This window comes from Miscanthus floridulus, chromosome 1, assembly GCF_019320115.1.
Source record: "Miscanthus floridulus cultivar M001 chromosome 1, ASM1932011v1, whole genome shotgun sequence".
Lineage (NCBI taxonomy): Eukaryota > Viridiplantae > Streptophyta > Magnoliopsida > Poales > Poaceae > Miscanthus > Miscanthus floridulus.
Genome location: NC_089580.1, coordinates 107,063,859 through 107,135,947, shown reverse-complemented (window position 1 = coordinate 107,135,947; position 72,089 = coordinate 107,063,859). Strand labels below are relative to the sequence as shown.

General features: G+C 42.5%; 2 pseudogenes; both read right to left on the bottom strand.

The window, feature by feature from the left end:
• Window positions 1–18,910: 18,910 nt before the first annotated feature.
• Window positions 18,911–58,059, bottom strand: LOC136461072 (uncharacterized; annotated as a pseudogene).
• A 3,128-nt stretch (window positions 58,060–61,187) lies between these two features.
• Window positions 61,188–63,573, bottom strand: LOC136538603 (protein transport protein SEC23 E-like; annotated as a pseudogene).
• Window positions 63,574–72,089: the final 8,516 nt, after the last annotated feature.

Sequence of the window (72,089 nt, the reverse complement as noted above, 5' to 3'; positions counted from 1 at the left end):
TCTCAACATATCCTCAAGTACTTGGTTGACTCTTTCGGTCTAACCATCAGTTTGCGGATGATAAGCTGAACTTCTAAGGAGGCGAGTACCAAGGCACTTCTGGAGTTGCTCCTAGAAGCATGAGACAAAAACTGATCCTCTATCAAAGACAATGGTGAGAGGAACTCCATCTAAGGTTACAACCCGATCAAAATATAGCTTGGCATATTTCTTGGCGGAATACCTTGTATCCACTGGGAGAAAACGAGCAGACTTGGTGAGGCGATCCACAATGATCCAAATAGAATCATACCCCTTTGTTGGGTAGGGCAAACCCACAATAAAATCCATGGAAATATCCTCCCATTTCCAAATAGGGATAGGTAAGGGCTGTAGAAAACCAGGCGTAGGCATATGGTCCGCCTTAAACCCTCCCACAAATGTTGTATTCTAAGATATATTTAGTAATATCCTGCTTCATATTTGGCCACCAATACAAGTGATGCAAATCATGATACATCTTGTTGCTTCCAGGGTGAATGGACAGCTTGGAGTTGTGAGCTTCATCCAAAACTTTTATCCTAAGCTCACCACTTGAGGGAACCACCAATCAGTTCTTGAAGTTCACCACACCTTGATCATTAATACTAAAATGAGGACCACGCCCTTCAGCAATTAACTACTTGATATGAGAGATTTCTGAAGCATCTTGCCTTTTTCTCTATAATAATTTGCTCAAGTAAATCTGAGACTAGAGCAATATGGACTAACACTTCAGAATGGGTGAGGGGCAAAGATTCTTCATCAACCTAATGTGACTTCTGACTTAAGGCATCAGCTACCACATTAGCTTTTCCCGGATGATAATGAACTTCTAAATTGTAATCCTTGATTAACTCGAGCCACCTCCGTTGCCTCATATTCAACTCAAATTGAGTGAAAATATATTTGAGACTCTTGTGATCCATAAAAATGTGTACTTTATTTCCCAATAGGTAATGCCTCCAAATTTTTAGAGCATGCACCACTGCAGCCAGCTCTAAATCATGGGTGGGGTAACTCATCTCGTGCTTTTTCAGCTGACATGAAGCATAAGCTATTACACATCCATCTTGCATAAGCACGCAACCCAATCTAGTCCTAGAGGCATCACAATACACATCAAATGGCCTATCAATATCTGGTTGAGCAAGAACAGGAGCAGAGGTAAGAAACTTCTTCAGGGCTTGGAAAGCCTCTTCACAAGCCAGACTCCATACAAACTTGAATCCTTCTGAAGAAACTTGGTCATCGATTGAGCTATTTTGGAGAACTTGGGGATGAAGCGCCGATAATAATCAGCAAGACCAAGGAACTGACAAATCTGATGAACTGACTCCTGCACCTTACTAGGATCTACAGAGATGCCTTCGGGGGTTAGGACATGCCCCAAAAACTGCACTCGATCCAACCAAAACTCACACTTGCTGAATTTGGTATACAACTTGTGTTCCTACAATCGAGATAGGACTATGCGAAGGTGTTGTGCATGTTCTTCATTGTTCTTAGAATATACCAAAATATCATCAATGGATACCACTACAAACTTGTCCAACTTTGTCATGAAGACTGAGTTCATGAGGTACATGATGAATGTAGGAGCATTGGTGAGACAAAAAAGACATGACTAGGTATTCATAAAGGCCATACCTAGTAGCAAAAGCTATCTTTGGTATGTCTTGCGGCTGAATCTTAATTTGGTGATACCCCAAACAAAGATCAATCTTTGAGAACACTTTTGCACCAGCCAACTGATCGAACAAAGTATCAATTCAAAGTAACAGATACTTATTCTTAATGGTTACCACATTGAGAGGGCGATAATCCACACACATCCGAAGAGTGTCATCCTTCTTCTTCACAAAAATAGCTGGACAACCCCATGGTGAAGAACTAGGATGGATGAATCCCTTCTCCAATAATTCCTCTAACTATTTCTTCATCTCAGCCAATTCTTTTGGAGCCATGCGATAAGGATGCAGCAAAATAGGAGCAGTTCCAAGTTCTAACTCAATGGAAAACTCCACATGCCTATCCAGTGGTAACCCAGGTAGATCTTTAGGAAAGACATCTAGAAACTCACAAACCACAGGAATAGACGCAAGATTAGGAGAAGCTTTAGTATGAGCAATAACTGGTAGGGAGGAAACTGAAGGCATAAGGAGAGAGACATTCTATCCTCAGAAGAAGGAAGCTTTAACTCCACAATTCTCTACCTAACGTTCAAGACTACCGCATAATTTCTCAACTAGTTCATTCCCAGAATTGCATCTATGTCTTGCCCAGGCAGCACCATGAACTAGAGATGATAAGAATGAGTGGCTAGCACTAAACTAACTGTGTTCATTCGAGTTTTAATGCACAACTGTGCACCTAGGGTTCTGATTCTATAGGCAATAGGAATAGCCATAGTAGATATATTATGCCTTTGTGCAAACCCCATACTCATGAATGAATGTGATGCACCAAAATCAAATAACACATATGTTGGGTGGAAATCAATGGTAAACATACCAGCCATCATAGGTTCACTCTACGAAATTTTCTCAACCTCGCTGAAGTTAACCTGTCTAGAGCGACTCACGGGCACCTTCTTCCTGATGATAGTCCTCTTGACCAGACAAGAGTTGGCCAAAGGCTGAGAAGACTAGGGAGGCTGGTTCTAGGGGCACTCCCAAGGCATAGTGACCTTCCTTACCACACTTGAAATAGGCACCAGGTTTTTTCCCCTGTCCTTGATGAGGCGAAACCTGTTGTCCCTGAGGCTATTGCACCTGCTGAGTAGGTGCACGGTATTGAGTGGGCGGTGCCTGGTGAATCTGCTGAGTCTGATGGGACAGCTGTCCTCCCAGAGAGTGATAGGACACCCTCCTCACAACCTGTACCTTCTAAGACTATGGGTGACTAGAAGATCCAGAGATCACCCTCTTGCACTTCCACTCAGCCTGAGAGTCACACTGAAGTCCCTCCATAGCAATTGCAGCATTCATCAATGCTCCAAAGGTCTGACAACCTCATGTATATAGTTTCTCTTGCAAGCTACAAGAGAGACCGTGATTCCAATGGTCCATCTTCTTCTCATTAGTGTCCACATGAGTCCTAGCATATTTGTGCAAGATGGTTGAACTTGTTCACATACTCCATCAGTCATATTTCACTGTTTTAGCTCCAGAAACTCGGACAGCTTCCTGTTATCAAACTAGCAGGAATATAATACTGACAAAAAGCAGTGGTAAACTCTCACCAAGTCACATGGTGGTCCATAGGTTGCATGGCATTGCAAGTGTCCTACCAAGCACTGGCAGGTCCTAGAAGCTGCTATGCGATAAAGCGCACCTTCTGCTCATCAGTCACAGTGAGTAGCTAAAACTTCTGCTCCATAATACAAAGCCAATGCTCTGTGTCAAGAGGCTCAGTAGTCAGTGTGAACATGGGTGGGTGCATCCCCAAGAAGTCCTAGTAGGAACAGGGTCTCTCAGGACCACGGGCACCACCCTCGTTTCCACCATTGCCACCGGGGCCTCCATGGGTGAAGCCACCAATAGCCTATGCCAGCATCTCCAAGGCACGGGCCAACTTGCGATGAGCAGCCAACATCTCATCCATCATCTCCACATGAGTCATCGGAGGTGGTGGTGGTGGCAGAGGAGGAGGACCAAGGAGTGGGACCTCATGGCTCTCTCCATTGGCATTACCATTATCCTCGCCACGACTATTTTCACCTTGATCTTCACCAAGACCACGGTCCATCCCAGCACTGGTGCTCCCGTGACTAGACCTCAGGTTCTTCTATAAATAGATAGGAGCCCACCATTAGGGACAAGGCCCTGATTAGGAACAAAAGATTAGAGAAATGATAGGGCTTAATAAGTTATGGAATGATAAGACTTTTCATTAAGAGGGGAAGCATTTCTTTATATTTATTAACCTATCATATTAACAACCCAAAAATTATACGTGAAGGGGAGTTTAACTTAAACAAGATTCTCTTTTTATGATGCATGCATTGACCTATTCGTTCGCTCAAGCCAGAATATAGCGGCATTCGCATAAAATTTTGGCACAACGCACACTCACTTCTCATACACTAACGATTCTTACGCAGTGAAAGTTAGTGTACCTATAGAAATTGATTAGATAAAATCAGTGCCACTATCCTAGATAGACCATATTGCTAGAGCTTATACTTACGTAAATTTATCGCATTCTATTTTTCACAAATCTTTTGTTGGTCAAATTTTAGGTTTTTGAAAAGAGTTCTTAAACCCGTATACTCATTATTGGCTCTGATACTACCTGTGGCAAAACCGCTTGGAATAACACACTTTCAGAGGCGCTCGTCCTCCACTAGACACTAAGCACCCCAGAAGTGGGCTAAAACGTGCAGTTCTATCGAGCACACCCCACGGGAGAACTCAAAACAATCCACGTTTTACATTCAAAATCCAATAATGAGTACGAGCTTACAATATTTAGTCCATTTCATACAACATAGAGTCTTGGAAATTATTTATTATAATATATGCGGGAGCTAGAAGTAAATAGTGCAGAAGAGAAGCGGCTCGATTCTTGTGTGCGTACAGCCAAATACCTTGTTGTTTTGCGTAGGTACTACAACAAGAACGTTAAGGAGCGGTTCTTCGTGGTTGGGGACCCGGTCCTGAAGTGGAAGACGAATCAGGCTGGTGTCCACAAACTCGCAACTCCATGGGAAGGGCCCTTCATGATCAAGGAGGTTACACGACCAATGTCTTACAGGTTAGCTCACCTGGACGGTACAGACGTACCCAATTCATGGCACATCGACAAGCTTAGGTGTTTCTATGCTTAACTACTAAGATATGTACTCCTCTTGTACTTTCGACTTAATTCAATAAAGCTATTATGATTTCTCCGACCACTCTAATGTGTCACTTTGAAGTCTATTGTTATCCTAACTCAACCAGTCAAAACCGACCACCATTCCTTCCCGGGTTTTTGGAGCAGGCCCTGTCTCCGGTTCCTCCCAACGCGTGCATGGGATCTGCTCTCTACGCTATGGGTGATCGGTAGGTCCCCTCTGGTTTGACTTGTCTATGTCTACATGTGCACAGGCTACACACCTCACACTCCGACCATAGGACAAACCAGGGCCATACAAACTTGTCAGGATGACATGTCGACTAAACTGGTACAACTAAACAGAATGCTAACATGTTCTCACTTAGTTACACCAACACGAGATCCAAGCTTAAATACGTTTTCCACAAAACAAACAAGCTTATGCTGATATACAGTTACGTTATTACAAGCTTGCCTAAAAAGGTCTAAGTTTACAATAACACAACTACATCTTCTTCTACAGCTATAGCCTATCCTATTGGCTGGTCGGGGCATGCGGCACCTGCTGCTTGCTAGGCCTGGCATCGTGCTCGAGTCTCAGGGACTCTTGTACTGGTTGAGCTGAAGAAGATGGCCCTACTGATGCCTGGCTGGTCGAGACCATAGGCTTTGCCGATTGGCTCAAAACTGATGGCGCTTCTAGCTGACTTGTTGATGGCGTACCCTGTACAGGTGCTGTCCCGCCTCCACATAGGTTAATGTTGCCAATTATTTTTGCCGACAAGTCCAGCTAGGTCATCCGAAGTTCCTCAGCCTTGTCTGGATCTACCTCCTTTGGGTATCTAGCCTCTAGGCGCTTGAGATCGATCAAAGGGTAGTGAGCACACACTATGCTTAGCACATGTGCACCTGTGTACTCACCCGCCTCCTTCACGAACTCCTGGAACCATCCCCATGCCTTTCGGTATCTATCGACCAGTCCGAGCTGTGGCGTCCTTAGCACGTCCTCTGTAAGCGCTAGGTCGATAAGGTTGAGGACTGGCAAAATGCCGGTTGCCACTTCCTGGCACCAATTTTTTCCATGTGTCTTGATCCTTAGTGATCTCTTGGCACTGCGCCTTCTAGTCGTCATGATCTTTTATCACGGCCTCCAGATGCTTCTTGGCATTAACTTTCACAACTACAAACCACACAAGCTATTACAACGTCATACCACGACAAGATAAGGCGGGCAACAAAAGTGAGCAAAGGGGTTTGGAAAACTTACTTTTTAGTTCCTCTTTCATCTTGGTTGTGTGGTCCCAGAGCTACGACTGGTCATGCGCCAGTTTTTTGTTATCCTCCTTCAGGCGATCACACTCTACGACCGCATGACTTTTCTCTTCTCGGAGATGGACCACTTCGGCTTCTAAGCCTGCACTATAGCTGTTACTACCAACAACGCAACAACACTTGTCATGCACTCGTTGTGATAAAGTGACTACTTACTTGTTCTTTCCAGCTCTTTGTTACTGAGCTGGACGACCAGGTTCTGGTTCTAGGACTCTTGCTCTATCCTCTCATGATTGGCGACTTCAAGTTGGTGGCGCAAGCGTTCCACCTCTGCCGCCAGCTCTTTATTGCTTGCAGTGATCCCCTCGATCTGGTCAAAGCACTTCTTACGGTACCTTGCGGTCTTCATTAAGTCCTATGTGCAAAAAGCTAAGTAAGAAAGTTTGACTACACAACAAGATCAGGTGATGAAGCAAAACATACCTAGACCTCCATCACTAGTCATTTCGCCGCTCGTTCAACCTTCTTGGTCTCTTCGACCTCTAGGATTTCCTCATGAACAACCCATTGGTCGTTCCGCCAGTGCGACACATATACATGTTGTCGCTTGTCCTGTGGATGGCCCAGGACCTCCTCTACTTCGTCCTCTTCGGCCTCCTCTTCGGGTATCGGTGCTGGTCCAGAGTTGGTAGCTTCTGCGATCACTATGGCCTTTCCACGGGCCACAACATCGACAAACATGCTCTGTGCTATCACCTCTGGCCGCTGCTCCTCGATCTGTTCTATTACTCTTGGTGCTGAGGTGTTGCCCTCAGTAGGGTTGGTGCTTGGAGCACTTGTGCTTGGCTCGGATCTTCCCTCGACCACCTACTCGGGGACTGTTGTCTTGCTGCTTGCGTGCTGAGGCTTCAGCAGGCCTTCTGTTGTGGTTTCCTCCATGGCCGGCTGCTGGGCAGTCTTCTCTAAAATTGCTGGTGGAGCCACACCGCTCCCGGCTAGTTGGTCTGGATTTTCGGTGGACGCCGAACTAGTATATCCGAGATAAGTTCAAAAGGCAACCGTAATCAATATAAATTGCAAGCTTACATCAAGGTTACAAATACTTACATGTTGGAAGCACGGAATGATGTGGCGAAGGCGTGTCTCTTTGGCCGTGCTTGCTCCACGTGCTGTGCGGGTGACACCTGGTCTCCCTCTACATCCAGCACCGAGGCCGGGGCTTGGTGCTCGACCCCTCCACCGCTTGTCCTCCACGCTACAGTGGTCGGCGATGTGAGTCCCACTGGCATAGAGGAGCCACCTTGCTCTGTCGACTCCAGTTGCCTCCTCCTCTTTCGAGGGATGAGTCAAAAGATGTCTTCATCCTCTATGTCGTCGTCCGACAAAGTCAAGATCGCCTGACGATGCTTGCTGGCTGCCGGCCGCTTACCAGCAGCTTTGGCTGCTTCCTCCTCTCCAACTCCGAGCACGGCCTAGTCGACGTCCTCGCCCCCGACGCTGGTCTGGGTGGTCAGGTTAGCAACTTGTGGCCAATCTACACTAGGGGGTGGAGACACAAACACTATCGCTCTATCCCGACCATTAATCTAGGAAAAAATAGGAGATCACACAGTAAGTTTCTACTACAATATGAGACTACGGGTACAAGGCAAGATGAGTTACCTTTGGGGGAGGTCGGGCGAGCTTGAAAGCATGCTCGATGTCACTCAATCTAACATAATTTGGATCAGCTAAGTTAAATAGCTCTCCAATTCTGGCTCTGACTTCGATCTTGTCAAGCGCCTCCTGCCTCGTTCTTGTTGGGTCTGCGCTACCTTGGTACTCGTAGCCGGGATGTACCCTCCTCTAGCAAGGCTGGATCCTTTGGCTGATGAAGCTCCTGACCACGCTCAGACCATCCAGTTTCTTCCACGGGATCATCCCAAGTATTTCTAGAATCTGTTCCAGGTGCTCGGGCTTCTCCGACCAGCTGGTCCTCTTCTCCGGAATGAACCCCACATCGCACAGTGTGATCGTGTTCGGCTCTTCATGGATGTAGAACCACTTCTTGTACCAGTCATCAAGTGACGTGTTCCATGGGTAGTGTAGGTACTAGGCCTTCATCCCGTCATGGAGGTTGAGGTACACACCTTTGGCTATCTTCGAGCCACCACTTCCTTTCTTCCGTAGACAGAAAAGATGGCGAAAGAAGCCGAAATGGGGCTGGAAGCCGCCATATGCTTGGCAAAGATGAATGAAGGTGGAGACAAGCAGAATCGAGTTGGGATGCAGATTGCAAATCCCAATCTCGTAGTACAGATAGAGGCCCTAAAGGAAAGGATGTACCGGAACCCCAAATCCTCGCTTAAAGAAGTCTTCAAACACCATGATCTCACCTGGTTGTGGATCGGGGTACCCTTCGCCCCCCCGGCGCATGCCATCCTATGAGCTCTTTGTTGTGGAGTACTCCCATGGCGACGAGGTCTTCAATGGTCTGCTCGTTTCTTCTCGATTTCCACCACTCCTTTGCCATGACTCCTACTTTCTTCTGTGCGTCACTTTTTGCCATGGATCTGGCCTTGCTGATGAATGAGGAAACTATGGAGGATTGATTGGTGGTGATTTCAGGGGTATTAGGGTTGGCAAGAGGAAGAAGAAGGCTACGGCTGCGAATGGTAATGGGGTTCAGTAAAAAGTAACTTCCAATTCCATACTGTATTTAACCAAGAGACCTCGCTGTTTCATCTGCCCGAGATTCTTGGGAGACGTGCGCACATGCCGCAGACAGTTGTTTTCACAGCCTTGAGATCTACGCCAATATATGCGCCTCTTCGTTATCAGTGTATGCGCCTCTTTGTTACCAGTGTGAGGGGGCCCATGCTGACGCACCTACTTACAGGTGCCACGCAACTGTTTACTTGAAAAGACAAGAAGGCAGTATGACGTGCTATACCGTCTACTTTTTTTACCAAACATGTCAGATTGGACTTAACAGGGCAAGTAATTACATAAATACAATAGATAATAGCACAAGTGGCATATGGTTTTTTGCCGCACTTCTCGTGCTTGGGGACTGTCTAGACCACATCATGCTCAGGGACTACCTAGACCACCATCATGCTCGAGGACTACCCAGACCACCATCGTGCTCAGGGACTGCCCAGACCACTATCGTGCTCAGGGATTGTTCTGACTACTCTCATGCTCAGGGACTGTCCAGACCACTATATATCTCGGGGACTACCCTGATCACTCTCTGAACATTGCTTGGAGACCGCTCTCCTCGGCTACATGTGATTTATACTCACATACAGTTGAGAGGCATTTATTTAGACCTTGCTACAAGGCTCATACCTCGCCTTCCAGCAAGCTCGGGGACTACATCGGTACGATGCACCTGCCGGTGCATCTCGTATCGCCTGTACGATGATTGGATTCTCAATTTAACTGGGAATTCTTTTTAGACCCTGGCACAACGTAGGCCTATGTCACCTACTACCAGGCTCGAGGACTAAGTGGGCACACTTCACCTTACGGTGAATGTGTTTATTTTATCGACCCCTATGCTCTGTCTGTTGGCTAGAACTACTATTGTCCAAGGGTCACTTACATTTCTTTTTAGAAATACAAGTGGGCACACTTGATAAGGAAAGAAATCTTTTTCTTTTTTCTTTAGAGCACCATGCATTCTTTGGACAACCGAAATCTTCGACTATAATCGTGGTCTACTACTCTCTATTCTGACCAGAGTACTGGCACATTCGATTGGTCAATGTTTCAACCAGTTGGAGATGACATGAAGACGGATTGCATTAGCCGAAGGAGATCGAATGGCGTGTCGCAGCATAATACATGGCGCTCAGGGACTAGCTGTGGGGGTATTAACCCCTATACCCTTACAGCTAGGCTAGGGCCAGCCTAGACCAGAGGGCCTGGCCTGTTAGAAGACGACGCGTGGCCTAGCCAATTTGTTTGGAGTTCCGTGCAAGGAATCAAGGCAGATTTGGAGGTCAAACGAGATCTTAGTCGGTTAGAATAGGAATCCTTGTCCAGCCACCTATGGCAATTGTAACTGGCTAGGATTAGTTTCTAGATTTGTAACCCTGCCCCCCGGACTATATAAGGTGGGCAGGGGACCCCTCTAAAAAACATCTCTCATTGACATACAGCAATACAATTAGACACAGGTCATAGGTATTACGCCTTTAACGGTGGCCAAACCTAGATAAAATCTTGTGTTTGTCTTGCGTCACCATCTTGTTTGTAGCTTGCGCATCTGTCTGCCGATAATCTACTACCTTGGGCATACCCCTAGGTAGACTGCCAACCACATTTCATCGACAGCAAGGTAGAGACCAATCAGATTGATCAAATCAAACCTAGGTCAGGTGCCGAGTGCATGTGATGCGAAACGGTGATAGATTGGATCTACTGCCGGGCGCCGAGGTGCAAGAAAAAGTGCTGTTCGGTAAAACAGCCATAACTTTTGCATACGACCTCGGATTGAGACGAATTCTATATGAAAATTGTAGAGAAAAAAAATTACATCTGATTCTCACCCACTTTGCCGGTTTCGCTGAAATTAGATTTGCGAAAAAAGGCCGGGAAGATGGTGTTTTCGACGTTTTAAGATTAGACGTCGGAATCAGTTAACTCTATTTTGCAGGAATTTATGACTGGTATAGCCCTTATGTGTATGTGATGCATGGATGTAATTAATTCATGGCTTGCATGTCGTGAGTATGACAATATGGCTGGAGCCACTAAGATATTGTCAAATTGATGTAATGGCCTTCGTGCCAAACTGTGATGATCCTATCCGCGACTATGTAATCTTCATCACTGCCTTGCGTTAGTGATAGCTAGTCTTGGTGGACTCATCACTGAAGGATGGCATACATGGATCATGGAGATGGAGATCATCATGAGGAACAGTTCGATGGAGATGGAGATGGAGATCCCCAAAGGAACATTAGGCTATACCATGTCATATCTCTGTGTTAATGCCATTCTTACTATATTCTACTTTCACGTGCGATAATGTTTTTTGTCTACATGCGATGGTGAAGTAGAACGATCCCTCGGCAATGTTTAAGTTAAAATGCTTCCCCAAACCTTGCACTATCATGTGTCTTGTACAATCGGTGGTGGGTCTATGAAATTAGGGTGCCACTGGTTTTCCTTGACTAGACAGGTTCGTATCGGATACTTACAGCAGAAGGGTTGGTTACTTGAACAAGGTCATCCTAACGGTTAGGGACCTTGGAGCATGAGTAGTTGGGCACCAAAGCATAGAGATGCTACCCAACAAATAGGGTCATATGTGATATGATTAGCAAAGAGTTGCTTACCAATCTGCCATGTCTTCTAGTGGTGATGCTAAAGCTCACTAGTAGACTTGTTAGTTGTGGGTCTTGAATCACTAAGTTTCAATAGAGGGATATTGATTTTAGTGGGAGTAGATTATATTAAAGTTTTAATATTGTTTACTCTATCTTGTATACATTGTCTTAGTATTTTGCATTACTTTTGTTGTAGATAAATGGCACCTAGCAATCAACCATTTACTTTGCATTCAATTCTTGAGAAAGATAAGTTGAATGGAACAAACTATGCAGATTGGATCCACAACCTGAGAATTGTTCTCAGGGTAGAGAAAAAGGAAGAAATTCTAGACACCCCATTACCAGATGAGCTTGCTAATAATGCACTTGTTGTAGAGAAAAATGCTTACAAGAAAGCATGTGATGCTGGTCTTGAAGTGAGTTGCCTTATGCTTGCTTGTATGGAACCAGATCTGTAGTTGCAGTTTGACAATAACCATGCAGCACACGATATGATCGTGGCGCTCAATGATATGTTCCAGACTCAAGCCAGGACTGAAAGGTTCAATGTCTCAAAGGCTTTTGCTGAAACCAAGCTAGCAAAGGGTGCAACAGTTGGGCCACATGTGATCAAAATGGTTGGTTACACTCAGAGGTTGGAGAAGCTGGGCTTCCCAATTGGCCCTGAATTAGCTACTAATTTTATTCTCGCGTCTCTTCTGCCTAGCTATGGAAATTTCATCGCAAACTACCATATGCATGGGGTGGAGAAGGGCTTGAATGAGTTATGTGGTATGCTTAAAACAGCAGAGGCTAACATCAAGAAAGGTGCTGGCAGTAGCCATGTGATGGCGGTCCAAAACAAGCCTAAGTTTAAGAAGAAGGGCAATTCTTGGAGGAAGAAAAAGGGCAAGGCTAAAGATGAGATCTCTAAGCCAAACCCACCTGCGCCCAAGGCTGGACCACCTGCTGATGCTGAGTGCTTTCATTGTCATGGGAAAGGTCACTAGAAGAGGAACTGCAAGCTGTACCTAGAATCCATTAAGGATCACGGCAGTAAAGGTACTCCCGCAGCTTGTACACTTGTTGTTTATGTTACAGACATTTTCCTTGCTAATTCTTATATTAATTCTTGGGTATTTGATATCAGATCGGTTACTCATATTTGTAATATGATGCAGGGAATGATAAGAAGTAGAAGCGTGGAAAAGGGAGAAGTTGATTTCCGCGTGGGCAATAATGCAAGAGTTGCTGCGTTGAACGTCAGGACGATGCAACTCCACCTCCCATCAAGATTTATTATGGAGTTGAATAATTGTTATTTTGTTCCTAGTTTAAGTCAAAACATTGTGTCACCTTCATGTTTGATGAAGGATGGTTATTCATTTGCGAGTAAAGACAATGGTTGTGTGATCTCTAAAAATGACATGTTTGTGGCTTCTGCATCCATTGTGAATGGGTTATTTATTTTAAATCTTGAAGTTACTCCTGTCTGTAATATAAGTGCTAAAAGGCCTCGGCTTAATGAGTTAAGTCCTACCTATATGTGGCATTGTCGTTTAGGTCATATAAGTGAGAATCGCATGAAGAGGCTCCATTCTGATGGGCTTTTAACTTTGTTTTATTTTGAATCATACGAGACATGTGAGGCTTGCCTGCTGGGCAAGATGACCAAGGTGCCTTTCATAGGTTTTCCTGAGAGGGCGGCAGACTTGCTAGAACTCATACATACTGATGTATGTGGACCAATGAGTATGATAGCAAGAGGCGGATTCCAATACTTCATAACCTTCACTGATGACTTTAGTAGATATGGCTATGTCTACTTAATGAAACATAAGTCTGAGACATTTGAAAAGTTCAATGAGTTTCAGAGTGAAGTAGAGAATCAATGTGGCAAGAAAATTAAGGCTTTGCGATCTGATCATGGAGGCGAATATTTGAGCCACGAGTTTAGCAATCATCTAAAGAGTTGTGGAATTGTTCCACAGCTTACACCACCTGGAACGCCTCAGAGAAATGCCGTGTCCGAGCGACGTAATTGGACTTTGTTGGACATGGTTCGGTCTATGATGAGCCAGTCAGACCTACCATTATCATTTTGGGGATACGCTCTAGAAACAGCCGCTTTCACATTGAATAGGGTACCATCTAAGTCAGTAGTTAAGACACCATATGAGATGTGGACTAGTAAGAGTCCCAGTTTGTCTTTTCTAAAAATTTGGGGTTGTGAAGTTTATGTCAAACGACTTATGACAAATAAACTAACACCCAAATTAGACAAATGCTTTTTCGTGGGATATCCGAAGGAAACTTTAGGGTATTACTTCTACAACCGATCAGAGGGCAAAGTGTTTGTTGCTTGAAATGGTGTTTTCTTAGAGAAAGAGTTTCTCAAAAGAGAGAAAAGTGGACAGAAGGTGTATCTTGAAGAAGTTCAAGATGAGCCAGTTGGGAAGGACTCTACGAGTGATGCTAATGTAGCAGAACAAATTGAGATACTCGTGGCAATAGAAACACCGCCACAACCATGAAGGTCAGTAAGAATCCATGAGTTGCGTGGGGATTTGTTATTGTTAGACGATGACGAACCTGCGACTTATGCGGAAGCAATGATGGACCCAGATTATGAGAAATGGCAAAGTGCCATGAGATCCAAGATAGATTCCATGGTAAACAATCAAGTTTGGAACTTGGTTGACCCGCCTGATGGGGTTAGACCCATAGAGTGCAAATGGATCTATAAAAAGAAAAAGGATATGGATGGAAACGTTCACATCTATAAAGCTCGACTTGTTGCAAAGGGTTTTTGGCAAGTTCAAGGAATTGACTACGACGAGACTTTCTCGCCGGTAGCGATGCTTAAATCTATCCGGATCATTCTAGCAATAGCTGCTTATTTCGATTATGAGATATGGCAGATGGATGTTAAACGGCCTTTCTAAATGGAAATTTAGATGAGGACGTGTATATGATATAGCCCAAAGGTTTTGTTGATCCAAACAATGCTGGAAAATATGCAAGCTTCATAAATCCATTTATGGGTTAAAGCAAGCATCTCGGAGTTGGAACATTCATTTTAATGAAGTGGTCAAAGGGTTTGGCTTCCGTCAGAATGAAGAAGAACCTTGTGTTTATAAGAAGGAAAGTGGGAGCGCTGTTGTATTTCTGATCTTGTATGTGGATGACATATTATTGATTGGGAATGACATTCCTATGTTGCAATCTGTAAAGACTTCATTGAATAATAGTTTCTCTATGAAGGATTTAGGAGAAGCAGCATATATTTTGGGCATCAAGATCTATAGAGATAGATCGAAGAGGCTTATAGGATTAAGCCAAGATACGTACATTGACAAGGTGTTGAAACGATTCAACATGGAACAGTCCAAGAAAGGGTACTTGCCTATGTCACATGGTATGCGCTTTAGCGATAAACAATGTCCTTCGATAGCTGATGAGCAGAAGTGCATGAGTAAGGTTCCATATGCCCTGGCAGTTGGTTCCATCATGTACGCCATGATATGTACTCTCCCAGATGTCTCATATGCTCTAAGTGTTGCGAGCAGGTACCAAGCTGATCTAGGAGAGTCATTGGACACTTGTTAAAAACATTCTTAAGTACTTGAGAAGGACTAAAGATGTGTTCCTAATCTATGGAGGTGAGGAGGAGCTCGTTGTAAATGGTTACACCAATGCTAGCTTCCAAACTAACACGGATGATTCATAGTCTCAATCAGGTTTTGTGTTCACAATAAATGGTGGTGCTGTAAGTTGGAAAAGTTCCAAGCAGGAGATGGTGACCGATTCTACAATAGAGGCCGAGTACATTGCAGCTTCTGGAGCTATGAAGGAAGGTGTTTGGATGAGGAGGTTCCTCATTGAACTTAGTGTGTTTCCGAATGCATCCAGCCCATTGAATCTACATTGTGACAACAATGGGGCAATTGCGCAGGCCAAGGAGCCAAGGACTCACCAAAAGAGCAAACATGTACTACGGAAATTTCACCTCATTCAAGAGTTCATTAGACGAGATGAGATCAAGATGTGCAAGATACACACAGATTTGAATGTTGCAGATCCTTTGACAAAGGCTCTTCCACAGCCTAAGCATGAGGCGCACATAAGAGCTATGGGTATTAGATATCTTCGATATTAACTCTAGTACAAGTGGGAGATTGTTAGGAGTATGCCCTAGAGATATTCATAGAGATGATTATATTGCCTTGTATCCATGATATATTATGAGTTCATTGAATTTCCATTAAAGACAACCTGTATCGATTAGCAATTATGTGAATTGTTTGTGAAACTCTTTTACTTGAATGGTTATTCTAATGTTGTCCCTGGTCAGAGTTCGTGTGAGGACACACATGAATAATGGATCAGCACATTATTAGTTGACGACTATGTTTCACAAGTCATAGACACGGAGATGTCAAACTAATAATGTGGGCATATGTATGACATCGGGCTGGACTGACCCAATGTGAGATGTCATTATTATCTCTATTCACATCATGTACATTATATCCTTAGACCTGAGATTGTTGTATGTATTCAAGATGTGAAACGACCTACTCAGGGACTATCAAACGCTACTCCATAACAGGGTAGTTATAAAGGTGGTTTTTGGGTTTGTCGGGAAACTTGCTATGAGACAGACAATCAAGATGGAATTTGCCCTTCTCTGTATATGAGAGAGATATCACTGATCACTCTAATGATTAGATCAAGAAATGCATGGCCATGCTTGGGTTAAGTGTTAACCTATGAGTTGGACCAAATATCGTGAGGCAAGGGAATAACAAGTATGTGGTTTTGTGGTGGTTTGTCTGATATGATCTTTGCGTATGATAGGAGTTGACATGCCTTGCTAGAGGCTGCTATCAACTAATGGCCGAGTAGGAGTACTCGGGCCATGTCTATGTGTGCGTGAACCCATAGGGTCGCACGCTTAAGGGGCTAGAAGCCTAGTTCGGATTAGATCCGAATTAGACAAGGCTTAGGGTTACTAATGGGCCTCCAACTTGGGAGGGGAGCTCATTAGGGACGCCTATAAATATGTGGGGTGGGGCAATGGGGCAAATCAATCCATGCCTTTTGGCAGTCGTCGCTGCCCATCCTATGCCCGCATCTATTGCTCCTCGCAGACCTAGCAGTCCGGAGGCGCAACGCTTCCTCCCTGTACATGTGGATACCTCGGAGGTGCCGCATCTGGAGCACAAGGATGAACCGCACGAAGGGGACGGATGGATAGACGACCTCGCAACTACACAGTACTGCTACGACGCGTTCGACTACGTCGAGTCACTTCCGCTGCACCTGCGTGTCTAGTGGTAATCCCATGATCTATAACTAGCAGTAGATCCTGGTTTATGAGGTCAAAATTTTTGTTTTCCGGCTAGCGTAGCATCCTCATAACCCTTCACAGAGCCCTCTCCTGGACTAGACCCACGGTATGTCCAGCTTGTCGAACAGCTATTCAACCTTGTGCTGGAGAACACCCCCACATACATCCCTTCTTGGAGTCTTTAAAGGTATGCATGCTCCTTGGTTTGTGCCAGTTTCCAACCACTCTTCTATTTTCTTTGGAATGACTCACTAACCTATACTTATGCACTCCCTAGCAGGGACACAATCACCAGAGCTCTCTAGGAAGTCCAGAGGTACTATGTTTGGAGCCCTATCCTATCCTAGCAGTCTCTTGAGGATGTTGTAACCTAGTACTATGGCACAATGGTATGTACCATCCAACGAATATTCCATCGCTAATACCAGCACATGTGCAGCTAGAAGCCCATGGCTCCTTCCGTCCACCTAGAGTTATGTTATTTAGCAGTGTTAGTCTCCTATGCTATTCTAGCATGTACGTTATTAAGTACCTATGTGTGTACCTTTGGTTGTGTGTATTCTCGCATATGTACTATCCAATGTCCTTGTTTGCCACCTTGACATAAATATATGTCTTGGGTGTTTGTGATGGCATGTATTCCATATTGGAATAGCAGGAACGTTCCCTAATCTAGATCTATTATCTGGTAATATGTCAAACTACATTGAAGCCTGGACAATGGCAGTTCATTTTAGTGGTGATCTAATCAGATGCTTAAAAATACAAGCAAGCGGAACAACTAATTTAACGTTGAATGAAACACGCTCAGTACACCCACACCTAAAACCTTTATCAGAGCATAACTAACCTTGTGTGCTAATAAACACTATGGTGTAAGAGGTGCAAGTCCGAATGGCTGGCAGGTAACAAGCATGGGAACAAGAACAAACCTAGAAAACTATGCTTGGCCACTAAGTAAAATAGCCTATAAAATTCTGAAATGGTGCGTGTATGCATTTGCTACCTCAGAAGAGAATCTAGCACAACCACACTAGTAGGTTCAAGTACTGATGGTGCTGGCGCCACCACCGGCATTGAGGCAGCTGCCCTAACTGATGACCATCATGGGAACAACATGAAGTATTTTTTTAGCTACCTAGGCAATGAACAATTGTTTTGAGAGGGACCATCCCTTCGATTTGTAGTTTCCTTTGTGGTGAGAAATAGTTCTTCGTATATTACACCCACTATCCATTCTTGTGTTATGTCCAATGAGAATTAGGTGTGTGTGTGGTGTTAAGTCCAATCAATCTATTTGTTGATTGTAATTGTGATCGCACCTGGCGCTGCCAATTCAATCCCTACCATAAACACCTATTGGAATGGTAAATACAGATATGCGCAACAACAAAATTCACCCAACACCTACTAACATGGGGAACGAAGATAACCGTGTAAATCATATTTTCTATGTTTATGCATCGTTAAACAGAGTGAATCAATGCAAGGGGTCAGGAAGCTCACCCAAATAAGGCAATTTTTATGATAGACTAGGTAGTGTGCCCATGCATTGCTACGGGACAACTAAACTTTTATACTAAAAACACATGGATCGCACGATAAGATAACAATACTATAAAATTAAATACCAACGTTAAAGTTACAGTTAATCCAAACAGCAAAGTTTATGAAATTATCAGTCACGGAGAGCACGGCATCACAGGCTTACAACTCTACTTTATAGACCTTTCTGTGATGCGCCTAAGATAATGTTTTATATCGGCAGGAAGAAATCTCTGATATCCATTTCTTTCGTGCGCCAATAAATCCACGAATAAGTTATGTCGCATCTCCATACCATCCTGTACACAGGCTTGAGTATATATGTCAATATTAGTGCCTGTCGCATGGGTAATACTACATCTCTTGAAAATCTTCCACAAAAACTTAAAACAAAGTGTTATACTCGCCGTATAAATATGTGTGGCTTTTGGTCTATTCCACACAGACATATACTATAGAATAAGATATCCACTTAAGTGCCTGTGGCAAGATTCACGATCAGCGATATATAGAAATAGTTAAATCGTAGGTATTATTATTGCAAGCTATAGTGACTCTACGTTAGTTACCCATCTATGTCCTCTGCAATGTTTCCTTCTCATCTAAATTTCCATTTGAAGACATCCTCATTCCATCCTGGAATATGTACATTCACTGCATCTGTGTACTACAAGGTAAATCCAAGAATGTACCTGGCATACATCAGCACTAGTGTGTCTTTACACCAGTCTTCAATAGGTCTAGGATCAATCATGATAAGCATCTTCTCCTTCAGATCGAAAACATAAAGCATATACTTTTGAACGTGCAGCCATGGCAAAAGAAATTGCAAACATGGTAGCATTTAGAATAGTATATAGGAAACAAGTAATAAAAGCAGGAGCAAGCGACTTACATATTTGCATTGTGCTAAGTTGTATTTCATATCCTCACATACACCAATCGCAGCAGCCATTTCTTTCTTAGTGTATTTTTATGGTATTCTGGCATTTTTGTTAAAGCACACATTTTCTGGAAGAGAAGGATATCGAGAGTTAGGATTAGTATAACTTGGCCTACTTTATACAATTAGGAGAACAACAAATAAGACAATATAATATAGCACGATAAGAATTTTAAAAATATGCTTACATAGAATCTTAGGTCCATGTGATGCTTCGTAATACTATTGTATTTTTTCATTGTATTGTACTCTCAAGCTACCTAAAAACGGACACCTAAGTTGAAACAGTTCTCAGAGATGTCTCGATTGTTCATTAACAACTCTTGTAGGTCCTTGACACTTAGGGCAATCATGGAGGGATGAAAACCTTTAACCCAAGGCTTTCTGCAAAGCATTAGACATAGATGATGGTTTTCATCATATAAGATAGCACACTATTATTAGTAAATAAAGTGTAACACCCTAGGTGTTTGGCTTCCACAAAATTGCATTTCATTTCATAAACATGTACATCATCTATCTCATCATGCCATTGTCAATGAAACATGCATATGCAACATTCGCAATTGTGTTTGTTTCATACTTGATTGTTTGTGAATGGTAGTAGTGCAACATGTGAATGCAACATGAGTTTCTCATACCTTGAAACATGGCAACATGGTACGAAAGTGGCAAGTTAAAATTGCAACTAAAGTAATGAAACATGGAATTACAACATTTGAGTGAATTGCTTGTTTTGTTGCTTCATCACATGTGATCATTAGAAATTGGTATAGCATTGTGTAAAGTGGTTGATTATGGTCTAATACACCTTAACTACACTTAGGGTAATTATTGGGACATTGTTCATGTAGATCAAAATGACAAAAATGCCCTCAAGTGGAGGTTTGACTTTTAATGACCCTTAGAGTGCCACTGTTTGACTAATTCAAAAGTCCAACTTAGAGACCTTGCATGGCTATGCACCCTTTACCAAAGTTGAAGCTAATTTATCAAGGAACAAAAGTTGTTTTATGATCAACTCATGAAAATGTGTGGAACAGCCTCAAACATGGCCCACAAATCATTATTGATGGTGGATTCAACACTGAAAAATATTTCTAAGTCTTAACTGCATTTTTAGTTTGATTGAGCCAACTTTGGCTTGATGTAACTTCTGATCTAGGGCGAATTAGATGATGGTCCTTGAAAAGAAGTTGTAGATGGATGGTAGGCCTACATTTTTCATGTACACAATTTTTGCAATGAATCAATGGTGTAGCCGTGTTGACACGTTGAAGTCGCGCTGTCAGTCGTCGTCGTTGAACACTAAATCAACATTTCAGAAAAACGGACAGAGCTCGCTGTGGCCGACCGGCGCAGGAGCTGATCGCCACATGGCGCGCATGCTCAGCCAACGTCTCCATGTCGCTCGTCTGAGCTCCAGATGAAAGCCAGCGCCTGCCCGACGCACTCGCCTGCTCCATTTGCATTCTTTCGCCTCCACCGCGCGCAGCACCGAAGCCGCTGCAGCTCCTCCATTTCTGACCGAGCCTCGCCTTGCGCGCTCGCCACTGCAAAACACATTGGCCATCTTGCTCCTAGCTTCGCCGTGATCTCCTCTACCACCTCCACCTTTCAGCTGGGGCGATTGGGGTTTGGTAAGGGCGTAATCGCCATTTCTTCCACCGCCGCCATGGCGGGACCTCGCCGGAGTTGGCGCTCCACACGGCCAACTACCATCGTGGCCTTCCCATCCCTTCTCTCCCTTGCGCTAGCTACTGTGAGTGATGCTGAAGCTTGTGGAGTAGGCCATTAGAGCCGTGACGCCGTCACCTCGCCGGAGCCGGCCAAGCCGTGGCCGTGCACCGCCATGACCGTCGCCACCCCCTTTAGCCGTAGCAATAGCCAAAATTGATGGCACCACTAGATGCACATGGGTGAGGCGAACACCATAGCACTGCTGGACTCACCGGAGATGCCACCGGCGACGAGTTGCGCCGCCGTCTCTTCTTCCTCCCCTGCCTGTCTCACTATCTCGCGGGTCCCGTGTGTCAGTCACTGAAGCGGAGGCGGGAGCTAGCCTAGGCCACATCGTGGCTGGGCTGCGCTTGCGCAGGCGTCGTGGGCCGCCGGGTCTGTTCAGGCCAGCCCAGCAGTAGAGTTAGGGTTTCAACATTGTTTTGGTTTTATTCTTTTCACAGATTTGTGTATAGATTCAAAAATATGTATCTCCTAGTTGGTAGCTTCAAATGATGTGGTTCCAATTTTGTGGAGTTCATGATAATGTCTAGTTTTTATTAAAAATATAATTTATGCCATGTTCTGTTATGAAAAATGGAGTTGCTAATTATCTCTTTTAAATCATCAAGGAAATAGGGGTAATTATATCTTTTTCTATGTAGCTCAAAATGGCATGAAATTTTTATGGTGTACTGCTCATATCATGAATAGCTTGTAGTTAAATTTTCATACATTTTGGATACTGTATGTAGGAGTTAGAAAATTCTCTTATTTGCATGGATGGATCTTGTGTGAATTTTCATAATTTTTCTATAGATCCAGTAAAGGTAAAAATTGGTGAGTGCTATTCTTATGCTAGAGTGATACTAGGAAAAATAAGAAATCTGTTGCTTGACACTTTTTAATAGGGTTTCCTAATTATGCTAGAAATAGACATGCCATCTATTATTTTGGATACAGCAAGTTCTGCTTGTCCAATGGCTTTGAAATTTTTATGGTAGTCTATGTGAAGCATGAGATAGCTACTGTAATTTTTATAGATTTTTCTGAATAGTTTTACTATATATTTCTTTAATCACCTAATTAACCAAATAAATTAGAAAAGGGCATTAAATAATTTATTTAGAAGTTGGCACTATACTTTCTGATGTTCCTCTGGTATGTGCAACAAGTTGGTAAACTTGGTTTGGTCCAATTATGCTTTTGCATCATCACTAAATAATTAATTTAGTAGACCTGTCATTTCTGGACAGATTCTAGGTTTACTTGAATTCGATTTGGTTAACATAAGAATCATGCTTTGATGTTTACAAATGATTTGTAGAGAATTTCATAAGCTTTCCAGAATGTCCTCTTGCAAGTCATTTGAATTTATAGAACTCTGGTTATGATTGAATTAAGGAACTACTCGTTTGCATGTAAAACCTTAACTTTGATTTAAGTATGCCTTTACTATTTCCTAAGCTTGTGGTAATGTTCCTAGGTGTTAGGCCTTTAACTGAAGATGAGCATCTTTATCTTAGGTTATTCAAGTTAGGTAAGTTGATCTTGTTCTTCAAGTTAAGTTAGATACATGTTTTAAAGTGATTTGAATAGAGCTATTCTTAATCGGTAAACGAGTGTCCAGTGATGTTTCGTTAAACACTTACTGTGATCCATTCAGCATGAGCATCATGTCATTCCTTATGCATCCATGATATTTATCTTGTGCATCGACATGCAATAGGTGTACCAAAAGGTGTGACACTGCTGGAATTCGAGGAACCGAGCGGGGAGCAGCAGCAGCCGACATCGAAGATTCAGGAGGTGTAGCCCTCGGGAGAAGTGCCAGATGAGGTCGTCGTTGAGTGCCCAGATCACCGTTCGTGCAACTTTGTGAAAGGCAAGCCCTGGAGCATATTAAGCCTCCTAATTTCCGAAATGCAGTTAAAGTATTATTATTACATATATATATTGTTGCATTAAGTTTAGGTGTTGGATGCAAACATTGCTGCATTGGTTATCCAATCCTTGTCCAGATATTGATACCCTGAATCCTATGTAGCTCAGGTTCATGTAGTGCTTAGCCCTGCTTAAACATGGTAGAAGTCGGGTGATTTCCCGTCACCTGCGAGATATAGGGATATACATGTGGCACGGTTGGCTATATTTGCTATCGAGGAAAAGAACCTGTCTTAACTTGAAATAAAGACCGGGCGGAGGCTTGCCGGTTTGCAGTGACTCCGTCTGTGTCGCTTAAGGACTGAATCTTGGAGCCTTTCATGTTCATGTTGAATGCATGCCTCTCTCTTAGTTGGCTGGGTCTGGAGACCGACCACGAAGCCGAGTAGCTCACCTCAGGCCGGGAGTCGATAAGTATAAAGTACGCCTCGGAAGGGAGCCATAGGCATGAGTCCAAGGGCAGGTGATTTAAAAGTCCTAATCGTCCTGGCAGAAGGGTAATCCCTGAGAGCGCTGGCACTGATCAAACCCGCGAATTTGGTTCCTAAGTTGTACCAAAGGTGACCCATGGCTACCCTTGCAAAGTATGCCAGGGTGAGAGTTAGGAATACCCCCTTAGCTGAGTTGTAATTCGATTTGAGTCGCCGTCTCTCCCGGTTAGTGAGAACTTGATGGGTTTATCTCCAAAGTAGATACACTAAATAACATAATGGTTCAGAAAGTTGATATGATGATGACAGCCTTATTATACCTTCTATGGTTAATATTGTTTGCTCCTAATAAGTGAGTGCTCTAGTACAGGTGCAAATCTAGTGGACAGGTAAGTGATGATAAACTTGATGCGAAGTTTAAATTGGTTACTATATTCATAAGCTCTTTTATGCAACTGTGTCAAGCTAGCCCACCTCATAAGCCTTGCATGACCCTTGGTGTCTTTTATTTCTAGGTTTGACGGGTAAGTCTAGCTGAGTACCTTCTCATACTCAGGGTTTATCTCCCACCTATTGCAGATGACTAGTTCTACTTTGGTTGCTGCAAGTATTGCCTTCTCCCGGTTGGGGATGAAGACTAGACCGTTGGGCGCGGTCTCTCGTAGTTCTCGTATCTGAAGATGCTTTTGTGGGACATGACTGAGGTCTGGCAATGTATTTGAAACTATGAAGTTATGTACTAAACTATGTTGCTTTCGCAAATTTGAACTTGGTTTGTAATATTTTATTTGAACTCTGATGGATGTAATCCGAATGCTACTTGTGAAATGTTGTAACGAATGATGTGTTGTGTTGAATCACTACGGTCTTGGTTTGCATGTCGAGAGTTGATTGAAATCCTTCATGATTTCCAGACTACCAGGATTATGGGAGCTTAAGTACAGGAATTTGATCACTTCGGTGATTGTTTTTGTACTTACGTTCTTATGATTTGGTTGGTTCTGTTACAGCTGGCATCAGAGCAAGATTCGACACTAAACATGTCATTTGTGTATTTAAAACAAAAGTATTTGTGAAAATCCTAAATTAAATACTAAGTATTGCCAGTGGTCATATCCCTTATGCCCAAATAAGGACTCTTAGGTGGCTTATTAAAGTACTAACTTGGGGGTTCCTGCTTGTTTCTGTTTCGTTGTCCATACGGCGTGCTATTGTATGGATGCCATCCGCTTAGGTGGTAATGTATGGATCAAAATACCTCTACGCTCTGGTAAGTGGGAGTTGTGAGAGCATGACCGTCCAACCATCGGTCTAGGGGAGAGTAGTTGTGGTTGCTCGCATACTTACATGTTAGATCATGTATCTATGAGAGTACTTAAATGTGGGTATCTCTGTCGGGTAGCTGTGATACTAGAATATATACATTGGGGGGATGTATGTAGAAAAGTATTTAGTTTACTGCTTACTTTACATGTCTTTTGGGAAATTATGGGGCTGAAATGAAATTTTCTGTAGGTACACTAACAACGTATCGTTGTAGATCGACTAGCTATCGTATACGAGAGAACGTATGTATGCCACCGTATATTTTGCTAGCCTTTAAATTTTTCTAGGTTTGTGAGGACGTACGGATCGTGCATGCATCATGTTCAAGCATACATAGCATTTTTGCATTACTCCCTCCTTTAAAATTGATGGTCTCGACTAATTAAATTTTGTATCCCTTAAATGATTCTCCCCTTATGTTGCAACTTTTTGCTACAGATGGCGTGCATGAAACGCACTGCTCGCAAGTCCGCTGGAGGCAGGGTGCCTCGTCATCGGTTAGCTCCTCATGAGCCCCGTCCGGAGCCTACTGAAGCGGAAAGGCTGAGGGCAGAGCTAGCCCGGGTGACTGCTGAGAGGAGTGTAGCTCAGCACCATTTGGAGCAAGTCACACAAGAATGGGATCAAGAGACCCTGGAGGTTCAGAGGTTGACAGTTGCTCACCGCAACTGTGAACGTATGTTGATTCACGTGCTGAACCAATGGAATGAAGCCTGGCACAAGGAGAATGTGTTGAGAGCGCGACAGCTAGAACTGGAGCAGCAGTTGGCAGCTGCCGAAGAGTACAATGATCATCTCCATGAGGAGGTTCACCTGTTACACAATCAGCTTCACCCTCTCCTGCCACCTGATGATGAGAATGACAATGAGGATGAGATGGGCTCTGGTGTCATCATGGCTGAGGATGATGATGACATTGAGATTAATGGACCTGAGGACGTTCCACCTGATGAGGAGGAAGATGAGGAGTTAGAACCTGCTAGTGATGAAGATGGAGGAGAGATCTTCGACACTGACTCCGAGGACGATGCGTAGTTTAGCTTACTACTTAGCTAATGCGCTAGAGCTAGTCTTTTTTTTATCCTCATGCATGAACGAGTAGCTTGTAATAAGTTAATCGTTGGGATGTAATATCGAACCTTAAGTTATCTTTGATGTCAGTTGGAACCTCTATGGCTTGGATGTAACCTATCAAACGTGTTATGCTCCACATATGTGAGCCTTTGATAATTTCCATCTGTGCGGTCTATCGATCTCATTGTTGGTTAAGTTCATCGCATTAATGTCTCAATTGACGCACTTGATGAGTTGTGTGATTGTGATGGATAATTGTGCCTCTGTTGATAGTATCAATTCATTTTCTCCATTGGAGTTAGTTTGGCATAATTATACAATTCATCTACAAAATTTCCACATCGTTAGTGCTCATTGGCTATACATTTTGCAGATGGCTTATAACCTTCGTCGTGGTCATAGCATGGGAGATGAGGAACAACCACCTCCTCCACCGCCCACACCAGCTGAGCTAATGCAGACAGTTGTCGAAAGTCAGCGCATGCTAGCTGAGGCTATGCGCCAAATGGCTAACCGTGATGACCGACATGTCCGCCAGGGACCCGAGCCGAACTAGTATAGCAGCTTTAAGGACTTCATGGACACAAAGCCTCCTATCTTTCGAGAGGAAGAAGAACCATTACAAGCTAATGAATTGTTGAGTACGATAGAGCAAAGGTTTGGATTGCTCCGTTTGACAGAAGGTATGAAGGCCTCGTATGCAGGACACCAGCTCCAAGGCCCTGCAGGCATCTGGTGGACCCATCACAGGACCACCTTCCCTACAAACATCGAGATAGTTTGGGACCAATTCCAGGCAGCTTTCAGGGGACATTTTATCCCTCCTGGTCTCATGGCCATTAAGCATACCGAGTTTATGAAGCTAACCCAAGGCAACAAGAGTCTTAATGAATACCTCTAGGCATTTAACAACCTGGCAAGGTATGCTCTGAAGTTTGTTGATACTGACACCAAAAGGATAGCTAGCTTCAAGAGGGGACTTTCCCCTAAACTGATGAAGTCTATGGGCAACTGCAAGTGTGTCACCTTCAATGAGTTTATCAGTGACACCCTGACTCAGGAGAATAATGATAAAATATATGCTGCTTCCAAGACCCGTAAAATAAACTTTGAGGCAGGTGCTTCTCAGTCTAAGGCATCAGTGGTATCCAAAACCTAATATCGTCCACCCAATGCTAATGTCTGGTACCGCCCACCTCAGAAGAAGAATCAAGCTAAAACTAGTTTCCGCAAGGGGTACACAATTTCCTTGCTAAAGAATACCTCTGGGTAGGGCAGCTCCAATGTCCCACTAGCTAACAGGCCATGCTGGAACTGTAACCAGCCTGGTCACTGGGCTAATAAGTGTCCCTATCCTTCCAAGCAGAATGCTTAGGGAAACGTCCATCAGGGGCGTGTTCACTACACTACTATGGAGGAAATTCCTACTGGTGAAGTGGTCACCGCTGGTAAGTTCCTTGTTAATGATCACCCTGCAGTTGTGCTCTTTGATTCAGGTGCTTCACATTCCTTTGTGAGTTCTACTTTCGCATCTATGCATAAGATGAATGTGATTACAATTGTCAAGGGTGGTTATTGTATTAGTGCTGCTGGAAATAATATCATGACTAACCAAGTAGTTAAAGATGTAAAGATTGAGATTGGGGATCGAGAGTTCCTTATGGATCTTGTAGTTCTGCCGGGGGTAGGAATCGATGTAATCCTAGGGATGAAGTGGATGAGCGGGAATGGAGTGTTGATCGATACATCAACCCATGTGGTAATGTTGAGGGATCCCGTGGATAAGAAGGGTTTTCTAGTGCAGTTACCTCGTGATATCGCTATCCACAATACAGCCAATGCTACCCTAGCCAAAGCCATTGAAGATATACCAGTTGTCTATGAGTTTCCATATGTCTTCCCTGATGACTTGCCTAGATTACCTCCGAACTATGAAGTAGAATTCAAGATAGAACTCATTTCGGTTATGGCTCCTATTTCTCGAAGGCCCTATAGAATGCCGCCCAATGAGTTGGCTGAGCTGAAGAGTCAGTTGAATGAGCTTTTAAAGAAAGGTTTGATTTGGCCTAGTTCTTCTCCTTGGGGTTGTCTGACTATCTTTGTGAAGAAGAAGGACGAGTCTCTGTGCATGTGCGTGGATTATCGCCCCCTTAATGCTGTTACCATCAAGAACAAATACCCTCTTCCTCGCATCGATATTCTATTTGATCAGCTCTTCAAAGCTAAGGTATTCTCCAAGATCAATTTGAGGTCTGGCTACCATCAGATCAAAATTCGTCCTGAAGATATACCTAAGATAGCTTTCTCTACTCGTTATGGCTTGTTCGAATACCTTGTCATGTCCTTTGGGTTGACAAATGCTCCGGCACACTTTATGTACCTAATGAATTCGGTATTCATGCCGAAACTAGACAAGTTCGTCATCGTGTTCATTGATGATATCCTTGTATATTCTTAGAATGAAGAAGAACATGCTGAACATCTGAGAATTGTTTTAACTAGATTACGTGACAACCAGCTTTATGCTAAGTTCAGCAAGTGCAAATTCTGGTTGAACAAGATACCTTTTCTAGGTCATGTGTTATCTAGAGATGGAATTTCGGTTGACCCTACGAAGGTGCAAGAAGTCCTAGAGTGGAAGGCACCTACTACGGTCATAGAAGTCCGAAGTTTCCTAGGTTTGGCTGGCTATTATCGTCGCTTTATCCTAGATTTCTCTAAAATCACCAAGCCCATGACTCGACTACTTCAAAAGGATGAGAAGTTTGTGTGGACTCCAAATTTTGAAGAGGCTTTCCACACTTTGTGGACCTTACTAACCTCTGCTCCTATATTGGCACAACCTGACATCAAGAAGCCTTTTGATGTCTATTGTGATGCATGTGGCACCGGTTTGGGGTGTGTTCTTATGCAGGAGGGCCAAGTCATTGCTTATGCTTCGCGCCAGCTTTGAAAACATGAAGTCAATTATCCTACCCATGACTTAGAGCTAGCCGCGGTTGTTCATGCCCTGAAGATCTAGAGACATTACTTGCTAGGTAATGTGTGCAACATCTATACGGACCATAAAAGTCTCAAGTACATCTTTACTCAACCCGAGTTGAACATGTGTCAACGATGATGGTTAGAATTGATCAAAGACTACAACCTTCAAGTGCACTACCATCCTGGCAAGGCCAATGTGGTTGCTGATGCCTTAAGCAGAAAGGCCCATTGCAATTCCTTAGTTAGTGAAGACTTTCATCTGGCACACCTCCTTCATCCTGCAGTACTCCACAATATCACTGTGGATTGCTCTCTTAGAAGTCGAATTATCAAACTCCAGAAGACTGATGTTGGTGTGTTTCATATCAAGCGGAAGATGAAAGATCAGGAGACCAAGCACTTTAGGGTCGATGACAACGGAATTCTCTGGTTTAATGATAGGCTTGTAGTACCCAAAGACAAAGAACTTAGAAATCAAATTATGGCTGAAGCCCATTCTTCTAGATTGTCTATCCATCCTAGTAGCAGTAAAATGTATCAAGATCTCGAGCTGTATTATTGGTGGACCAAGATGAAGAAAGAAATCACAGCCTACATGGCAAGGTGTGATAACTATTGCAGAGTTAAGGCTATTCACATGAGGCCCGGATTATTGCAGCCACTCTCTATTCCTGACTAGAAGTAGGAAGAAATTGTCATGGATTTCATTGTTGGGTTACCTACTACCAAAAAGGGTTGTGATTCCATCTAGGTTATCGTAGATCGTCTAACTAAATCTGCTCACTTTATTCTGGTCAAGTCTACCTATCACCCGCACAATTATGCTGAGATTTACTTTCAACAAGTGGTACGTCTCCATGGTGTACCCAAATCCATTGTTTCAGATAGAGGACCGCAATTCATGGCTCGCTTTTGGGAGTGCTTACATCAGAATCTTGGCACTCATCTAATCCACAGTTCTGCCTATCATCCACAAACATCAGGACAGACTGAGCGTGTTAATCAAATTCTTGAAGACATGCTTAGAGCTCGTCTTATCTCTTGCAAAGGCTCTTGGGAGGACTGGTTGCCTCTCACTGAATTCTCTTATAACAACAGTTATCAAGAGTGTCATAGAACCGACCAATTTATAAGAGTACAAGTACAATGGCAGCTCGCAAGCGGTCGCACTGTCATACTTGAACCCATATAAACCCGGTAGTCCGTCGAGTACCACGACGGGTCTCGATAAACGATTTACAACAACCAAGATCGTATAGGATTCAACATACATGCCACATATTACATAAAGTTCATAGATACATTTCATCATCAGAGTACGAATAAAAGTTATTACAAACCGAGTTTGATGGATAAAGCGGAAGCAAATAAGTTCGAAAATAAAGTTTCCAACATAGTTTGATATAGTGCCAAGTCGGATCACGGTCCACAAAAGCAAGGATAGGAATTAATAAAGAAGCCTACCCTAAGGCTTACTCCTCATCCACAGCGGGATAGAAGCAACTCTTGCAATAACCATGATACACAGTGCCATCTGCAACAATGGGAAAATAAACCCTAAGTACGAGAAGGTACTCAGCTAGACTTACCCGTCATGAACCAAAAATAAAATGACTCCAAGGATTATGCAAGGCTGTATAAGTGGACGTAACTTGACAACAGTTTGCATAAAAGGCAACTGACCCATTGTACAATTATGATTCCTTTATCAAGTTAATTATAACTATCCATTTCTAGATTAGCAACTATCTTGTGCCAAACATGTGGTATATCATTTAGAAGCATACAATAGTAACCATAGGCAGGTATTGTAATTCCATATTCATTCGAACCATCATGTTTCATAACATAGTTACTACTGATGTTGGAGCTAGTCAAGTTTCTCACTATCCGGGAGAGACGGCGATTCGAATCGATTTCAACCAGCTAGGAATTTATTCCTAACACAAACCCAGGTCTACCAGCCATGATAGCCTTAGGTCACCTTTGGTACAACTCAGGTACACATTTCGTGGGTCCGTACCACGGCCGCACAATCTGGAACACCAGATGCCAAGGATGCTCAGGCCAAGCCTACCCTTGGGCTCAGTCTGATCGTTCCCCGGAAGGAGCGCACAACAGAACAGGGTCCTGGCCTGAGTTGAATTACTCGGCTTCGCTGGTCGGAACGAGTTATCTAGCCAGCTAAGTGAGAGGCATGTAGTTCAATCTTGTCAGAAGTTCCAACAATGGTACGGTCCTTGATCGACACAGACGGGGATAGATCCACACCCAAGACCTCCATGTCTTGTTGCTTCTCTATCGACCTCCCGTCCAGTCTTGATTTACTTTTACCTCATGGTTCTGTTCCACGATGGCAGATATAGCCAACCGTGCTCCGGTATCCACCTATATCTCGCAGGTGACAGGATATCACCCAACTTCTACCGGTCTAAGCATGGCTAAGCATATATTCGATCCTGGACCTATACCGGTTAAAGGTGTAATATCTGGACAAGGAATGTACATGCATCAAGTGGTTCCATTCAACTCTTATAACCTAATGCATCAATCATAAGTACTTAAGTAAACAGTTGTAAATTACTGGGAGACTTATAATGCTCTGGGGCTTGCCTCATAGAAAGGAAGTAGGGCGGTGGTTAGGACACTCCAGAAGCTCTTCCGGGTTCTACTCCACGCCTTTGGGAGCTGCGGCTTGCGGATTCTCCTGCTGGTCCCCTTCCTCTGCTTCTTCGAATTCCAATAACGTTATCTCTTCCTCTAATCCTAGATGCATGAATATGGCATAAGTATTACGAATGCATATGTGTTAACAAGTGCATCATGTTTATTGAGTAGGTGCATATCTCTTCTCGATTATTAATTAACTACTTTCTACAATGCATCGACTATGCCACAAAACAGTAGCTACTTGTTTCACTCATAACTGGAGTTCTACTAATCCAAACATAGTGATCCTGGACTTTCTGGAAAGCTTATCAAATTCTCTACAACTTTGTTATTAACCATTTTTATAGTACACATCATTTTCAATATGTAACTCATCAAACTCCAGAATCTAGTCCGGAAACTATTCAATATGCAATACAAAGTAACAATACTTCTACTTCATGTAATCATTCAAAATTTGACAACATAAAATCTACCAATAGTTTAAGCATACCAAATACATTTAAGATAATATAATGGTGAAGCCCAAACTATTTATTTAAATGCCTTTATTATTTTATTTAGATATCTAGGTTAAATAATAAACATATACCAGATGTGTTTCAAAACTTCTTAAAAATTTACAGTGCCTTACTAATGCTATCAAAGGACTACTGTAAAAGTTTCATGCCATTTGAACTAGTAGAACATCCTATACAAAAATGACAAGGGAGCAAGGCTTGAAATAGCATAAATGGAAAACCCTATTGAAATGTGTCAAGCAACAGATTTCCTATTTTTCTTAGCATCCATATACTACTAGGATTACCTCCAACAATTTTCATGAATTTTGGGTTCATAATTAATTTATAAAAATTCATGTAAGGATTAACTATTCATAAAATAAAAATCTATAACTATAAATCTACACATGCACTGGTCCTCAAATTTTTACCAGAGCTCATATATGCTAAGACTAGCTTACCACAAAAATTTCATAATTTTTGGAGCACAGGAACTCTAGATATAAAATAAACAAATTTGAATGCATTCAAAAGCACATTTCAAATCCCTATTTAAATCTCCAAAAATTTCTACTGTAAATGTCAAGGACATATTTTTCCTAAATACTACACTTCCTAAGGAACACTAACAAATTTATTTCACAATTTTTGAAGCTACCAAACTGAAGATACAAAAATTACAAAACATAGGAAATCTGCATTCAAAATGAACTGGCTTTAAAACATGGAGTCGCTGACCGGTGGGACCTGCTGGTCAGTAGGGCCCGCCTGTCAGTGAAACCAAAACAGAGCCGCCGGCGCTGAGCAAGATCGCACGGCCATGGCTCGTCGACGGCGAGTCCACCGGCGGTGATGTCTTCACCGAGCGACCTACGTGACCTAGCGCACCGGGTGAGCTACTCGGGGGAACCTCTCGTCGGGGCTATGTACAGCGGCGGCGCTCATGGCGGAGCGGCGGCGCTGGACGACGGCGCTATGCTGGTGGGGGCTAGGGTGGCTCGATCGAACGCTACGCTGAGCATCACCGAGCTGTGGTGGAGCTATCTAGCGCCCTATTGTGGTCTAGGGTGGACGGTGGCGACGTGGCCACGGAGACGGGGCTAGCGGCGGAGCTCTGGCAAGGCGTTGCACGGCGCGGTGGCTTACCAAGCTTGAACAGCGTGCACTGGTGGATGCTGTGGGTTGCTGGGGATCTTGTGGTGCTGCTGTGGTGACAAAAAGGTGGCTCGGTGTGAGCTTGTGCGGGCTATGGCGACGGCGGAGGCGGAACGAGCTCGCTGCTGCGCTGTGGCGAGGAGGGAGGAGGCGAAATGCGAAAATGGAGTGCGGTTGAGTGCAGGCGGACGGTGGAGTGTTGAAGCCGCGCTCAGGCGCGTCGTGGCCTACGCGGTCTGGGCAACGGTGACGCATGGCCATCGCCGTGGACACGCGGTGCGCAGGCTCTGCCGATGGTCGGCCACTGAACGGCTTTGTTCAGTTCATTAGTTAAGCAAGCCGAGCCTGACAGTAGGTTTTGCAATCGAGTTAACTCCCTATGCAAAGCGATTCAGTGATTTCTTTCAGAACCAAAGTCGTAGTCCTAAGTACCATCTCCAAATGTTGTTCAATGATCTCGTGCTAACTTGCAACATAAACTGAGTAAAATCATGATCAAGGTCAGCTTGTCAGGCTGTCAGTGATCCAGGACTTAGCAAAATTTTGCTAAGTGTGGAAATCTTGGTTTTGCTGATTTTTGTGGGACCTAATTCTAGCATGTTAGAAGCTAAATCAGTCAATGACCCAAAAATAAAAGTTGTTCCTTATGTCAAACACTACAACTTTGCTTTAGTGATCTCCTCCATGCAAGGTCTCTAACACCTAGTTCAAACTTGGTCAAACAAGCTACATTCAAATGATGATACATACTCAAACTATGACTTAATGACCAAATTAGCCCTAGCCCTAAATACCAAAGTTGTTCATGATGATATTCTAAACATGTTTAAGCTATTTGCAAGGTCACACAATCATCTACATGTTTACACTCATGATCATATGCACATACACATGGAAACATGAAATAATAAGAATGTTGCATACGTTTCACTCAAATGTTTCAAGTGTCAAAGCTTATATATATGAATGCTTTATGATCATGCTCATGCTATGCAAGTCAAGTTATGCAAGGCTAACACCCGAGGTGTTACAGCCCCTCCCCCTTATAAAAATCTCATCCCGAGATTTGCAAGACCTACCATTCTTGGAAAAAGGCGGGATAAACTTCTCGTAGATAATCTTCTCTTTCCCACGTAGCATCTTGTTCACTATGATTGTTCCACACCACCTTATAGAACTTAATAATCTTACTCCTTGTTACTCTCTCCATCTCCTCTAATACTCGAATTGGCTTTTCTTCATAGGTCAAATCCGATTGAAGCTGCACTGTTGGTGGGTGCAATAGCTTCTTCAGGTACTCGAAGACATTTCTTCAACTGAGACACATGGAACACATTAAATATTGCACTCATCTCAGGTGGAAGTTGTAACTTATACGCAACATTTCCTTTTCGTTCCAAAATTTTGTATGGCCCTACATATCTTGGTGAAAGCTTCTTTTTCATCCCAAATCTTTTCACACCTTTCATGGGTGATACTCTCAAGTATACATAGTCACCACTTCAAAAGTTAGTGGTCTTCTTCTTCTGTCGGCATAACTCTTTTGTCTTGATTGAGCTGCCTTCATATGTTGTTGGATGATACGTACTTGCTCTTCGGCTTCATTGACAAAATCAATACCAAAGTATCTCCTTTCACCGGGCTCAATCCAATTCAATGGAGTTCTGCATTTTCTGCCATACAAGGCTTCAAATGGAGCCATCTTGATACTAGCTTGATAACTGTTGTTATAGGAGAATTCAGCTAAAGGTAACCATTTCTCCCATGAACCTTTTGAAGATATAACACAAGCTCTAAGTAAATCTTCTAGGATTTGGTTCACTCGCTCTGTCTGTCCTGAAGTTTGCGGATGATAAGCTGAACTTCTTATTAGCTTGGTTCCCAAAGCCTGGTGTAAGTGCTCCCAGAAATGAGCTATGAACTGTGGTCCTCGATCTGAGATTATAGTCCTAGGTACTCCATGTAGTCTCACGATCTAGGAAACATATAACTCAGAGTATTTCCCCACGTGATATGTTGTGTGAACTGGTACAAAATGTGCTGACTTGGTGAGACGATCAACAATTACCCATATTGAATCGTGACCTTGTGGCGTCATTGGAAGGCCTGTGATAAAGTCCATGCTGATTTCCTCTCATTTCCATCCTAGAATAGGCAATGGCTGAAGTAATCCAGCAGTTTTCATATGGACAGCTTTTACTCTACTGCAGTTATCACACCTAGCAACATAGGCTGCGATCTCTTTCTTCATCTTAGTCCACCAAAAATGGGTTTTCAAATCTTGATACATCTTACTACTACCCGGATGGATGGACAATTTGGACGAGTGAGCTTCATCTAAAATTTGATTTCTTAACTCACGGTCTTTTGGTACCACAAGTCGGTCCTTAAACCATAATACACCTCTTTCGTCCAATCTAAAATGCTTAGTTTCTTGCTCTTGCATTTTCCTCTTGATGTGACTTATTCCTACATCTGTCTACTGCAGCTCTATGATTTTGCTCTCTAGTGAACAACTGATCATGATATTGTGTAGTATAGCAGGATGTAACAAGTTGAATCCATCTTCCAACAATGCTTCCACAGTGTTGCAATGGGACTTTCGACTAAGTGCATCGGCTACTACATTAGCTTTACCCGGATGGTAATGCACTTCTAAATTGTAGTCCTTAATCAATTCTAACCATCTTCGTTGTCTCATGTTCAGCTCTGGCTGGGTAAAGATATACTTGAGACTTTTGTGGTCAGTATAGATATGACATACATTGCCCAACAAGTAATGTCTCCATATCTTTAATGCATGGACAACGGCTGCAAGTTCCAAATCATGTGTAGGGTAGTTGACTTCATGTTTTCTCAATTGCTGAGAAGCATATGCAATCACTCTTCCTTCTTGCATAAGCACACACCCTAAACCTATTCCCGATGCATCACAAAATACATCAAAAGGCTTTTCAATGTCTGGTTGTGCTAGCACAGGTGCTGTAGTCAACAAAGTTCTGAGGGTGTGAAAAGCTGCTTCACATTCTGGTGTCCAATTGTACTTCTCATCTTTCTGAAGTAGTCTGGTCATAGGCTTAGCTATCTTTGAGAAATCTGGAATGAAACAACGATAATATCCTGCTAACCCTAGAAAACTCCGAACTTCATGAACCGAAGTTGGGGCTTTCCAATCCATGACCTCTTGTACTTTGGATGGGTCTACTGAGATTCCATCTCTTGATAAAATGTGACCTAAGAAAGGTACTTTGCTCATCCAAAATTCACATTTGCTAAACTTGGCATATAGCTTATGCTCCCTCAATCTGGATAAAACAACCCTCAGATGCTCTTCATGATCTGACTCATTTTCTGAATAAATCAATATATCATCGATAAACACAACCATGAACTTATCAAGTTCGGGCATGAATACCGAGTTCATCAGGTACATGAAGTAGGCTGGAGCATTTGTTAGTCCGAAAGACATAACCAAATACTCGTATAAGCCATACCTAGTAGAGAAAGCAGTTTTAGGTATATCCTCCGATCTGATCTTTATCTGATGGTAGCCTGATCTCAAGTCAATTTTGGAGAATACCTTTGCCTTCGCTAGCTGATCGAACAAGATGTTGATGCGGGGCAACAGATATTTGTTCTTGATGGTCACAGCATTGAGTGGTCTGTAATCTACACACATTCTCAGTGACTTGTCCTTCTTTTTCACAAACAAGGCTAGACATCCCCATAGGAGATGAGCTAGGTTGGATAAGACCCTTGTCTAATAGATCTTGCAATTGAACCTTAAGTTCCGCTAACTCATTGGGTGGCATTCTATAGGGCCTTCTGGATATGGGTGCCGTACCTGGCACTAACTCGATCTTAAATTCCACGTCCCTATCCGGTGGTAGACCTGGTAATTCCTCTGGAAATACATCCGGAAACTCACAAACCATGGGGATATCACATATTGTGGTGGTTTGGATAGCATAGGCTAAATGTTGGGGTTCGAAATCATGGGAGAGTGGGACTAGAAAAGCATTCCCTCCCGTGGGTTCTCTCAACATAATAGTATGGGTGCTAGTGTCGATAAGAACACCATGATCCTTCATCCAATTCATGCCTAAGATTACACTTATTGACAACCCGGGCAATATTATCAAATCCGTGGTGTACTCCCTCCCTTGTATCGAGATGAGTACATTTTTTACTATCCTTTTGGTAGTAATAGTTCCCCCTGCTGAACTTATGTTAAAACCCCCTTTACTTACTTCAATTATTTCTTGATCATGTCTAGATGCAAATGCTTGACTCATAAATGAATGAGAAGCTCCCGAATCAAATAAAACAACAGCGGGATGTTTGTTGACGAGAAACATACCAGCCGTGACAACTTCTCCGGCGGGCACTTCCTCCACAGTGGTATAATGCACTTGTCCCTGATGTGCCCTTGGCATTCGCCTGCCTCTGATTGTTCTGATTTGGGTTGCCATTCTTCTTGGGGTGGGGGCACTCCTTGGACCAATGACCCAGTTGGTTGCAGTTGAAACATGGTTGATTACTTCTGAATCCGGTGGAGCTGTCCTGATTGCCATTTCCTTTTGGTAAGGCAATAGTGAACGCCTTACGAAATGGTTTCTGTGGCCTATTATTCTGAGCTTTCGGTGGTGGAGGCCTAAACTTGGGTGCAGGTGGATGGAATTGTGGCCTAGCTGTGATAGGCGCTTTTGACTGGAAAGATCCGGATGCACCGGCCTCATATGCCCTCTTGCGACCCTTAGCAACTGCATGCATGTTGTTGTGGTTTTCTTGGGTCAAGGCATCACTAATAAACTCATTGTACGTGGCACATCTAGAATTTGCCATAGTATTCATCAGTTTAGTACCCAAACCTCGCTTGAAACTCTCTATCTTTTTCTCTTTAGTATCCATGAAACTTGGAGCATATCTTGACAAGTTGTTGAATGCGTGCATATATTCTGTGAGTGATTTTGTTCCTTGAGTGAGCCTCATAAATTCGGCCGCTTTCATGCGCATCAGGCCTGGGGGAATATGGTGTCCCCTAAAAGCCAGCTTGAACTATTCCAGGTAACTCGCGCATTAGCAGGCAAAGACGACAGGAAATGTGTCCACCAGATCCCTGCTGGTCCTTGCAATTGATGAGAAGCATATTCAGCTTTTAGATGCTCTGTGACCCTCAGCAGACGAAATTTCTGCTCAATGGTATTTAGCCACTCGTCTAGCCTGCAGTGGTTCCTCAGCCACCTTGAAGATTGGAGGCTTCGTATCTAGAAACTCCTTGAATGTACTGTGCTGATTTGGCTCGGCCCCTGGTTGATGTGGGTGGCCACGAGCAGTGTTTTGCGCGATGAGGCGCAAAGCTTCCTCCATTGTCCTTTGGCTCCCTAGGAACTGGGTAAAGAACTCCTGTGCAGATGGCAGCGGTGGGGGTGGCAAGTCATCATGGTTGCCATCCTGGCTGCCACCAGCTCCAGCACGGGTGCGCGTCATCTGCGAAGTTGCCACAATAAGCGATTATTGGTTGATGCCAAGAGATTGCAGATGAACCATAATCATGCCAAACTGAAATTACTAGGGAAAATTCTCAAAATCACAATAAAAATAGAGGCATAACAATTCATTCTCGCAACATGACATCCCCAAATTGACCACTCATCGCGCTCATAACGCATGCAAATTTAAATCATGATTACCGACAAAGGACTGGAATTGCATTGAGGTTCATCCAAACGTGCGATTAATCAACATTACATGATAGTCGGGTTACTAATACCAAATTCGAACTACAGGTCCATTACATGAATAAAGGTGATACATTAGTCCTTCCACTAAGTGCTAAGCGATCTAATCCTCATCATGATCACTATCGAGGTCAGAGATAGGATCATCTCCTTCCTCAGGCTCCACTTCTTCTTCAGGCTCTACTTCTTCTTCTTCCTCGTCCCCTTCTAGATCCATTTCTACGGCTCCAGGTGGGACATAAGGGTGGAGCTGGTTGTTCAGCAGATGAACCTCTTCATGTAGGTTATCGTTGTATTCTTCCGCATTGGCCAGCTGCTGCCCTAGCTTGAACTATCGAGCTCTCAGAACATCTTCTCTGGACCAGGTTGCATTCCTCTGGTGAGTTAACTGAGCCATCTCTTCATTGAGCCTCTCAATCTTAGCGTCGTGCTCCCTCTGAAGCTGACATCGATCCTCATAGGCATGACCAAGGGCACTAGACACATGTCTGAGGCTACCTTCTACTCCATCTAACACTCTCATCATTGTGAACATGGCGCTCATGGCAGGGTTATCACTATTCTACCCTTCTGCTACACCAACCTCTAAGGGTCTTCCTCTTGCCTGCTGCCATGAGTCAGTGGAGGGGTTGCCCCTTGGAAAAACTCCAACCAAAGCGGCTGCCAGCTCCTGAGGAAAACGGTCCATGATATCCCTCAGGATCCCAAAGGCTGCCCTGCCAGCTACTTCTTCAGCAGTCCTACCAGTTGACTCATAACACCAGCCTGTCCACTCAGAATCGTCACCTTGGGGATGAACAACAGCCTCCACAGTAACTAAGAGACCTTCTCCCTAACTGCTCATTCATCCCAGAAGTAGCGGGGTTCCATTCCATCAGGATAGCCTACATAGCTGAGCACTCTCCACAAGAGTGTAGGCATCCCAAACTCTCCAAGGAACGTGTGATGTTGACGGGTACGTGGAGCAAGCTGACGGCTAGGAGCTCTGCCTCCGGTGGACTTGCGAGCAGTCTGCTTGGTGCGTGCCATCTGCACCATTAACATGTACCCTTTGGTGAGACAATGCCATAATGGATAAGAGTTACATAACCCGAGTAAGAATTTTATAAGGGGAGGAACAATGTAGTTATGTGAATGGTAATTATCATGATGCATGCTCGTTCCATACGTCCTCACAAACTTAGGAAAAAATTGTTTCTAACGGTAGACACGGTGGCATACATATGTTCTCTCATAATTAGCGTAACTAGCCGAGCTACACGTTTCGTTGTTAGTGTACCTGCATAAAATTTCATTTCAGCCCTAAACCCATAATGAAATATGCAGAATGTAATTGTAAATACTTCCATATATGTATACCCATACATATACTTCCGTATCAATCTACCCGACAATAATTTAAACCCACAATTAAATACGTACCATATACACATGCAAGCATGCATACATAGCCGTACCAAAGCTAACTCTTCCTCGACCGCACTCTCACATCTTGCGGTCATACACTCATCATCTTACCTTGGCGTAGAGGTATTTGATCCATACATTACCACTCAACTGAATGGTATCCATACAATAGCACGCCGTATGGATGACGAAGTAAAAACCCCCATGTTAGTACTTAAATAGCCACCTAATAGTCCTTAATTTGGGCATAAGGAAAGTGATCATTGGCACACTTTAGATTTCAAATACCTATTATATAACTATTAGTTACTAGAGAAGGGTTTTTGGAAAACAAAAACTTTTCTTTTAAATACACTTGTGACAATTAACGTTGAATCTTGCTCTGATGCCAGCTGTCGCAGAACCGACCAATTTATAAGAGTACAAGTACAATGGCAGCCCGCAAGTGGTCGCACTATCATACTTGAACCCATATAAACCCGGTAGTCCATCGAGTACCACGACGGGTCTCGATAAATGATTTACAACAACCAAGATCGTATAGGATTCAACATACATGCCACATATTACATAAAGTTCACAGATACATTTCATCATCAGAGTACGAATAAAAGTTATTACAAACCGAGTTTGATGGATAAAGCGGAAGCAAATAAGTTTGAAAATAAAGTTTCCAACATAGTTTGATACAGTGCCAAGTCGGATCATGGTCCACAAAAGCAAGGATAGGAATTAATAAAGAAGCCTGCCCAAGGCTTACTCCTCATCCACAGCAGGGATAGAAGCAACTCTTGCAATAACCATGATACATAGTGCCATCTGCAACAATGGGAAAATAAACCCTGAGTATGAGAAGGTACTCAGCTAGACTTACCCATCATGAACTAGAAATAAAATGACTCCAAGGATTATGCAAGGCTGTATAAGTGGACGTAACTTGACAACAGTTTGCGTAAAAGGCAACTGACCCATTGTACAATTATGATTCCTTTATCAAGTTAATTATAACTATCCATTTCTAGATTAGCAACTATCCTGTGCCAAACATGTGGTATATCATTTAGAAGCATACAATAGTAACCATAGCAGGTATTGTAATTCCATATTCATTCGAACCATCATGTTTCATAACACAGTTACTACGATGTTGGAGCTAGTCAAGTTTCTCACTATCCAGGAGAGACGGCGATTCGAATCGATTTCAACCAGCTGGGAATTTATTCCTAACACAAACCCAGGTCTACCAGCCATGATAGCCTTAGGTCACCTTTGGTACAACTCAGGTACACATTTCGCGGGTCCGTACCGCAGCCACACAATCTAGAACACCAGATGCCAGGATGCTCAGGCCAAGCCTACCCTTGGGCTCAGTCTGATCGTTCCCCAGAAGGAGCGCACAACAGAACGGGTCCCGGCCTGAGTTGAATTACTCGGCTTCTGGTCGGAACGAGTTATCCGGCCAGCTAAGTGAGAGGCATGCGTTCAATCTTGTAAGAAGTTCCAACAACGGTATGGTCCTTGATCGACACAGACGGGGATAGATCCACACCCAAGACCTCCATGTCTTGTTGCTTCTCTATCGACCTCCCGTCTAGTCTTGATTTACTTTTACCTCATGGTTCTGTTCCACGATGGCAGATATAGCCAACCGTGCTCCAGTATCCACCTATATCTCGCAGGTGATAGGACATCACCCGACTTCTACCGGTCTAAGCATGGCTAAGCATATATTCGATCCTGGACCTATACCGGTTAAAGGTGTAATATCTGGACAAGGAATGTACATGCATCAAGTGGTTCCATTCAACTCTTATAACCTAATGCATCAATCATAAGTACTTAAGTAAACAGTTGTAAATTACTGGGAGACTTATAATGCTCCAGGGCTTGCCTCGTAGAAAGGAAGTAGGGCGGTGGTCAGGACACTCTAGAAGCTCTTCAGGGTTCTGCTCCACGCCTTCGGGAGCTGCGGCTTGCGGATTCTCCTGCTGGTCCCCTTCCTCTGCTTCTTCGAATTCCAATAACGTTATCTCTTCCTCTGATCCTAGATGCATGAATATGGCATAAGTATTACGAATGCATATATGTTAACAAGTGCATCATGTTTATTGAGTAGGTGCATATCTCTTCTCGATTATTAATTAACTACTTCTACAATGCATCGACTATGCCACAAAACAGTAGCTACTTGTTTTCACTCATAACTGGAGTTCTACTAATCCAAATACAGTGATCCTGGACTTTCTGGAAAGCTTATCAAATTCTCTACAACTTTGTTATTAACCATTTTTACAGTACACATCATTTTCAATATGCAACTCATCAAACTCCAGAATCTAGTCTGAAACTATTCAATATGCAATACAAAGTAACAATACTTCTACTTCATGTAATCATTCAAAATTTGACAACATAAAATCTACCAACAGTTTAAGCATACCAAATACATTTAAGATAATATAATGGTGAAGCCCAAACTATTTATTTAAATGCCTTTATTATTTTATTTAGATATCTAGGTTAAATAATAAACATATACCAGATGTGTTTCAAAAATTCTTAAAAATTTACAGTGCCTTACTAATGCTATCAAAGGACTACTGTAAAAGTTTCATGCCATTTTACCTAGTAGAACATCCTATACAAAAATGACAAGGAAGCAAGGCTTGAAATAGCATAAATGGAAAACCCTATTGAAAAGTGTCAAGCAACAGATTTCCTATTTTTCTTAGCATCCATATACTACTAGGATTACCTCCAACAATTTTCATGAATTTTGGGTTCATAATTAATTTATAAAAATTCATGCAAGGATTAACTATTCATAAAAGAAAAATCTATAACTATAAATCTACACATGCACTGGTCCTCAAATTTTTACCAGAGCTCATATATGCTAAGACTAGCTTACCACAAAAATTTCATAATTTTTGGAGCACAGGAACTCTAGATATAAAATAAACAAATTTGAATGCATTCAAAAGCACATTTCAAATCCCTATTTAAATCTCCAAAAATTTCTACTGTAAATGTCAAGGACAAATTTTTCCTAAATACTACACTTCCTAAGGAACACTAACAAATTTATTTCACAATTTTTGAAGCTACCAAACTGAAGATACAAAAATTACAAAACATAGGAAATCTGCATTCAAAATGAACTGGCTTTAAAACATGGAGTCGCTGACCGGTGGGACCCGCTGGTCAGCAGGGCCTGCCTGTCAGTGAAACCAAAACAGAGCCGGCGGTGCTGAGCAAGATCGCGCGGCCATGGCTCGTCGATGGCGAGTCCGCCGGCGGTGATGTCTTCACCGAGCGACCTACGTGACCTAGCGCACCGGGTGAGCTACTTGGTGGAACCTCTCGTCAGGGCTATGTACAGCGGCGGTGCTCATGGCGGAGTGGCGACGTTGGACGACGGCGCTATGCCAGTGGGGCTACGGTGGCTCGATTGAACGCAACGCCGAGCATCACCGAGCTACGGCGGAGCTAGTCTAGCGCCCTATTGTGGCCTAGGGTGGACGGTGGCGACAGTGGCCACAGGAGACGGGGCTAGCGGCGGAGCTCCGGCGAGGCGTTGCACGGCGCGGTGGCTTACCAAGCTTGAACAGCGTGCACTGGTGGACGCTGTGGGTTGCTGGGGATCTTGTGGTGCTGCTGTGGTGATGAAAAGGCGGCTCGGTGCAAGCTTGCACGGGCTATGGCGACGGCGGAGGCGGAACGAGCTCGCTACTACGCTACGGCGAGGAGGGAGGAGGCGAAATGCGAAAATGGAGCGCTATTGAGTGCGGGCGGACGCTGGAGTGTTGAAGCACGCGCTTAGGTGCGTCGTGGCCTACGCGGTCAGGGCAACGGCAACGCACGGCCATCGCCGTGGACACGCGACGTGCAGGCTCTGCCGGTGGTCGGCCACTGAACGGCTTCGTTCAGTTCGTCAGTTAAGCAAGCCGAGCCTAACAGCGGGTTTTGTAATCGAGTTAACTCCCTATGCAAAGCGATTCAGTGATTTCTTTCAGAACCAAAGTCGTAGTCCTAAGTACCATCTCCAAATGTTGTTCAATGATCTCGTGCTAACTCGCAACATAAACTGAGTAAAATCATGATCAAGGTCAGCTTGTCAGGCTGTCAGTGATCCAGGACTTAGCAAAATTTTGCTAAGTGTGGAAATCTTGGTTTTGCTGATTTTTGTGGGACCAATTCAAGCATGTTAGAAGCTAAATCAGTCAATGACCCAAAAATAAAAGTTGTTCCTTATGTCAAACACTACAACTTTGCTTTAGTGATCTCCTCCATGCAAGGTCTCTAACACCTAGTTCAAACTTGGTCAAACAAGCTACATTCAAATGATGATACATACTCAAACTATGACTTAATGACCAAATTAGCCCTAGCCCTAAATACCAAAGTTGTTCATGATGATATTCTAAACATGTTTAAGCTATTTGCAAGGTCACACAATCATCTACATGTTTACACTCATGATCATATGCACATACACATGGAAACATGAAATAATAAGAATGTTGCATACGTTTCACTCAAATGTTTCAAGTGTCAAAGCTTATATATATGAATGCTTTATGATCATGCTCATGCTATGCAAGTCAAGTTATGCAAGGCTAACACCCGAGGTGTTACAAAGAGAGTATCAAAATGGCTCCTTTTGAAGCTCTTTATGGCCGCAAGTGTAGAACTCCTTTGAACTGGGTGGAACCCGGAGAAAGAAGATTCTATGGTATTGATTTTGTAAAAGAAGCCAAAGAGCAAGTCCGAACTATACAGAAGAATATGACTGTCGCTCAGGCTAGACAAAAGAGCTATGCTGACAAGAGAAGAAAACCTATTGAGTTTGAAGTAGGTGACCATGTTTATCTGAAGGTATCCCCTATGAAAGGAGTAAAACGTTTTGGAATCAAAAGGAAGCTTGAGCCTTGATATGTTGGACCTTACCGCATTATCGAGAAAAGTGGAAGAGTAGCCTATGAACCCGATCTACCACGTGAAATGGCAGCTATATTCTCGGTATTCCATGTGTCTCAACTGAAGAAGTGTCTCCGTATTCCCAAGGAAAGAATAGCAACAAGGAAAATCAACTTGAAATCTGATCTTTCTTATGAGGAGAAGCCCATGCAGGTTCTGGATACTCAAGAAAGAGTTACTCATAGACGAGTAGTTAAGTTATATAAGGTAGTTTGGAGTAATCATAGTGATCGGGATGCAACATGGGAGCGGGAAGATTATTTAAAGGAAAATCATCCAACTTTCTATACTAAATGGTATGCTTTCCAAATCTCAGGACAAAATTTTTCTAAGGGGGGAGGGCTGTAACACCCTAGGTGTTTGGCTTCCACAAAATTGCATTTCATTTCATAAACATGTACATCATTTATCTCATCATGCCATTGTCACTGAAACATGCATATGCAACATTCGCAATTGTGTTTGTTTTGTACTTGATTGTTTGTGAATGGTAGTAGTGCAATATGTGAATGCAACATGAGTTACTCATACCTTGAAACATGGCAACATGGTAGGAAAGTGGCAAGTTAAAATTGCAACAAAAGTAATGAAACATGGAATTGCAACATTTGAGTGAATTGCTTGTTTTGTTGCTTCATCACATGTGATCATTAGAAATTGGTATAGCATTATGTAAAGTGGTTGATTATGGTCTAATACACCTTAACTACACTTAGGGTAATTGTTGGGACATTGTTCATGTAGATCAAAATGACAAAAATGCCCTCAAGTGGAGGTTTGACTTTTAATGACCCTTAGAGTGCCATTGTTTGACTAATTCAAAAGTCCAACTTAGAGACCTTGCATGGCTGTGCACCCTTTACCAAAGTTGTAGCTAATTTATCAAGGAACAAAAGTTGTTTTATGATCAACTCATGAAAATGTGTGGAACAGCCTCAAACATGGCCCACAAATCATTATTGATGGTGGATTCAACACTGAAAAATATTTCTAAGTCTTAACTGCATTTTCAGTTTGATTGAGCCAACTTTGGCTTGATGTAACTTCTGATCCAGGGCGAATTAGATGATGGTCCTTGAAAAGAAGTTGTAGATGGATGGTAGGCCTACATTTTTCATGTACATAGTTTTTGCAATGGATCAATGGTGTAGCCGTGTTGACACATTGAAGTCGCGCTGTCAGTCGTCGTCGTTGAACACTAAATCAACATTTCAGAAAAATGGACAGAGCTCGCCATGGCCGACCGGCGCAGGAGCTGATTGCCGAATGGTGCGCATGCTCGGCCAACATCTCCACATCATGCATCCGAGCTCCAGATGAAAGCCAACGCCTGCCCGACGCACTCGCCTGCTCCATTTGCATTCTTTTGCCTCCACCGCGCGCAGCACCGAAGCCGCCGCAGCTCCTCCATTTCCGACTAAGCGTCGCCGTCACCTTGCGCGCTCGCCACTGCAAAAATGCGTCGGCCATCTTCCTCCTAGCTTTGCCATGATCTCCTCTACCACTAGCCGGAGATGCCACCGACGACGAGTTGCGCCACCGTCTCTTCTTCCTCCCCTGCCTGTCTCACTATCTCGCGGGTCCCGTGTGTCAGTCACTGAAGCGGAGGCGGGAGCCAGCCTAGGCCGCGTCGTGGCTGGGCTGCGCTTGTGCATGCGTCGTGGGCCACCGGGTCTGTTCGGGCCGGCCCAGCAGTAGAGTTAGGGTTTCAACATTGTTTTGGTTTTAATCTTTTCATAGATTTGTGTATAGATTCAAAAATATGTATCTCCTAGTTGGTAGCTTTAAATGATGTGGTTCCTATTTTGTGGAGTTCATGATAATGTCTAGTTTTTATTAAAAATATAATTTATGCCATGTTCTGTTATGAAAAATGGAGTTGCTAACTATCTCTTTTAAATCATGAAGGAAATAGGGGTAATTATATCTTTTTCTATGTAGCTCCAAATGGCATGAAATTTTTATGGTGTACTGCTCATATCATGAATAGCTTGTAGTTAAATTTTCATACATTTTGGACACTGTATGTAGGAGTGTTGATTATGGTCTAATACACCTTAACTACACTTAGGGTAATTGTTGGGACATTGTTCATGTAGATCAAAATGACAAAAATGCCCTCAAGTGGAGGTTTGACTTTTAATGACCCTTAGAGTGCCATTGTTTGACTAATTCAAAAGTCCAACTTAGAGACCTTGCATGGCTGTGCACCCTTTACCAAAGTTGTAGCTAATTTATCAAGGAACAAAAGTTGTTTTATGATCAACTCATGAAAATGTGTGGAACAGCCTCAAACATGGCCCACAAATCATTATTGATGGTGGATTCAACACTGAAAAATATTTCTAAGTCTTAACTGCATTTTCAGTTTGATTGAGCCAACTTTGGCTTGATGTAACTTCTGATCCAGGGCGAATTAGATGATGGTCCTTGAAAAGAAGTTGTAGATGGATGGTAGGCCTACATTTTTCATGTACATAGTTTTTGCAATGGATCAATGGTGTAGCCGTGTTGACACATTGAAGTCGCGCTGTCAGTCGTCGTCGTTGAACACTAAATCAACATTTCAGAAAAATGGACAGAGCTCGCCATGGCCGACCGGCGCAGGAGCTGATTGCCGAATGGTGCGCATGCTCGGCCAACATCTCCACATCATGCATCCGAGCTCCAGATGAAAGCCAACGCCTGCCCGACGCACTCGCCTGCTCCATTTGCATTCTTTTGCCTCCACCGCGCGCAGCACCGAAGCCGCCGCAGCTCCTCCATTTCCGACTAAGCGTCGCCGTCACCTTGCGCGCTCGCCACTGCAAAAATGCGTCGGCCATCTTCCTCCTAGCTTTGCCATGATCTCCTCTACCACTAGCCGGAGATGCCACCGACGACGAGTTGCGCCACCGTCTCTTCTTCCTCCCCTGCCTGTCTCACTATCTCGCGGGTCCCGTGTGTCAGTCACTGAAGCGGAGGCGGGAGCCAGCCTAGGCCGCGTCGTGGCTGGGCTGCGCTTGTGCATGCGTCGTGGGCCACCGGGTCTGTTCGGGCCGGCCCAGCAGTAGAGTTAGGGTTTCAACATTGTTTTGGTTTTAATCTTTTCATAGATTTGTGTATAGATTCAAAAATATGTATCTCCTAGTTGGTAGCTTTAAATGATGTGGTTCCTATTTTGTGGAGTTCATGATAATGTCTAGTTTTTATTAAAAATATAATTTATGCCATGTTCTGTTATGAAAAATGGAGTTGCTAACTATCTCTTTTAAATCATGAAGGAAATAGGGGTAATTATATCTTTTTCTATGTAGCTCCAAATGGCATGAAATTTTTATGGTGTACTGCTCATATCATGAATAGCTTGTAGTTAAATTTTCATACATTTTGGACACTGTATGTAGGAGTTAGAAAATTCTCTTGTTTGCATGGATGGATCTTGTGTGAATTTTCATAATTTTTCTATAGATCCAGTAAAGGTAAAAATTGGTGAGTGCTATTCTTATGCTAGAGTGATACTAGGAAAAATAAGAAATATGTTGCTTGACACTTTTCAATAGGGTTTCCTAATTATGCTAGAAATAGACATGCTATCTGTTATTTTGGATATAGCAAGTTCTGCTTGTCCAATGGCTTTGAAATTTTTATGGTAGTCTATGTGAAGCATGAGATAGCTACTATAATTTTTATAGATTTTTCTGAATAGTTTTACTATATATTGCTTTAATCACCTAATTAACCAAATAAATTAGAAAAGGGCATTAAATAATTTATTTAGAAGTTGGCACTATACTTTCTGATGTTCCTCTAGTATGTGCAACAAGTTGGTAAACTTGGTTTGGTCCAATTATGCTTTTGCATCATCACTAAATAATTAATTTAGTAGACCTGTCATTTCTGGACAGATTCTAGGTTTACTTGAATTCGATTTGGTTAACATAAGAATGATGCTTTGATGTTTACAAATGATTTGTAGAAAATTTCATAAGCTTTCCAGAATGTCCTCTTGCAAGTTATTTGAATTTATAGAACTCTGGTTATGATTGAATTAAGGAACTACTCGTTTGCATGTAAAACCTTAACTTTGATTTAAGTATGCCTTTACTATTTCCTAAGCTTATGGTAATGTTCCTAGGTGTTAGGCCTTTAACTAAAGATGAGCATCTTTATCTTAGGTTATTCAAGTTAGGTAAGTTGATCTTGTTCTTCAAGTTAAGTTAGATACATGTTTTAAAGTGATTTGAATAGAGCTATTCTTAATCGATAAACGAGTGTCTAGTGATGTTTCGTTAAACACTTACTGTGATCCATTCAGCATGAGCATCATGTCATTCCTTATGCATCCATGATATTTATCTTGTGCATCGGCATGCAATAGGTGTACCGGAAGGTGTGACACTGCTGGAATTCGAGGAACCGAGCGGGGAGCAGCAGTAGCCGACACCGGAGATTCAGGAGGTGCAGCCCTCGGGAGAAGTGCTAGACGAGGTTGCCGTTGAGTGCCCAGATCATCGTCCGTGCAACTTTGTGAAAGGCAAGCCCCGGAGCATATTAAGCCTTCTAATTTCCAAAATGCAGTTAAAGTATTATTGTTACATATATATATTGTTGCATTAAGTTTAGGTGTTGGATGCAAACATTGCTGCATTGATTATCCAATCCTTGTCTAGATATTGATACCCTGAATTCTATGTAGCTCAGGTTCGTGTAGTGCTTAGCCCTGCTTAAACGTGGTAGAAGTCGAGTGATTTCCTGTCACCTGCGAGATATAGGGATATACATGTGGCACGGTTGGCTATATTTGCTATCGTGGAAAAGAACCTGTCTTAACTTGAAATGAAGACCGGGTGGAGGCTTGCCATTTTTTAGTGACTCCATCTGTGTCGCTTAAGGACTAAATCTTGGAGCCTTTCCTGTTCATGTTGAACGCATGCCTCTCTCTTAGTTGGCCGGGTCTGGAGACCGACCACGAATCCGAGTAGCTCACCTCAGGCTGGGAGTCGATAAGTATAAAGTACGCCTCGGAAGGGAGCCGTAGGCGTGAGTCCAAGGGCAGGTGATTTAAAAGTCATGATCGTCCTAGCAGAAGGGTAATCCCTAAGAGCGCTGGCGCTGATCGAACCCGCGAATTTGGTTCTTGAGTTGTACCAAAGGTGACCCATGGCTACCCTTGCAAAGTATGCTAGGGTGAGAGTTAGGAATACCCCCTTAGCTGAGTTGTAATTCGATTCGAGTCGCCATCTCTCCCGGTTAGTGAGAACTTGACGGGCTTATCTCCAAAGTAGATACACTAAATAACATAATGGTTCGGAAAGTTGATATGATGATGATAGCCTTATTATACGTGCTATGGTTAATATTGTTTGCTCCTAATAAGTGAGTGCTCTAGTACAGGTGCAAATCTAGTGGACAGGTAAGTGATGATAAACTTGATGCAAAGTTTAAATTGGTTACTATATTCATAAGCTATTTTATGCAACTGTGTCAAGCTAGCCCACCTCATAAGCCTTGCATGACCCTTGGTGTCTTTTATTTTTGGTTTTGACGGGTAAGTCTAGCTGAGTACCTTCTCGTACTTATGGTTTATCTCCCACCTGTTGCAGATGACCAGTTCTACTTTGGTTGCTGCAAGTATTGCCTTCTCTTGGCTAGGGATGAAGACTAGACTGTTGGGCATGGTCTCTCGTAGTTCTCGTATCTGAAGATGCTTTTGTGGGACATGACTGAGGTCTGGCAATGTATTTGAAACTATGAAGTTATGTACTAAACTATGTTGCTTCTGCAAATTTGAACTTGGTTTGTAATATTTTATTTGAACTCTGATGGATGTAATCCGAATGCTACTTGTGAAATGTTGTAATGAATGATTTGTTGTGTTGAATCACTACGGTCTTGGTTTGCATGTCAAGAGTTGGTTGAAATCCTTCGTGATTTCCGAACTACCGGGATTATGGGAGCTTAAGTACAGGAATTTGATCACTTCGGTGATTGTTTTTGTACTTACGTTCTTATGATTTGATCAGTTCTGTTACATAAAGTAATTAAAATAAGCATGTAGCTTACTTCAACGTCGCTTCATCCTGAATTGTCATGACATAATCACACAGTAACTCAGTCATCTCTTACTTGTTCATTGGAATGTCTTTCATGGCCTCAAATGCCCAAAACTCATCAGGGTCTTGATTGGCATGGATTTATGGGGATTTATTATGAGTTTGTATGTGTTGAGGGGTGCCCGTTTGAACCACTAAGCATTCGACCTCCTCATAATGTTTTCTCTTTTTTGTGGACACTTGATCAGCCATCTTTGGATTCTCTATTATGGCACAGTCGCTTGGGCTTCCAATATTTTCATCCCTATCAAGATATGGAGCACCCTTTTGTTTGTTTAACTCTGACGATAGCAAGATCGCCGCAAGCTTCAATCTAAATTCTTTCATATCATCCTGCACGATAGTATGAACCTAATTAATTATTAATTAAAAACCCACATCTAGTGCACACTCATAACTTATGGTAAGACGCATAGTTTACCTGATTAAACTCGTCTGACAAATCGTTCCTAGTCCAATACTCCATAAAGTTTATTAAGAATAAACCACATGAAAAACTACATACAACATTAATAGAGGTTTAGGCTCACATTAGATCAAAAAGGCAAAGACACATAAAATTCAACTTATATGACATGCCATTATTGTAACACCCCAGGTGTTTGTTACCAGTTGAGCTCAACCATGACATGTTAAGTGGTGACAGATCAAATCTACAAAAATGAGCCACCACTTAAACTTGGACCATGCACCATTGCTTACATGTTGCCCATTCCAAAAAGTATGCTTGAGTAATGTTGGATGTGCTTTTTTCATGTTCCTCACATCAATTTCCACCCACATGGATGATTAAAAAAGTTTCATGAAGTTTGGAATCAAGAAGTCACATGAAATGACAAGTTATGTTCTCGCCTGAATTGCTTTATTAGATGAATGAGAACATGTGATGATAAACAAACATAGCAACCTTGATCAAACAACTCTACTTATACTCATGAACAAAAGTTATGAAGGGTTCATGTTGAGCAAGTGGCCAGAAAATGCTCCAACAGATCAAAAATGATAATTTAAGTTTTACTGTGACGCTAATTGACCGGTGTTGACCAATCACTTACAGTGCTTGCATGGAGTTGCACCTTAAATAAAATTTAAAGTTTGAGTAGAGTAGAACAAACTTTGTTTTAGGACCAATAGCTAGATCAGCTTGTAAGCAAGTCAAACCAAGCCCTCAAGTTAGAATCCATGGCTGTTTTGGAGCTCAAAAATTTGGCTAAGTCCCTAATGGACTGAAACTGAGTTTTCAGTTTTCATGTACCCCGCTTCGTAGCCGTGTATCTCTCCAACAAGGTCGAAATAGACTTTGATGCTTTAAGCAAAGTTGGAGATATCGCGTAGCTCTACAACTTTCGTTACTACCGTTTGTGCCAAAACGAAACGGATCAGGAGATACAAAAGGACAAAGATTGATGTTCAGTCGCGTTTTTGGGGTAGAATTGAGTTTTGAATCTCATTGTACAGGACCGATCGATGCCCTTAACTGAACTCGGTGCAATTTCATGTACTTGCCTTTGGAGCACTGTATCTCCCAAACCAGGCCGAACCGGCTCTCGATTCTTAAAGCAATATTGTTCACCTCACAAAGACCTACAACTTTGCCTCTTGCGTCATTATCAAATGACCACTGGATCGGGAGATCGAGGATGGTAAAGTTAGAGTTTCAGTCGTAATTTCGCAGTGGTATTGGTTTGGCAGTGCTTGCTCGCGTTCATGGCAGACCGAGCGCATGACGCCACTGCCACGTGGCCCTTGTGCTTGTTCGCATGACCGCCACCTTGCCCACGCTCGCGATGTGATGATGCCGAGCTGCCTAGACGCCCCTCACTTGCCTCCCCACTCCCTCTCTGTTCTCTGTCGACTCCGCTAGAGCATGCACAGCCATGGCCGTCGAGCTATGCTCCCATGGCCGCGACGCGCTCGCTCTCTCTCGAGCCTCCAACCACCACCTTGCCATGCTGCTGGTTCCCCTCTCCTTCCTCCTCCTTCCCCACCTCACGCAGAGCCTCCAGGCCGCCGGTGTCGCCTGCTCAGTTCGTCGCCACCATGGCCGGTCGTGCCCGCTCCATGGCCGCCGTTGTTCTTTCATCTCCAGCCTCCCTCCGCCCAAATAGACCGTAGCACCACCTCCCTCACCTCGCGCCGCAACTCCCTCACCCCTCGCCTGAAGCCACTCATCGCTGATGCACCCTCACCGCGGAGCCGCTCAGCCTAGGCCACCAGCGCACGTGGCTGGGGCTCCACGCTCCACCTCGAGCCGATCCGAGGCCACCGGCGAGTGCGCGCGACCCTGCTCGTGCTCCGCCGCCGATGAGCCTCCTTCGGCCGGCAACAGCAAGCCCGGCATGCTTCTCTGCTCTAAATTCCAACCAGGGGCCTTGGGCTCAAATTTGACAAAATGGAAGGGCCTAACTGCGAAGTCTATGACTTGAATGAATAGTGCTATTAAGGACCTTTTTGCAGGAAATTTGCTAAATTTTGAAAATTCATAGGAAATTCGTAAAATAGAAAATGAAGGCTTTTTGGCATCCTTGTGAAATTGTCTATGCAGTAGATTTATAATATGGCATGTTTAGTTTAAAGTTTTAGCTGCAAAAAATAGATTTGTGGAGTAAGGTTGTAATGCTAGTTGAATTTGTTATTTTCCATAACTGCAGATCTACGGCTCCAAATGAAGTGAAATTTTTGTGGCATGCTACTCATGTGATAGTTGATGTGTGGTAAAAATTTCATGAGTATTGGATGAAGTATGAGTGAGTTATTGGTTTGTCTCGCTCTCACATGATTTCTTGCAACAGCAAATTGTCTTTTTTATAGAGGTAGCTATACTTATGCAAATGGTATGAAATTTGTACAGTAGACTATTGAGAGGATATGTGAGCTATTGTAATTTTTGTAGAATTTATTGTGCATTTTTGGTATATGTTCATAAATACACCTTGATGTCTAAATAAATTAAGAAAAGCTTTAAGAAAATTTATTTAGAGGTGAGCGCCATGCTTTCTGGTGTTTTTTAGTCATGTGTGAAATGTTGGTAAAGTTGGCTTTGCCCCATTATGTGTTTGCAACATAAGTTAATAATTATTTTCTTGCCGATGTGGTTTATGGATAGATCTGGGAACTTAGCAAAGTTCTTCATGATAATGTGCTTTGTTGTGAAACTTGTTTATACAAAAGTTGTAGATAATTCATGTATCTAGCTTCTGTTAAAATTTGGTGTTATTTGGCCAAGTAGTTTAAGAGTTACAGCTGTTTAAAGTTGGGTTACAGAATGGATTGCTCTCTATCTTGTTTAGACCAGTTTTTGTAAATATATAATTTTGACCCACTTAACTTGTGAATCATGCTGTGATGGTTATATATGAAATGTAGAGAATTTCATAAGCTTTCCAGAATGTCTTGTTGCATGGCTATTGGATTTGTATAACTCAAGTTATGATCCAAACATGAAGTAATTGTTTCCAGTCCAGAAATAGACATATGTTAGTTGTGGTTGTTTACTCCATGTGTTGCTAAGTGTGGCTTATGCCCTTGTTGATGGTCAAGTTATGATACTTGTGACCTTGTTAAACTTGTGTGATGTGCTTGCTCTCTATAGTTAGTTGTGTGATGTTAGTTAAATAGCTATTGGTGTCTATGTCTTGCATAATCTTATGTTTGTCTTGAATGCTTATGTGATGCATCTTGTGTTACCATTCATCACATTCATACACATGCATCTTGCATCTCATTTAGGTACGCTACATGAACCACGTGAAGGATGTGATGTGGAGCCGAACTCGAAGATTGGGTTTGGTGGATCTATCCTGAAGATGGAAGGACTAAGCAAGTGCTAGGACCGGAGATGTCACCAAGACGGTGCAAGCTAACTGAACTGACTTGTGTCGGATCCCAGGCAAGCCCCAGAGCATTCTAAGCCTCCCATGTTTTTATAAATATCTTGAGTATCTTTTATTGTTGATGATGCATTACGTATAGGAATTGGTTGGAACCAATTGTTGCATTCTATCCTTACCTTGTCCAGATAAAATCATGTGAATCCTAATTAAGTGTAGGATCGAATGATGCTTAGCTATGCATAGATCGGTAGAAGTCAGGTAATTTCCTGTCACCTACGAGATGTAGGATGAGCTCTGGTCACAGTTGGCTATATATGCTATCATGGGAAAAAGAATCATGTGTTAATAATGAATGGAGACCGGACGGGATGACGGTAGTGCAGCAACAAGGCATGGAGGTCTTGGGTGTGAATCTATCCCCGTCTGTGTCGTTTAAGGACCGATATGCTATATGTCCTCATATCATGTTGAACGCAGCCTAACACTTAGCTGGCCAGATAAGTCGTTCCGACTGCAAAGCCTAGTAGCTCAATTCAGGCTAGGGACGCGAGTAGGGGTCCGCAATCTGGATGGAAGTAAGGATGTGTGGGGAGCCATTGGCATAAGCCCAAGGGCGGGTTAAGTCACCGAGCACTCATGGCAGAGTGGTTCTCTAATTTTGTGGCATTGTTCGGACTCGCGACTCCTGAATTGTACCAACGGTGACTTGTTTGTGACCCTGACGGGGGAAGCAGGGTTTGTGTTTAGGAATACCCCTCCTGCTGGATAGGAATCGATTCGAATCGCCGTCTTCGCGGATAGTGAGAACTTGACTGAGCAACGTAGATTCACTAAATTTAAAGATATGGTTAAATGATGATGATGATGATTATAATGATAATGAGCCATGAAATACCTGATATGGTTATTATTGTTTGCAACTTAATCAAGTGATTGATTAGTACAGGTGCTAATATAGATAGTAGGTAATGGCTAAAAGTTACTGCTAGTACAGGTGAATAATGCTAATGGTTACTCAAGCTTTTATGCAAAAAGGTTCTCCAGCTAGATCCACTGATAAAGCCTTGCATAATCCTTGGTGTCACTTTATTTCTGGTTTATGACGGGTAAGTCTAGCTGAGTATATTCGAGTACTCAAGGTTTATCCCACCATGTTGCAGATGGAGTTCTCGGCCTGTTGAAGATGGTGGCTAACCGCCGATGGGCTCGGTGATTCTATATTTACTTCTCATCTATATGCTTTTGTCTGAGGATGTCACTTATGCTAGCAATGTATTTGGAACATATATTAATGTAATCTTTTGAAAGCTATGATGTTTTCACTAATCGGTTTTGAAACCCAAACTTGTACTATTATTTGTGAACCCATTTGTAATATTATTTCCGCTGCAACCCTGCATATGTGATGTGTATTTGCTTAATCACGCGATCTTGGTTATGATGTTGATTTACCGAGGTCTTTCGGGACACTCGGCGGACTACCGGGTTTATATAAGTGAAAGTATGCGCGTGTCAACGTGTTAGCGGGGACAACCGTACTTGATCTTGTATAAATTGGGCGGTTCTATCACAATTATTTCTAACGTACTCATCTATTTGTAATAATTTCCCGTAGAAAATCTCCCTAACCAGCCAGGTATCAACCTCAACATCTAGCCATTTGTGCTCTTTCGGGCCTGTCTCCTCCAATATGAAATCTATCTATTTCCGCAATCCAGCTTGCTATTTGTTCATAGAAAAACAAATCAATCAGCATTTCTAAAATATAAAATGTGTACAAATAGCTGTGTTAGGAAATACCCATAATTTTATTGAGGTCAACACGTCCGAACATCTCGCCCAAAGAGTCTAGCACTTGAATCTCACGTTTGACGGCGTTTATAACAGTAAGGTACCAATGTGTATTTGTAACATTTATTGGAAGGAACACCTATCAAATCAAACAATAAATATTTTGTCGGGCATAAAAATTTGATAATGAAAGACCAATAGATCGTTTAAAAAAATTGCTACCATGTCATGCTTCAAGTAAGCTAGCACCCTTTGAACTAAACCAGGACGCTGTGAAGTGCCATGGTTAGGGTAATTGGCTTCAATGGTCTCATCCTTTTCTCCATCCCGCTTCATGATTGCAACTAAGCACGTAGTTTCAAGATAGACTGTACCTCCTGGCCTCTTTTTCAAACCCTCCTAAGCCTTCAACAGTTTAATATAAGCATCTATGACCTGCATACATTTCACCATTAGAGAGAAAGAGCATTGAAGTTGACAATATTTTATTGAGTATTATGACTTGCATCTGTTACCTCGTCAGACAAGTATTCATATGGCTGAAAAAGACATTCCATGTGGTTTCTCGACACCAGTGCATCATCTATGAGCACAACCTCCTCATTCCCAGGTGAAGATGGAATTTTTTGACAGATTCAATTATGGCTCTATCAGTATTGGTACAAACATAATCTGAAAAAGAGGATTAAATTAAAGTATACAACAATAGTTAGCAATTTTTCTAGGTTCATCCATCGAAAAGAAAATATCAATACCTTCTGGGGCAACCGGTGAAGACATAGATTTTTTGGGTTTATTTTGTACGATTATGATTTCCGAAAGTCCTTTTTCTCCCATCAGATCTACCCCAGAAGCTGATAGTCCTTCTAGGTTCATTATGGGTCGTGCTAAAGCCCTGGTCAACTGGTAGAGCTTCGTGGGTAACTTCTGTACTCATGCCTTCTTGCAACCATCTGGAATCATCTATAGGCTCACTGGAATTTTCAGTTTGTACAATATCTTCTAAGGGCCCTCCATTTTCCTTCGAAACCTTTGCATCTGAACTATCCATCAAGACCTAAAAGACGTACTTCATTATCAGTCTATCACATAAATCAGTGTATGAATAACCACACAGTAAAGAAAGTCTATCACATAAATCAGTATATGATCTAACCACACAGTAAAGAATGTATTTGAAGTCACCCTGAGCCCCGTCGTTAATTCTGCATTCCAAAGAATAAAAAGAAAAGAACAATAATTAGTAGGATAACATACAGAGTAATAATTCAAAGGTTTCTATATAACAGCCATATTCTGCATGTGTCTATATAACAGCCATATTTTGTTTATCCACTTGCGCGGAGGGCGTGCGCATTCTACTATTTTTTATTTATTTCTTGCGCCGTGGGAAACAAACTGATTTAGGGGAAGGCGGATAGCGGGCTGCCCAGAAACCATATCGGCAACTGAGAAACCAAAATTCAGTTATTAACTAGAATTGGTTATTTGGATGTTCTCTGAAAGCGCTGCTTTAAATAGCTTGCAGCTAGTATCATCCATAGCCGATTCAAGTGAGTTTGATAATACTTCTTTTTCTGCTGCGTTCATTAGCTTGCTGCTAATTATTGTGTTCAATTTTTTTTTTGCATGCAAGTTCAGATTTGCATATATTGATGTACTCTAGCAGTATAGGCTGCATTAAAATTCAGAGTTTTATCTATGTTGTATGGTAACTATCAAGGCTGCAGCCCTATAAGGATTCTGGGCAATGAACCAAATTTGTAAAAAATACTATGCTAGAAACCATGTTTGTTTATGTTCTGAACATTGCTTTCCTCAACTATTCTTACGGCAGTTACATTTTTACATCAAATTCTATATCATATTTAATGGTGCTGCTTGTTGATAGATACTGCATCGTATTATGTGTATACCTTGTTAAGTTTTAAGTTAATCTCTATACTGATCCTTGTTTGCTCTTGCCGATTAAAAATATATGCATGTGTTTCAGCTCATATATGTGTAGCTATATAGCAGCAGTTCATTTCGGTTTGGCATAGAAACAGTTCAATTCGGTTTTGAGTATTTTTTCACTCTTCCAATTAGCAAGTATTGAAAATAATCATTTTCCTTGTTGCCTTGCTTGTGCCGATGCGCAGGAAAGTAAATAAAGAGCAGAAAAAGGGGATGGTGGTGGTCACCTGGATGCGTTCACCGCTTGGATGAGCAGAAAGTATTTTTATATGCAGTCTGGAGTCCTCCTCGAGGGCACAGCAAGACGGCGAAGGCGATGGCGGCAGACGATGACAATGGCTACACGCTATGCGAAGCATAGCCGGTGCACGAGGGAGGAGGCCTGTGCGAGCGAGGGCGAGCTCAGCTGGCGAGGGTGGGCGCTATGACGAGGCCATAGGATTTATAGCAAAGGATTGATAGTTGTCTCTCTCTTTTCTTTTGTCTTAATTCTCTTTTCTTCTGTATTAATTCTCTTTCCTTTTGCTCGTTGCCATGTATGCTGGTGCATGCAAACATGCAATGTGTGTATGGATAGCACAATAATTTTCTACTTTCTATTTTGTCGTGATTCCTCTATCACATGACAAGCAATATTCAATCAAGGAGAATGGCACAATCAATCAATAATTAAGATTAACCTGTAATCAATGTGTAATAGCTGAGATTCAGCTTAGGTAGCACAATAAATATGATGTTTTGAATTACATGCCAAGCGTTATAGCCAATCATAAGCAGTAGTCGCAAAAGTGACCATAGACAGTAGGGTAACTCATTTCAAGAGCCTTTTTAAGTAACTATTACACATTGAAGCCAAGTTTATTGTTTTATATACCAGGAAAACAAAATATATAATCAAGTGTATTGTACAATCTATTTATTTGTAGCGGTGGCAATGTAGGTACCATTGGCAAACTGCAACTGTCATGACAGTACAATTCACCTACTGTGGAATGTCATAAATCTCCAAGTTTTGGAAGCCAAGTTGAAGAAAATGAACATGAAATTTTAGGAATCTTGAGTTGAAGAAATCATATCACAAGGCTGCAAGGAAACAAAAAAATCACTTAGATTAACTTCCTATACCACTGTAAAGGTGGACTTAATTGGTATTTTGAGCAACGACATGTAGATTGCAGGACAAAAACTACCAGGAAGATGATCGATGGGACCTTAAACCTCAAAGTAAGTGCGAAAAGAAAATAGCGTTTAATTAAAGAAAGAAATGTATGGGAGTCATATAGTATACATGGTGTCCAATTAAAGTGATAGGCGTAAAATTACAATAAACTGAAATGCAAAACAACCTTTGATATGAAATTAGAATAAACCAAAATGCAAAATGTTAATTTCAAAACCAGCAGATATTCCATATGATAAATAGAGAAGGCGCATATAATCTAAAAATGTCACATTGAAATCTAAGGACCATGGTAAGTGGGTCTGGAGTTGAGTTCACTATACCTGCTTATTTCATCTCTTTGTAATAAGTCTTATCCTAGTGTACAAAAAGCATTGGTGTGCTGAGCATAGAGCACATGTGAATCACAAGTTCATAGAATGTAATCATTCATCCAATGCACATATACCTATACCTACACATCAGAAGTTCAATGTGGAAGGCACTTAAAGTTGTGGTAGACAGACTGACATGTACAATAATAGGTGCTGGAAGCAGCCAGCTATAAAGCAACTGAATCTTGTAAGTTTTCTTATAGGAGCATCAAAAATACAAAAACAATAAAATGGAACTGCACCCCAAAAAAATAAAAATAGACCATGAATCTATTAAACTTTGTAAGATGCATCCAAGTAATCTATACCAAACTAAATGAGACATTCAGGTTCAATCTCAAAGCCAAGCTCACTGTCAGACAATTGATGTAAGCAATATGAGAAGCAGCTTAAATATCTGAGGCTACTAGAATGAATATGGCTAAAAATTTAATAACAAACAAAAAATAGGGAGTGCGATGGAAGTTCTAAAAACATAAACTCAGAACACTTGGGAAACCATGATATATTGATGCAGGCATGCAGTCCTATGTTGCCTGATCACTGCAAGGAACTGATATATGTTGTACGATATGAATGGGAACAAAAGCTATATATGAACCTCACCTGCATATATAGTTTGTCACTGAAATGAGGCCTATTAAGCAACGGAACAGCTCTGGGTCATACTGAGGGAAAGGCCAACACAACATTAGTTTGAGAACAAAGAAAAAAGAAATAAAGGAGGGAAGTATATCAAGTGATATAACTGTGGTTAAGAAGCCACCAATTGCACCTTACATTTGAGAAATCACCATATGCAAGAGCCTCAAACCTATGCATACTGTACTTTGAGGTTGTCAGCGTATAACTGTATAGGAATATCTGTATGTATGAATACATGATGGTAAAAGTGAAGCACCACTGGAATATAAAAGACCACATCGCAATGAGCAAAGCAAACAACTATGAAAATTAACAGATATCATGTATTCCATAATTTATTTATTTGGATCCAAATTTAGCCAAGCCAAAGTGCAACTGACCTGCAGAGCTCTGTTTTCCCATAACAGTGTATAATTGTATAGGAATATCTGCATATATAAATACACGATAGCAAGAGTGAAGCACCACTGGAATATGAAAGGCAACATAAAACTTATTTAATACTTCCTCCATGCCAATTATAAGACGTTTTGGCTTTTCTAGATACATAGCCCTTGCTATCCACTTAGATATATACTATGTCTAGATATATAGTTAAAGCAAGGTATCTAGATGTGTCTAGAAAAGCCAAAATGTCTTATAATTTGGGATGGAGGGAGTAGAATCTTTAGGGAATTAAAAATCTGTTGAACAAGAACATATATTCATCGAGATTAACACTAAATCAAACATTGTCTAGTTATCCATCCATTCAGTGCACAACCAGAATCCAAATACCCAACATTCGATCTAATATAATAAAAAATCACTGGAAAATAAATTCAGGATTTTCTCTGTTTATGAAATAATGAAAATAGAAATCTTGATGCAAATGCAAGCATAAACCGTGCTATACAAACCTGATCGAGAGCAGATGCAAAAACATCTAACACGTGGCCTTGACTGACCAACTGCTTAGCATGACCATCATAAAATTTAATGGCTTTCTGGAAGTGAGGAGCTGCGTCCTTGTCAAGATCCTTATGTGATCTAACTGGTTCTGACAAATCTTTTGAAACAATCTGCACTCACGAATACAGTATTAGAAAGATTTTAAAGGAAATATGAACATTAAATAGAGAAGAATCTGCTATGAACGGGGGAGCATGATAAGTCCCGTATTTGCCTACAGAAGCTAGGCTAAGTGCACTTCAGGCATGACAACCCATACAGCAGCAATATTTTTCAATTTTTAACACATCTTAAACAAGCCAACATTCATGTACTTGAAGATTTCACAAGAATCACAAAATCGTAACACAATCATGTTAACGTAGATTAATATAAGGAGTAAAACAGGAGTGATCTTTACCATTCCAGGGCCCTCGGTACATGGACCACCTAGCAATGCAATGATCCTTGCACCTGTCCCAGGCATGCAAGCACCAAGTAACCCAGCAGCCACACTGAGCGCAACACCGGTGCACCAGATCGCACGGTTCCCGGCCTCCACTGGCCATTGGTCAGGCTGCAATTCGTCCAGCAACTGCATGGGACAAGGAACTACATCAGCTTCCAGTAAACCGAAGTCCAACGAGATTAAAACCCAAAAATCCCTCACCGTGCTGAGTGCACACTCGCACTCTGACACCAGGAGCAGGAACCTGTTGACCCCGGCCGTGGACGGCGGATGCATCCCATTCACCTGCGGCCCGCCCGGTTGCTGTGGCATCTTGGGGAAACCCGGGCGCCCAGCACCCGCCAGCCCAAGCTGATCCAAAATCTGGTCCTTGGAGATCTCCTTGGTCCCCCGGAAGACGTAGATCTTGCTGAGATCGGAGAATCCGAGCTCGTGCAGATGCACCTGCGTGCCGAAGGTGACGAGGCCCACGAGTGCGTGCTCCGGCAGAAGCGCGACGGCCTTCCGCATGGCCATCTTGACGTACTCCAGCTCCTCCTTGATGACGCAGGTGTCGATGACGAAGAGAAATACGGGCGGCGGGGGCGCCGGCGCGCCGCCTACCTCGGGGACGCCGGCTCCACCAACGATGTACTCGACGGTGGAGCACTGCGGGAAGAGGTCAGCGGGGACGTTGGACTCAGATATGGCAGCGTAGTGCAGGGGAAAGTGGTTCCGGGAGAAGCAGAGCGGGTAGATCCAGATCTTGGCGGCGAAGTCGACGCGCACGAAGGGGTTGAGGAGCGCGGAGCAGGGAGGCTTGCAGCGGAGCGAAGGGTAAGGGAGCGGCGGCGGGGACGCCGCTGAGGGGTCCGCGATGCAAGCGAGCGAGATGGTGGCGGCGAGCGGCTGGCCTCGACCTTTGACCGTGGCCAAGTGTTCCAGGTAAGCCGCACGGCGTCAGGGCCATCCGGGTTGGCGACCGCGGCCGTAGCCGGAGCCGCGGAGGGGTCGGCGGCCGACATCGGGGTGCGGCGAGCGGCGGGGCAGGCGGATCGGGGCAGAAGGAGGGAAGAGGTGGTGGTGTCCCCTGGACTCTGCACGTGCGACGAAGCGAAGGCAGAGCGACAAAGCGAGGTATCACACGGTTGACATATGGACGAACTAAAATAAATGTCGCACCAAAAAAAAATATTCATACTTTATTCTTTTTAGTTGTAGGAGATATTAAATCTGTGCACGCTAATAATTGGGGCACCTTTAAGAATCCAATAGTTGTAAGGACCTCAGCCTGAGTCAATCAAAGAGAGTGCATGCAAAAATTAGAAACAAAAAAATAGTATGAAACTTTTAATTCATACAGTATAAAAAGTGAACCAACAAGTCATGTGGTGAGGCTAAGAAAAGATAAACCAAGAGAAACCTCTTTTATTCCACAACTTTGGGGTTTATAACTGATGCATTCAGGATATATTAGGTCAGCGGCAATGCGATGACGCTTAACTTCTTGCCCTCGAAGTATGATCCTAAAGTAATCTGGTACCTGCAGATACAACACAGAAGCATAGACCTGCAGAATGCTATGTCAGCAACCAACTCACTGGTATTGTGCAGGAGTGTTAAACTATTGATACTCACCCTAAGAGAATAGCGTAGTCGATTTGCCAAATGGTTCTCATTAGCCCTTTTTACAGTGTTACTAATTTCTTCTGGATTTGGCGCTCCACTTATCATAATATCCTGAAATACAAACAAACAACAAGACCCTATGATGAGCAACCCAGCAGGGAACAACAAAAATCTGTATTCCAATAGTATTCCAATAAATTCAACAGGAACTATGATACTCGCTCTGACAATATACAACATAAACAACTACAAGAAAATAAATTCCTATTTATTGAAAAACAATCAACAAAATACAGCAAATTTTATAAGATCGGTTGACATTGTTAGCAGCAGTATTCCAATAGATGCAATCATCAGAGTTGCGGATGTTACTTTAACAACAAAAACAATAATTACGTTAAATCATTGAAGTGGTATATTTGATGGTTACCTCCGGATTTGTGTCAAAGTGGAGCTCCAAATTACCATCAACGTTGGACCATAGATTGAACACTATAATTTTGGTGCCATGTGGACCAATGCCACAGAACTGTTTGAAAGCTCTAGTTTGATTTTGGTGAATTGATGAAACCCTAAGTGCTAACCTAGTTTATCAAGTGATCATTAGATAGGTAGCACACTTCAAGTGGAGAAGCCAATGAAGATCATAACATGACAATGGTGATGACATGGCGATGATCAAGGGCTTAAACTTGAAAAGAAGAAAGAGAAAAATAAAATGCTCAAGGCAAAGGTATAATTCATAGGAGCTATTTTATTTTAGTGATCAAGACACTTAGAGAGTGTGATCACATTTAGGTTTGATAGCCGTACTATTAAGAGGGGTAAAACTCGTATCGGAATACGGTTATCAAAGTGCCACTAGATGCTCTAACTCATTGCATATGCATTTAGAATCTAGTGGAGTGCTAACACCCTTGAAAATGTTTGTGAAAATATGCTAACACATGTGCATAAGGTGATACACTTGGTGGTAAGCACACTTGAGCAAGGGTGAAGAGAACGGAGAAGATGCCAGCGTCAGTCAAGTGACCGGATGCTGGATCCAAAAGCACCGGACGCTGACTGCCTGCGTCCGATCACACTGACTTGGTGGTACAGTGGCTAGGGTTTACCACTGGACGTTGGGCTATGTCCGGTCGAGGTGGACCGGACACGTCCGGTCGAGGAAAAACGGTTTTTGACCCTTACTGTACTCGACCGGACGCTGAGGCTCTAGCGTCCGGTCAGTTTTACCAGAGCGTCTGGTCAGCTTCGTAGCCGTTAAAATCTGACGAACAGCGTTTGAAGCTAGTGACACGTGGCGTCCATCAGTGGACCGGACGTTGAGTCCAGGGTCCGGTCAGTTGGACCGGTGCGTCCGGTCAGAGCGCAGTGTGTCTAGTGAAGGGGTACAATGGCTCTATTTCGTGGGGGCTTCTATTTAAGCCCCATGGCCGGCTGTGGCTCATATCTTTGGCCATTTTCATTGACATAGCAACTTTGTGAGCTTAGCCAAAGTTCTCCCACTCATCTTCATCATTGATTCATCATCATAGTAAGATTGGGAGTGATCCAAGTGCATTGCTTGAGTGATTGCATCTAGAGGCACTTAGTGTTCGTGTTTCACTGTGGATTTCGCTTGTTACTCTTGGTGATTGCCGCCACCTAGATGGCTTGGAGCAGCGAGGATCGTTGAGCGGAGGGTGGTGATTGTCTCCGGCTCCGATCATGGTGATTGTGAGGGGTTCTTGACCTTTCCCCGGTGGAGCACCAAAAGGTACTCTAGTGGATTGCTCGTGGCTTGTGTGATGCTCATCTTGTGTTGGTTGTGCGGCACCCTATTGAGGGTTTGGCGTGTGAAGCCAATTAGCGCGTGAACCTCCAAGTGAGTGAATCGCCACAACGAGGACTAGCTTGCCGGCAAGCAACTGAACCTCGGTAAAAATCATTGTGTTCATCATTGATTCCAAGGTGATTAGTCTTCATTGTTATTCATCTTCGTGATTGATTGGTTCTTTCATCTACACGGCAGTATAACCCTCTTGATCACTCTCTTTACTTTACCACAAACTAGTTGACAAGCTCTTTCGTGTAGCTAGTTGTGAGAGCTTGCATGCTTGGTTGGTGTGGCTCTTTAGTTAGCCTTTGAGAGCATACTAACATAGGGTAGTGTCATAGCTCTTGTGTGAATTGACACTATCTAAACTAAAATTGTGGTAGGTGGCTTGTATTTTGAGTAGGCTAGCGCAACACTTGCTTCGCCTCATAATTGTCTAACCATTTGGTTAAGTGTTGTTGTAGAAATTTTTATTAGGCTATTCACCCCCCCTCTAGCCATTAGGACCTTTCAAGTGGCATCGGAGCCAAGGTCACCGTTATTTGAGGCTTAACAACCTTCGGTGTTAAAATGGCTCAAATCAATAACACCAAGAAGCCACCCCAATTCGATGGCTCCAACTATCCTTATTGGAAGGCTAAGATAACAACATATATCAAGTCAATCAATAGGAAGATTTAGAAGGTGGTAGAAACTAAAATTGAGATAGAAGATGAAGAGGCTCCCACCGCCGCCGAAGAATTGCTACTTCAAAACAATGATATTGCTCTTAGTGCCATCCATGATGCTTTAGATGAAAGAACATTTGAACAAATCAAGAACATTGAGAGAACTCATGAGGCATGGAAGAAATTGGAAGAATCATTTGAGGGCACCAAGGCAATCAAGGGTGCAAAGGCATACATTCTCAAGGATAAATTTGCTAGTTTCAAGATGAAGGAAGATGAGAGTGTGCCGGACATGTTCCATTGAATAGAAGTGATTGTAAATGATCGCAAGGCACTTGGTGAGAAGATAGAGGACAAGGAGTTCTCAAACAAGTTCTTGAGATGCCTACCCTCAAGATTTGGTATATTGGTCACTATTCTAGTAAGGAGTGGTTTGGACACCATGACACCAAACCAAGTCTTGGGAGATATCATGACTGATGATGCCTATAGAGATGATGATGATAAGGAAGAAAAGAGGGAGAAGAAAGATGAGAAGAAGGAAGATAAGAAGAAGAGTGTGGCATTCAAGGCCACATCATCCAAGGGCAAAACAAAGCAAGAAACATCAAGTGAGGATGATGATTCATGGGATGATAGTGATGATGAGAAGATGGCTCTCTTTGTCAAGAGGTTTGGCAAGTTCATGGTGAAGAAAGGCTACCGTGCAAGAAGAAAGAAGTCTTCATTCAAAAACAAAGATGAGTCAAGAAGATGCTTCAAGTGTGGAAGCAAAGATCATCTTGTTGCTCAATGCCCATATAATAGCAACAATGATGATGACAAGAAGAACAAGAAGAAGGATAAGAAAGAAATGAAGGAGAAGAAGGACAAGACATTCTTCAAGAAGAAGAAGGGTGGATCATATGTGGTCACTTGGGATAGTGATGCTTCCTCAAGTGATGATGATGATGATAGTGGTGATCACAAGACCACCAAGAAGAAGGCTCTTGCAAGTATAGCAATCAATGAGAAGCCTTCTCTCTTCGACTCTCCATCATGCTTCATGGCTAAGGCCACTAAGGTACAAACTTGTGATGATGGAAATGATAATGAACATGATAGTGATAGTGATAATGATGATGATGAACCTACTAAAGATGAATTAATTGACATGCTAGAAGATGCTAGAGAACACTTTGACATCTCAAGAAGGGAATGCAAAAGCTTGCGTAAGGAACTAAAAGCCCTTAAGCAAGCATTTGATGAGCTCAATGCATCTCATGAGAGGCAAGAGGATGCCCATGAGAAGCTTTGCAAGGCTCACAAAAAGCTTGAAAAGGCTCATTCCTCTCTGCTTGATGAGCAAAATAAAAAGAAGCATGTTGAAACTTGCAATGTAGGTTTAACTTGTGATCTAATTGATACATCACTATCTATGCCTATCATTGTTGCTCCTACTAACCCTTCTTGTAGCACTTCCACTTCCACCTCATCTAGTAGTGATGGTCTCACTTGTGATACCTCACTAGTGGTTGAGAATGAGAACCTCAAGAAGGAGGTAACTAAGCTCACTCACACCTTGGCTAAGGCTTATGGTGGTGAGGACCGCTTGCTTATGGCCTTGGGTAGCCAAAGAGCTTCTCTCTACAAAGAGGGATTGGGCTATACCCCCAAGAAAGGCAAGGCGGCCTTCGCTCCTCACAAGACAAGTTTTGTGAAGAACAATGGTCGGTTTTGCACTAGTTGCAAGCAAGTTGGTCATAGAGAGCATGAATGCACCAACAAAAGCAAAAATGCTAATGTATCCTCCATTAAGCTTAATTCTTCCTATATGCTTGTTAAAGGTACAAATGGTGTGAAGGCTAAGTTCATTGGCAAACCATGGATGGGCTCAAAGAAGAAAGCCATTTGGGTGCCAAAGAGCTTGGTTACTAACTTTCAAGGACCCAAGCAAGTTTGGGTACCTAAAAAGAATTGATCTTCTTTTGTAGATCAATTACAAAGCCAGAGGAAGGCATTGGGTTCTTGATAGTGGGTGCACTCAACACATGACCGGTGATGCAAGAATATTCAACTCAATCAACACCAATGGCAATGATGGTTATGATAGTATCACATTTGGTGACAATGGCAAAGGCAAGGTCAAAGGGCTTGGTAAGATTGCAATATCCAATGACTTGAGCATATCCAATGTGTTGCTAGTAGAGAGCTTGAACTTCAATTTGCTATTCGTGGCTCAATTGTATGATCTTGGATTCAAATGCATATTTGGGGTAGATGATGTAGAGATCATAAGTGTAGATGGCTCTAACTTGATCTTCAAAGGCTTTAGATATGGGAATCTATACTTAGTTGATTTCAATGCTAGTGAAGCTAAATTATCTACATGCCTGTTCACTAAGTTTAGCATGGGTTGGTTATGGCATAGAAGGCTTGGTCATGTTGGAATGAAACAATTGAATAGATTGATTAAGCATGACTTAGTTAAAGGCTTGAAAGATGTTGTGTTTGAAAAGGATAAGCTTTGTAGCTCTTGTCAAGCCGGCAAACAAGTTGGAAACACCCATCCTAAGAAAAGCATGATGAGCACTAGTAAAGCATTTGAGTTATTGCACATGGACTTGTTTGGGCCAACACAATACACAAGTATCGGTGGAAACAAATATGGCTTTGTGATAGTGGATGACTACACTAGATACACATGGGTATTCTTTCTAGTGGACAAAAGTGATGTATTTGCAACATTCAAATCATTTGTCAAAGGCATTCACAATGAGTTTGAAACAACCACCAAGAGAGTTAGAAGTGACAATGGTAGTGAGTTCAAGAACACTAGAATTGATGAGTTATGTGATGAATTTGGAATTAGACATCAATTCTCGGCCAAGTACACACCTTAATCAAATGGCCTTGTTGAGAGAAAGAATAGAACACTCATTGATATGGCAAGGTCTATGCTTAGTGAGTACAATGTGAGTCAATCTTTTTGGGCCAAAGCTATCAACACGGCTTGCTATTGTAGCAACCACCTCTATTGTCACCGATTGAAAGAGAAGACACCATATGAGCTCTTGAATGGTAGAAAGCCCAACATTGCATATTTTTGGGTCTTTGGTTGCAAATGCTATATCTTGAAGAGAGGCACAAGATTGGGCAAGTTTGACAAGAAATGTGATGAAGGATTCCTACTTGGTTACTCCACTACAAGCAAAGCATATAGAGTTTGGAATTTGGATAGTGGTACTCTTGAGGAGGTTCATGATGTTGAATTTGATGAAACCAAGGGTTCACAAGTAGAAAATGAGAACTTAGAAGATGTTAGAGGCATTCAACTTTCAAATGCCATGAAGAACATGGATATTGGTGAATTGAGGCCTAGGCAAGTGATTGATGATGAAGATGATCAAGTGCAAGTGCTCTCCAACTCAAATGAGCAAGATGATACAAATCAAGCTAGTGCAAGTGACTCTCATGACATTGATCAAGATCAAGTGGCTAGTACATCATCTCAACCCAATGATCTAGCAAGTGCAAGCAATCAAGTTCCATTGCTCCAACCAACAAGTATTGCAAGAGATCATCCTTTGGATACAATCATTGGTGATATTTCAAGAGGTATGCAAACAAGATCAAGATTGGCATCATTTTGTGAACACTTCTCATTTGTGTCATCCATTGAACCAAAGAAGATAGATGAAGCTTTGAAGGATGTGGATTAGGTGAATGCTATGCATGAAGAATTAAATAACTTCACAAGAAATCAAGTATGGGAGTTGGTAGAAAGACCAAAGGGACACAATGTGATTGGAACCAAATGGGTCTTTAGAAACAAGCAAGATCAAGATGGGATAGTAGTAAGGAACAAAGCAAGATTGGTAGCACAAGGATATACACAAGTTGAAGGTCTTGACTTTGGAGAAACATATGCCCCGGTTGCTAGATTGGAAGCAATAAGAATCTTGCTAGCCTATGCTTGTGCCCACAACATCAAGCTCTATCAAATGGATGTTAAGAGTGCATTTCTCAATGGTTATATCAATGAAGAAGTATATGTTGAGCAACCTCCCGGTTTGAAGATGACAAGAAGCCCAACCATGTGTACAAGTTGAAGAAGGCATTGTATGGCTTGAAGCAAGCACCTAGAGCATGGTATGAAAGATTGAGGGACTTCCTCCTCTCTAAAGGGTTCATAATGGGCAAAGTTGACACCACTCTTTTTATCAAGAAGATTGGAAAAGATCTATTTGTATTTGCAAATCTATGTTGATGACATCATATTTGGATCAACCAATCAAGATTTTTGTGATGAGTTTGGAAAAATGATGGCTAATGAGTTTGAGATGTCCATGATTGGAGAGTTGAGTTACTTCCTTGGTCTTCAAATCAAGCAATTGAAGAATGGTACATTTGTAAGTCAAGGCAAGTATATCAAGGACATGATCAAGAAGTTTGGCATGAGTGATAGCAAAGTCATTAGCATACCAATGGGAACCAATGGCAACTTGGATAGTGATGCAAGTGGAAATATGGTGGATCAAAAGTTGTATCGGTCTATGATTGGAAGCCTACTCTATGTGACCGCATCAAGGCCGGATGTCATGTTTAGTGTATGCATGTGTGCAAGATTTCAAGCCTCACCAAGAGAAAGTCATTTGAAGGCTACAAAAAGGATATTGAGGTACTTGAAGCATACACCAAATGTTGGTTTGTGGTATCCCAAAGGAGCAAAGTTTGAGCTAGTTGGTTACTCTGACTCGGATTATGCGGGATGCAAGGTAGAAAGGAAGAGCACCTCGGGCACATGTCAATTGTTGGGAAGATCACTTGTATCATGGTCAACAAAAAAGCAAAATAGTATTGCATTATCAACCGCCAAAGCCGAATACATATCCGCCGGTAGTTGTTGTGCATAAGTACTTTGGATGAAGGCCACTTTGAGTGACTTTAGAATCAAGTTCAAGAAAGTGCCATTGCTATGTGACAATGAGAGTGCAATCAAGCTAACCAACAATCCGGTGCAACATGCAAGAACAAAGCACATTGATGTCCGCCACCATTTCATAAGAGATCACCAATAAAAAGGGGACATTTGCATTGAGAGTGTAGGCACCGAAGATCAACTTGCCGACATATTCACCAAGCCATTGGATGAGAAAATGTTTTGCAAGCTAAGGAATGAGTTAAACATATTGGATTTCTCAAATATGTGTTGATGCACCCCCCACTCATATGACATGCCTCTCCTTCGAGCAATTCAAGGTAAAAGTTGATTGGCATGGCATACATCCTTGCTAAGGACATGTTTAGTGCATCTAGTCATATTTTCAATCTTATTAGGACCTTTCAAATGGTTCTATTTTGTTAGGCTCATTCATGAAAATCAAACGATTTTGATGTTTATATGGTATCACTATTTCTTCTATGCTTGATTTGATCTAGTGATAGCATATGACATGTTTATGGGCTTATAAACCTAGTGTTTGATCTAGAAAATAAGCTCTAAGTGTTTAACTCAACATGGTACAAGATAACCCTTATTTGGAGGTGTG